Source organism: Ceratotherium simum, chromosome 1 (assembly GCF_057802395.1).
Source record: "Ceratotherium simum simum isolate JZ-2026a chromosome 1, ASM5780239v1, whole genome shotgun sequence".
Classification (NCBI taxonomy): domain Eukaryota; kingdom Metazoa; phylum Chordata; class Mammalia; order Perissodactyla; family Rhinocerotidae; genus Ceratotherium; species Ceratotherium simum.
The window spans coordinates 98,484,414-98,556,502 of record NC_141900.1 but is presented as its reverse complement, the minus strand read 5'-3'; the positions used below and the strand labels follow the sequence as shown (position 1 = coordinate 98,556,502).

Genomic DNA, 72,089 nt, shown 5'->3' with positions numbered 1-72,089 from the left:
ACCATTAGGGAAAACTAGGGGAAGGGTACTCAGGAATTCCCCATATATTTTTTTTACATCTTCCTGTGAATCCAAAATTACTTCAAAATAAAAAGCTTTTTAAAATGTTGAATGATTTAATTAATTAAGCACAATTTGCAGCTATGTTTTTAAAAGTAGAGATTTAAAAAGGAAGAAACTATTTAATAATGTTAAGTGTACCTTTCTCTGGATCTTGTAATGATGGGAGATTTATTTTTATCTTTCTACCTAGATGTTTAAATTCTTAATGGAAAAAATTTAACTTTAGGCTTTAACTTTTGGTTTGTTCCTTTATTTTTCCTTTAGATATTCTTCAAGTCTCCTACCACAGAAGGAGGCCTTCAAATAATCCTTGAAATTTAAAGATATCAACCCTCCCTCACCCCATCCCCCTAAGCTGAGCCCCCAGTTTGCACTAAGGTAAGAGAATGTCCGTGGAATATAGTGAACCACATGGATAAATAGCAAAGCTGCTTTGGGGTTTTCTGGTACCAATAGTCTCTCTAGACAGCCTTTCTGAACTGCTTGCCTGCCTCCTGCCCCTGCAATAGTCAAGGTGTCTTGCTTGGCATTTGAAGCTCATTGAGAAAACAGATTGGTTTGTGTGAGTTTTTCAGCTAGTTTGCCTAAAGGAAATATTTTCTCCTTGCTCCATCCACCTGAAACAGAAAGACAAGCTCTGTGGGCATGTAAGGGCATGGTGGTCCTAATGCCTTTGGAAAGCCCAGGCCCATGACTAATTCTTTCCATTCCTAGAAGGCAACTCAGTTTTTCAAATTGTACTTATTTATTTAATGCGAAACAACCTCCTTCCTTCTCCTTTGTGCTTCTTTACATGATAGCCCCTGGGCGATAATTTTCAAAAGCCAGTTGGAACTAGCTACCTCCAGCTGTGCAGAATGTGATGGCACTTCAGTGAGGAAGCCATGTCAAGAACCAATGCCTAAGAAAGAACTTGATCATTTAGAAGGAAAACAAGCACATTTTAACAAGGCTAAAAGATTTTTAAATGGTTTTGTAATTTCTTTTCACCCAGCTCTGTGAATTTCCCAAGCATTGGAGCCCCAAAAGGTGCATCTATAAATCATACTGAATCCGGAGCCCCTCTATAGCAAAGCTCCAGCCCAGGAAGGCCCAGAAGGAAGGAAGGAAACTTCTATGGACAATAATTCTCCTTTTAATTCTCTTTTCCTACTGTTTAAACCTCTAGGCTGTTTATCTGTCTCCTCATCACTTCTCTGAAGATGAATCTCCTTCTAAGCACATTCTGACCTGAAACAGTATCACAGACTAAGGAGTTTTTACCTCTAAGAGTTTCTGGAATATGGCAAGCTTAGCTTAACAGGCATCAAGGTGTGAGAGCAGGTGGACTGTTCCTTGAGTCAGGGGCTGGGAAGCAAGTGGTTATAAAGGTCCACGTGGTTGGAATGGCGGGTCTTTGTGAATATGTAAAACATTGGAAGGTACATCTATGAGTTAGAGATTCTTTGTGAGCCCAAAGGGGGCAAAAGTTTTCGTGAGGATTATCTGTTTCTGTTTTACTCAACTTGTGTTCCTCTTGTGCCTTATTTCTCATCTCAGAATTTCACAGTCCTGACCTATTCCTTTTTCCTTTTGCTGTGTTGAAAGGGAATCATCTCTCTTCATTTAGTGAAAACTGAGGTCCAGAGAAGAAAAAGGGTTGCTCATCATCACACAAGGAATTAATAACAGCACAGGCTGAACTCCCCAAATTCTCTACCTTCTATCTGTTCATTCTGATGCACATCCCCTGGAGCTGAGCACGCTCGCCCACTGGTTACGGTGTTGGAGGGACAGGAGGCGGTGAGCTACCACCAAGCACTCACACTTGGCACCTGGACCCGGGTGCAGGCTCAACTCACGATGGCAGATGTGGACACAGCGCTTCCTCTCCCATCTATTTTTATCATCCCACCTTCTCCCTACCCTCCCATCAACTCCTTCTCCTCCCCTTTTGAAAATCAAAATTGCATTTTATGTTTAATTTACTAATAACTTAATATTTAGACAAATAATTATAATATATATATTTGATTTTGTTTTTACATAGAATAAAAGGATTTCTGATTAGTCTTCCATATAAAGGGTTGTATAAGCATGAGGAATTATACTTTCCGCACATTAATGTGTATGTTCAAAGTGACATATTGGAAACCAATGGTACAATGTTCCTACATGTAAATTAGAGACAAGTAATATTGCATATCAAGAAAAAAGGTGAGAACAATGTTCTAAATAATCAAATAAAAAGGCTAAAGTGACATAAAAACTGTGCAAATACAAATAAAGCCAGGTCAGTGGCCTTAGCTATGCCATTGCCACCACATTTGCAAAAAGTGAGTTTGTGGGGTTATAAGGTGGGGTGCACTAAATTAAAATAGCATTGGAGAACTGTACTATAGGAGAGCTTAATGAGAGATTTTTGCTAAATAAACAATTTCTCAACTGGTTGGTAGACATCATCTTAATCAAGTAATGAGCATGAACATCATTAGTAATGGGACAAGTTGAAAGCATGCGGCATCCAATAAAATGAAGAACTTGGCATCACTTCTGTGACAGTCTTGCCAAAATGCATAACCTGAAACTAATCAGGGGGCAATATTGAAGAAATTCAAATTGAGGATATATAAAATAACTGGCTGTAGTCTTCAAAAGTGTCAAGGTCATAATGTGAAGAAGACTGAAGAAGACTAAAGAGATAATGACAATTAAATGCAACAAGTGTGACTCTAGACTAGCTCTTATTGCTATTAATGCCATTATTGGGATAATTAGCAAAATTAAAATGGGATCTGAGGATTAGATGGTAGTGATGTTAACTTTTCTGATTGGGATGGTTGTATGGTGTTTATATAGGAGAATCTCCTGAATATTCATGTGTGATTGGGGCATTATATTAGCAACTTGCTCTCAAATGGTTCAGGGAAGAAATTTTTTCCTGTGTGATTTAAGGTCTTGTAGAGTTTCCCACAATTTGGATTTGTTGATGGCATCCTTATGGCACCATTTTGCATATTCCTTTGTCTTCCATATTTCTAATAAAATGGTAGTTAGTTTTCTCCACATTTTAAAGTATCTAATATCAAAAGAACCTGCTGTCTTCTAGGCAGAAGAGTAAACTGTGATGGAGTCATTGTGGCCTGGGCATGTATGAATTTAACCATACAGAAAGGTGAGCCTTAATCATCTTGTCTTCTTAGTTGAATTCTTCACTACACATGGGCAGTTGATTTTTAAATTAAATTTGGAAACCTAATTGTGGCTAAAATTTCTTAAGAGATATTGCTCTGAAATTCAATTTTCAATAAAAATTTTAATTGAAATGAAAACTTTTATATATATAGAATAACATTTAAGTAGAGATGTAGAGTATAAATTTATTATAAATGAACCAAGTGTTCATAAGAAAAAAGTTTCACAAACTTCCATATTTTCTTGTAAAGCAACAACCAAGTGCTTTATAGGACCTAATAGAGGTAGATTTGCACAGATGGATAAAGACGCATTTCATCATTAAAATGCATGCCAAAGCATTACCAGCCACACATTCCAGGTAATTCCATTTAAAGAAGTAGGTGCTGCCCAATCCTTCAGAGAAGATGATGGAATCTCTGAAAGTCAGAGAGGTTGTGTGATCAATAACGAATTGGGCAGGACTCTGATTCAAATGTCCAATGTCTATGTATCAAAATCATCCAACTGACTATTAAGACATTTTGTTTAACTTCAACACTAAAGTGAAATCCCCACAGGAGAGTGAAGTTTCTGATCTCATGTCCATTCTGTCTTCACGAATAACAAAAGCTGAGGCGTCCTTTCTACCTGCATCCTCCCCCTGACCAAGGTTAGGTTTGCTGTCCCTCAGTCCTCTCTGCCTTTAGAAGAGGAGAGCCACCCACCATCAATTCAACCTGTCGGTTTGTGTAGCATCTTCTGAGACTAGAGCGTGGGTCCAACATGCAGTCTCAACAGTCCTTTGCTGAGTCTCATAATTCTCCCTGGCTTTGGCTTCCTCCTCTTCCACTTCAGTTACACATTAGCAAAAAGAACCCCAGACAGGTCTCAGGCTGGTTATGCATGCAGAGTCAGTCAGCCATGCCTGACTCTAAATGCCTCTTGTCTGTGCCTGGCTGCACTGGGCAATATTTTCAGGGCCTTTATTTATTATTGTCTTACAAAAAAGCTTTTTGTAATCTCATTACATAATTAGAATTTTTTGCCCATTCCCTGAAATCAGTCAGAAATCTGGCATGCATTTTCCCAGCCCTCTCTTCCAAAGACTTTAAGACCAGAGCCCAATAATGCACTGAGCTGTTGCTTTCACAGCTCTCAACTCAGGTGTCACCTTTATATTCTGCTAACTGCCCATAATATTCCTTTGTCTCTCAGACTCTTAATGTATTCAATCCATAGTTTAAACTCCTTTTTTCTCTTGCATGCATTTTTTTTTTTTTTGCTGAGGAAGATTGGCCTTGAGCTAACATCTGTGCCCATCTTCCTCTATTTTGTATGTGGGATGCCACTACCTTCTGCACTGCCTTTACTGCACCCTATAAACACCTTTGGCTTTCTGGGCTTGGTAGCATCCCACATGGATGTGATGGCTTTCTCTGTCGTCCATCACAGCCCAAGAGCCCAGGATTCTGACAATGAAACCAGCAAATCCCATTCTGTTTGGGTTTGTCGGCCAGCACAATCATATTACCCATCTATCTAGCTTCTTCCTCCAAAAACAGTCTACTTTTTTCCCCCAGAATATGTTAATTGATGTGGACTTGTCTCACCAGCACCCATCCCCCACCCAGCGATAAACAACCATTCCCTGGCACCTTTCACAACACAGAATAATCCAGCCTCTCTGATCGAAGCATCAGCTATAAATTATGGACTCAGTCTGTAGAACTGAAATCACAGCAGCTTCTTTACCCAAGAGCATGCTTTCAGTACCATTATCACTGTCTCAGGGTCTACTTTGGCTCCTTGACACTGGAAAACACCTTCTAATGGTTTATCAGCAATGGTGGAGCAACGCCCTTAGCTCTGTTCTATGACCTGACAGTGTTCAAACACCGTGGGGCAATGCACGACAACAACAGGAACATTCTTCATGTCAGCCGGTCAAACACATGCTCATAATCCCAGAGAAAAACTAATCATTTCTTATTGCAGATGTACGTGATAGATTCTAATCCACGCAGAGATGTCGGAGCAACTTCTTTTTTCTATTTAGCGTGTTCCCAAACTCCACCCACGAGCACAGGGCCTTAGTGCTGTATTCTCGAGGTTTATCCCAAGCATGTCCCTGCCATCAGAAGCAAACTTTCCCCCTGGGTCTTCCCCCTCTTTCTTCCCCAGCCCCTTGGTCCTGTTATCCCCAATTGCCCACCACAAGGCCCTTTGGGTCCAGCTCGAGTTTTCAGGCATTTTTCTTGCTCCATTCAGCTTCCCTAGTAATAGGAGGCTGAATGGGGGAAGGGGGAGTCCTTTGGATAATGAGATGGAGAAGGGGAGTAGAACTCTTACTGAATCCGGCCTCTGCAAGGATTATCTAAAAGATGTATGGATTTATGAACTGCAAATACTAATTTCAAGCTAGTAAATCTTCCTAACCTCCCCATATCCTGGCTTATATTTCAAAATATCCCTTTCTCTCATTGTAGGCTTTGTATGTGTTAGGATCCGGGAAGGAAAGACAGGAGAGAAAAATACATTTTGCCACACATGTTGCAATCTGTACCAAACAGGATTTTAGGCAACATGTGGAGAGACTACATAATGTTTAGCAAAGAAGAAGATATTCAGTCCATCAGAAGTCCAGATGGACACACTCATATTGAGTTGTTTGGAGAAAAAATGTATAAAACATTTCTAGAGGATAATTTGGCACTATGTATCAAAAACCCTCTAAAGGCTATATCTTTTGGCTGATGGATTCTAATTCAAGGAATCCACACTATAATCAAAAACATAGATCAAGATGTAAGTAAAATAGAGATTTTTAACAAGATTATTGTGAGTTGCAAACTTCTGGAATAATCTAGTTTCCAAAATGGAAAAACATAATTAAATATAATTTCAGTAAATGAGTTGTACTATTATACAGCCATTAAAAACCATATTTAAACGTTTCATGGCATGGCAAAATGTTCAAGATATAAATTATGGAGAAAAGAATACAACATATTCTTTGTTGTATACAATTGTAACAACTGTATACAATATACAAAATAATCTCAACTTCATAAATATCTGAACATACATAAATATATAGATAGATACCGATATAGATAAAGATACGTGAACATTGATCAGAATGTTAACTACGGTTATCGCTAACACTGGGATTACATATAGGTGATTTAAATTTTTTTCTGTGATTTTTAGTATTTCCCCAATTTTCTATAATTGACATGTAGTATTTTTATAATCGTAAAAATATGATATTTTAATATAAATAAGCCAAAATATTAACAAAATTTTATTCATTTTCAGATACTATAAAGCTAACTAAACTCTGGTACTAAACGTGGCAAAATTAGTAAAAGAAAAGAAATTCATAGATCAATGTGTCCCTAAGTTGGTATTCCACGAAACTCTGTCTACACATTTTAATAGGTATCCCAGAAAAAAAGTTTCATTTTTAAGTAAATATGAACAATGTTGCACTAAATGAAGTTAAGGCGTATTATTTACTGCAGACCTTCTCAGAGCCTTTAATATGCTGATATGGCTTTGAATCTGCAGAAAAGGAGGTAAAACATGGAATTTCCCAAGGTTATTTGAGCATGGTTCACTTACTAACATGTTCCTGATCACTGTTTCACAGAATAAAAATCTAGGGAGTGCTGTATAGACAAAACTCATTAAAAAAAAAAAAATAGATTGAGGCCAGCCTGCTGGCAAAGTGGTTAAGTTCAACGTGCTCCACTTCAGTGGCCTGGGTTCGGTTCCAGGTGTGGACCTACACCACTTATCAGCCATGCTGTGGCAGTGATCCATATACAAAATAGAAGATTTGCCACAGATGTTAGCTCAGGGCAAATCTTCTTCAGCACACACACACACACAAATAGATCAAAACTCTTAAATAAAGCATTAGTAAAGTAATTTTAACAGCTTAATGAAAACAGAATTTACCATAATTAAGTGCATGCCTTCCGCCAACGTAAGAAGTTAAAATCTGGAAATCTACTGGATCAATAAAAAAAATAATTCAATAAGATGCTTTTCCCTTTGTGGATTTGATATCTTTAAAAAGATATTTCCTTAATACAGTAAATATTATCTCTCTCTATTTTAAATCAATAGCTAACATCACACTTAGTAGTTTCTTTTTCAGAAAAACCAGTAACATTCCTTCAGACCAGCACCAGTTGGAAGATGTAATAAAATACACACACACCCCACACATATACGATATTTAATGTGGGAAAAAAGCAGGCTGTGAATAGGATTTACACCACACAGCGTCAAGTCAAAACGTCGCATAATCACAGTGGTGACATACCCGGGTTTGAGTATGACCTCTTACCCTGCTACACCTGCCATTGGTCAGTCACGTGGGTGGTTTGCACCACTTCTTGAGGACGTCCTTCAGTTAATCTGCACGGGTATCTAACTTAGTGAGTATGTTAATTTTTCTATCCATAAGCAAATAAGACATAGGGGGTTGGGCTTTTTTGTTTTGTTTTTGGCAACAGCAGAGGTTGAGGGCAGGCCTCGGTACCTCCTAGGTAGAGAGGGATCACTAAGAGCATGGACCACCATTGTTAGACTTCCCCAGGGCTTGCAGGTCCCACACAGAGGCCCTAGAGTGTGATGGGTTGGGGGCAGAACTTGCAGTTAGCTGAAGGGATGTGTGTGAGTTGAGAGAATAGGCTTCCCTTACACCCGGTAGTCTGTCGAGAGTCTGTCGCCTCTCAGAACACGTGAGCATAGGCCAGCTTCCAGTATTTCTGGGGGCTTGCCCACCTAGTATCCAGGCCCTGGGAATAAAGGGATGAGGACAGAACAGCTGGCTGGCTCAGGAGGGGTGGGTGGGTTTGGAGGCCTCCCTCGTCCCTGGCTCTGTTGTGGCAGATCCTCGGGTCTTCATGATCTTGGGGTTTCCTCCAGGGAGGGCCAGCCTAAATCTGACTTGCCCAGGAGTTACACACCTGAAATCCAGGCCCTGGATCTGAGGGAATGGGGGCCTAGCAGGAAGCTAGCTAGAGGAAAATGGGTAAATTTGGGGTTCCCATGCCCCCAGGCTCTATTAGTGTCATCACTAGTAATTTTTGTAAGTTAAAGAGTGTCCAACAGTGTCCCCCCAAGAGTCTCCAGGCCAGAACCACAGCTGTCAAGACTTTTTTTGGATACTGCTTTAGAATACATTGTTTTTCTTCCCTGAGAAGGATATTAGGGTATCTTTTTCTTTCTCCAAGCCACCCTGTTTGAATTTCCTAGATGAGATTTAAAGAGAGACAGAGAGCGAGAAAGAGACTGTAAATTTACGGTGCAGAGGCTATATGTTTGAGTGACCAAGGAAGAAATGGTCTATAAAATTTTTTGTTAATCTAAATACTAAACATTTGTGAATTCTATAAAAGAAAACAGGTGAAATCCTCCCAGGAACGTGTTGGTCAGCAAAAATGTTTATTTATGCAAGAATGAAACATCATAAATTCCCAAAAAAAGATGGCAGAAAGAGGCCAGATCACAAAATTCCCTTCCATCAATATCTAATGAAATTAATGTAAAGAAAGTTGTAAGAGCATAAAAGAAATATTTATTAAATATTAAAATAGGTTGTCAATTATGTTCAGTTTTAGAAAAAAGTGCTGTTCCCTGAGAAGAGGATGAAGATAAACCCAGCCAAGTGGAGAAAACCTTATACAGAACACTTAGAATATATCAGATGTTCTTGTTGGGGAGAAACATTTACCTGAGTAATTCTTTAGCTTCTTTGTTTAATTCGTTAGTTTAAAAATAATACTGTTATGGACTGAAGGTTTGGCTCCCCCAGAATTCATATGTTGAAATCGTAACCCGCAATGTGATGGTATTAGGAGGCGGAGGCTTAGGAAAGTCATTAAGTCATGAGAGTAGAGCCCTCATGAATGGGATTTGTGCCCTTGTGAGGGGAGGATTTCAAGAAATCTGAGCTCTTTCGCTCTGCCCTGTGAGGTCACAGAGAGGAGACCATCTATGAAGACTATCATCATAGAAGACTATCTATGAATCAGGAAGAGAGTTCTCACCAGACACCAAATCTGCCAGCAACTCGATCTTGGACTTCCCAGCCTCCAGAACTGTGGGAAATAAATTTGTTGTTTAAGCCATCCAGTCTATGGTGTTTTTGTTATAATAGCCCAAACTGACTAAAACAAATACTTTTTAAATTAAAAAAAGTATGTTCAGTATGACCCTCTTTATTTCCCCCTTTCTTTCCATCTATTCATGCACTATATTGTTTTCATAAAAATAAGGAAGTCATTATCCTAAAAAGAGAAGATAGCACTTAACCTTTCTTTAAAAAAAAAAAAATTCTCCAGCTTAATCAGTCTTCCTTCAGTTTTCGTCCATCCTCCACTGTTCCTATTTTGATTATATTTATTTCTCAATGAAGTTCCTACTTAAAACTCTGAGCAAACTTGATTTCTGAACACAAAATGTTCCAAGCATAAGCTTTAAAATTTTTGTTCTCCCTGTTTGTGTTTGTTATAATTCCATTTCATGAATCTATTTTAGTCCCTATAAAAGTCCACAGGGAGGGACATACCTGTGAAGAGGTGAGGAAGAAAATGGTGAGTGAGAGGCAGCCGTAATGGCCCTCCCGTGGCAGACGTATTTTCCTGGAGGCTTTTGTCCCAGACTGTGGCGAAGAGTTACATTCAGTGTACTTAAATCTCCCCTGCCCTCCCACACCGGAAGTCCCTTTGTTATACAACATAGAGCTTTAAGGGTGGTGAGGAGAAAAAAAAAAGCATGGGGAAACACACAGGAGTGAGGCCTGTCCCACTCACTCTCTACCTCAGTAAATAAAGAAGAGCCCCCAGAAAGGGGCTTGTATTCAGGGGTTACCAGTAGTGACCAGCAGCAAAGCCATGTGGAGGCTGGAGCAGCTGAGCGGAGCACAGAGCTCTGAGCAGCAAATTCCAACGAACAACCCAGGGTAGGGTGGGGGCTGTATGAGTCGGGTTCTCCAAAGAAACAGAACCGATAGGAGATTAGGTAGATAGATAGATAGATAGATAGATAGATAGATAGATAGATAGATAGATAGATAGATATGGATGGATAGACAGATAGATTTATTATAAGGAATTAGCTTGAACAATTATGGAGACTGCAAGTCTCAAAATCTGCAGGGTGAGTCCGGAAGCTGAAGAGCTGACGGCGTTATTCCAGTCCAAAGACCAACAGGCTCAACACTCAGGAGTCAATGTTTCAGTTCCTGTCTGAAGGCAGGAAAAAGGGCAACGGCCCGTTTCGAAGACAGAAAGATTACTTAGGGGAGGGTCAGCCTTTTTGCTCATAGGCACGGCCACGACTCCCTTCTCCCGTGCCTCCTTTACTCTAGAAACCTGCAAGCTGTGTGTCCTCTGCTCGCTTTCCTGCCAAAATCTGATCTCCCTCAGAACAACTCTGCCAGCCCTGGCCTGAGATTGGAGGGCAGACGTCGGGGTTCACTTCTCAGCGGTTTCTAGAAAAGAGCAAGCCCAGCTACCCAGGCACAGAGGGGTAATTTCTGACTACAGAGTCCTTTGAGGGTGAAACGCAAAGCTAATGTCTGGGCACGTCTGTGCAGCTGAGTGCTGCGTCTAAGGGACCTGCGGAGGCAGACGGGTGATTAGAGATTGTGGACTGAGTGTTCCTAAAAGATCCGGGGTCCTTGGCCTTCAGTTTTCTCTTTCTCGTTCTCTCTGCCAAGACAGCTGCATTTCTCTCTCACCATATCCGTCCTCCTCTCAGAAACTGACAGTCAACACACACATGCCTGCCGCCCCCACTCTCTCCCCAGACACACCCGCAGAGCCCAGCATTTTTAGTTGGTGTTGTTTTTGCTGTGCAATTGGTCACAGTTTCAGAGCTAAAACATCTCATCCAATCTCCTCCTTGATCGAAAAAGGAATAGTGACAAGCAGGCAGCAGAAAGGGTTAGCATAGGTAGAGATATAGCATGACCTTGACATTCGGATTGTGTGTGTGTGTGTGTGTGTGTGTGTGTGTGTGTGTGTGTGTTTAGGGGGCTGGGGGTAAACAGGGCCGGTACAGCCTGTGAACCTCCTCCCCCCTGCAAGCACACGCGGACTACACAGACCTCCGCCAGCAAATTCCCTGCCAATGGGGGCCAGGCTCTTCTGCTCTGCTCCTCTCCTCCCCCTGCCGCCTCCGCTCACCCAAGACCCCTCCCCCTCCTCCTCTGACGTCAGAGACATGCTCTTTGCAGGCTGGCTCTGGGCCTGGGTGAGGGCCTGGAAAGCAAAGGAAAGAGAGGGGAGCCCACACAGACTGGGAATTTAGTACTGACAGCTGCTCGGAGTTTAGAATGTCCGTTCTCACACACTGTCACATGTGTTTCAAGAAGTCTGAAAAACAGCAGACTTTTAAGTGGCAGTTAAGAGAACAACTCAAGTGTTCTGCGGATAAGGTGTGCTACCCACTACACTTTCTACCTGTAAAGAACTAAATTATCTGGAGGAGGAAGACAAACAGAAGAGACAAGATGAACAGAAAGACCTAAGGGAAATGAGCATAGAAAGAGAAGTGGGATTTAGAATTGAGGGAGGCCTATTGGATCCAGGGCAGAAATGGAGCTAGCAGGTCAAACTTACCCAGAAATAAGTGAAAGAGGAGAAGCAGAGAAGGAGATGTGACGACAGAATCAGAGGTCCAAGTGACGAGATGGCTGGTTTTGAAGGTGGAGCAAAAGGCCCCAAGCCAAAGAATTTGGGCAGCCTCCGGAAGCTGGAAAAGGCAAAGAAATGGATTCTCCCCTAGAGCCTCCAGAAGGAACCTAGCCGCGCCTACACCCTGATGTCATCCAGTGAGACCCTCCGGTACTTCTGACCTACAGAACTGTTTAGATAATAAACGTGTTGTTTCAAGCCACTAAGTTTGTGGTAATTTCTTACCGCAGCCATAGCAAACGACTGCACTCCCCAGATGGTAAAGTAGAGGATGTAACAGTGGCTTCAGGGTCCAGGCTTTTAACAGCCACAATTTTCTCTCCCTCCAGCCCAATATCTGTCCCCTATTTATTGGTTAGTAAAATTTTTAACACCTTCTTGTTTCATTTAATTTCTAAAACAATACGTGTGATATTTTAAAACAATTCAGTGGTTATGAAGATAAGTATCCAAAACCAACTTCTTCACTCTTAGCCCTGCATCTTACATAAGCGATGCAAGATTGTTTTCTTCTTATAGGAATGTCATCACACGCTTCATTTTGATGCAACTTGATTCTTTTAACCAAAAATATATCTAAGAACCACAGATTTAACTCGTCCTTGGAAATAATTGCGCATTATCTTATATAAAAATATATTATTATATATCAACTGCTCATTTGTTCATAAATAGTCTCGGGGATTTATTTTTCAACCAATTGCCCTGCCGCACTCCCGGGGCGGGCGCCGGGGTCTCCATCCTGGATGAAGGGCGGCATCTTCCAGCAGAAACCGACACAAAGCGCGCCTCTGCGGTCCGGCGGCGGCTGGCCAAGCTCCGCCCCCCTGCCGCAGCCGCCAATCAGCTCCCGGGTCTGCGCCGTCCTGGGCTCCCCTCTCCCCTGGCCGCCTGCGGCTTTCCAGGTCCCCGGCCTCGTCCGCCGCCCAGTCCCTTCTCGCCTGGGCAGCCCCTTCCCCTTGGGAACTGCCGCCGCCCCCTCCTAGCCAGTCCTCTCTGCCGCGAACCCGCGCTGCAGGTAACAGCGGGCCAACGGTGAGTGGAGGTCAGCGATGGATTCTGGACCAGGAGAGGCCTGGCGGTGACACAGGCCACAGCCCAGAGCGCGGGGTGTCCGGGCGGGGAGAGGGGGCGACATGGTGAATGCCCGGGGAGACTGCCTGTGCATTTGTATAGGGTCGGGAGGGGTGGGGACTGGCGTGGGTCCTCTGCGTGTCGCCGAGGGGAGGGTGGCAGACGTGCTGCGCGGAGGATCGCTTGCTGTTTACCTCCCGGATGCTTCTCTGGTGTCTCCCCGCAGCTCGGTCTCTTTCCTTTTTGCCGCACTGTTATTCACCCTTTCTTGTCAGGAGGCGATGACCCCCTATTTCCTTGTGATTTTCTTGTGCTCCGCAGGGAGCCATTGAGATTTGAGCTAAAAGGAACCATGGAGGCGACGTCATCTCACCTCCTGGGGGCCTTGCTCTTTTATTCTTTGGGGGTAGCTTGCCTCTGCAGAACCCCCTAGCTGAAAGGGCTCACCTCCCCAAGTGCCCTCCGCGTCCACGGGCCCTGAGAGTGTCCGTGGTGGGGGAGGGAGGTGCGGCGTGCGGGAGGGGTGGTGATGGGACGGGGTGCGGGGAAGCAGGCGGAGCGTTCAGTCTGGAACGCATTAGGCCTGAAGCACCAAGTGCTGGATTATAGTTCCCAGGTAGACAGACCCGAGCTGGCCACTGAGTGGGCTCCACCTGCAGTGGAAGGAGATGGCCTTAAGTATAGGAGAAAAAGATTTCCGAATGGGATAATCGTGGAAACTTCTTGGAAGAAGTGCAGATCTAATTAGATATAAAGGACAAAATGTATCTGTCTAGCTGACCGTCCGTCCATCCATCCATCCATCCATCCATCCATCCATCCATCCATCCTTTCATACTACAAACTATTTATTTGTCAATTGACTTCATTTAAATACTCTTTCCTTTTTTTTTGCTTTGATTTTTAAAAATTTATTAATAAAAAGTAGATAAAACATCTAAAAACAGTCTAAAGAATAATGAATTGAATGCCTGACCATCCCCTAGGTCAAGAAATAGGACATTGCAGTACCTTAGAAGGCCCCTGTGGGTCCCAACTCTGGCCCATCCTTCTCCCTTCCTTGAGAGGTGACATTTCTCCTGATTTTAATCATTTCCTTGTTTTCTTTATAGTTTTACCATTTGTGTGTGTGTTCCAAAAACATGTGTATGTGTTGGCTTTCCCTATTTTTTGCTTTCATATTAATAGCATTAGATTGCACATATTCTTAAGTTTTTGAGATTCATCCTTGTTGATGCTTCCTTCATTTCCATTGTTTATGGTATGAATATACTATAATTGATCTATTCTACTGATGATAGACATTTTAGTTGTTGCCAGTTTGGGAGATGTATGAATTATCTATTGAGGTGTAACAAATCACCCCAATACTTAGCAGCTTAAAACAAAACAAAACAAAAAACCCTGTTATCTCACAGTTTCTGTGGGTCAGGAATCCAGAAGGAGCTTAGCTGGGAGTCTCTGACTTAGTATCTCTTATAGGCTGTAAGCAAGGTGTTGGCTGGGGCTACAGTCATTTCAAGGCTGGGGTGGAGGGAACCCCTTCGCAAGCTCACTCACATGACTGTTAGCAGGCCTCTTGGCCTCGCTGGCTTTGGTTGGACACATCAGTTCTTTGCCACATGGGCCCCTGAATAGGAGCCAGTCACAATATGGAAGCTTGCTTCCCCCAGAGTGAAGGCTCCCAGAGAGAAAGAGAAAGAGAAGGATGAAAGCCAGATACTTTTTGTAACCTAATCTCAAAAGTAGCATCCCATCATTTTTGCCATCTTCTATTCACTAGAAGTGAGTTCCAGCCTACACTCAAGACCATGAGTAGCAGGGAGGCAGGGATAATTGGGCGCCGTTTTAAAGGCTGCCTACTACAGGGGATATTAACAAGTAATGTTGTCCTCTAACATTCTTGTACATGCCTTCTGGTTCACATGCACAGGTTCACACTGTTCCCTACATACCTAGGTGTGGAATTACTGGGTTATAAAATTTGTGTATGTTCAGCTTGATTAGGTTATATCCAAGCTGTTTCCAAAGTGTCGAGCCAGTTTGCACTGGTTCCAGCAACAGATGAGAGTTCCTGTTGCTCCACATACTTGTCATAACTTGGTATTATCATATTTCATTTTTAGCCAGTCTGGCAGCATGAAATAGCATTCCATTGTGATTTTAATTAGCATTTCTCCAATAACGAAAAGTGGTGACCATCTTTTCATATATTGATTTGTGCTTTCTCTCTGTGAAATTCTGGTTCCTGTCTTTTACTCATTTTCATATTGGGCTATCTTTCTTATTGACTCAATGGAATGCTTTCTTTATATAATCTGGATGGTCATCAATCCTTTGTTAGCTACATATACTGCAAATATCAGCTTTAAGTTTGGTGCTTAGCTTTTCTTTCTCTCTATGTCTGTCTGTTTCTTTCAATGAACCAAGTTTTAAATTTTAATTTCAAGTTATCAGTATTTTCTTTCATAGCTTTTCTTGTTTGGGAAAATTGTTTCCTCAAGAAAATAAATTAATTTTACTATATTTTCCTCTAAAAGCTTTTATAGCTTTGTGTTTGGCAATTCGTCTTAATCCACCTAGAAATTGATTTTTGTGTTGTTTATTCCATATGAATAATCAGTTGTCCCAGCACCAGTGATCTGCATGAATCAAGTTTTCCATATATGTATGAATTTGTTTCAAGCTCTCTACTCTCTTTTGTTATCTATTTGCCTAACTCTGCACCAATACTAAATTGTTTTTAACTACTATAGTTTTATAATAAGGCTTGAAATCTGCCAGGAAAGATCCTCCCGCCTCTTTATTCTTCTTCTTCAAGAGTATTTTAGCAATTCTTGGACTTTTGACTTCCCATATAAATATTTAAATAAACTTGTCAAGTTCTCCAAAACAAGAAACAAACAAGCAAACAAACCAACCTGCTGGAATTGTGATTGATATTGCATTACTTCTATGTATCAATTTGGTGAGAAATGTCTTCTTTAGGATGTTGAATCTTTCCATCTATGAACTTGGTATATAATGCTATTTACTTAGCTCACTTTTAATGTTTTAAATGTATAATGTTGAATAATGTAGTATAATGTTGAATAAAAGTAGGGAGGGTGATTTTGTTTTATCCTTAATACAATAGAGAGAAAGATTTCACTATATTAACTTTAAATATTGCATTTGCAGTGGTTTTTTTTATAAATGTCTTATCCCATGATAAGAAAGTTTGATTCTTCTTTTGGTAAACACTTTTATTATGAATAGATGTTTTATTGAATGCTTCTTCTATAGTTATTGATTTTCTCATATAATTTTTCCTTTAAATATGTTAATATGGTGAAGTATAGTATTCAATTTTTAATATTAAATCAACTTTACATTCCTGGAATAAACCCTCTATGGTAAATATGCAATAACTTTTATATATAGATATAGATATGAAGATAAGCACTAGATATTTGCATCTATATATTGGAATTGAGATTAGCCAGTAATTATCCTCTTTGGTACTAACATTATCTGTTGTTGATATCATCTCATAAAATAACATGAGTAGTATTCTCACTATTGCTATTCTCTGGAAGAATTTGTGCAAGATTAGAATTACTTGGTCCTTGAATATTTCCTCAAATCACAGCAGAATCCTCAGGGTTTGGAGTTTACTTTGTCAGAAGATATTAAACTTCTTGGTTCAGTTGCTTTAAGAATTATAGGACTATTTAGGTTTTCTTATGGAGTCAGTTTCCATCAATTGTATTTTCCAAGATATTTAACAATTTCATATATATATATATATTCAAAATTAATAGAATAAAATTGTTCATAATATCCTCTCATTATCTGTTTAAATATTTCAATCATCTGTTGCTATGACCCCCTTGTCCCTCTGTAAAACGGGAGGACATGGCACCTGTCCTGTCTCAGAGCTGTATTGTTCAGGAAGGGCCTTTGCCAACAGAAGTCGGACATCAGAAAGGGTCATCTAGCATCGGAAGCGTGTGGAAACCTCATCAAGAACACTTTTGCCAACTCCGAATATACATACATTCATTACTAATATATGTATATTTTCTTTCTTTTTTTATTTTGATTAATTTTGCCAGAACTTGGACTATGTTATTAGCCCTTTCACATACTCACACACACAAAAAACTTTGTCTTTTTTTTCATTAGTTGTTATTTATTTTCTTACTTCTTCCTGCCTTCTTTGAATTTTTCTGCTATTTATTTTGTAAGCTCTGAAGTTATATACTTAGCTCATTAATTTTGAGCTTTTCTTCTTCTGTAAGCTCTTAAGGCTATAAATTTGTATCACTACTTTTTAGCAATATCTCATAAGTGTTGATATGCATATTTTGCTATTATGTAGCTTTAAGTATTTATAATTTCCATTATGGTTTCTTGTTTGAGCCATGAATTTTTTAGAAGGGTGTATTTTAGTTTCTAATCGCTCACATAAAGATTATTTTATTATCTTGTAGTTAGTGTTGCCTAACTAATTCATAATGTAATCAGAGAATGTATGATACCAATTCCTTTGGCTTTGTTGAAGCTAACTTTATAACCTAGCATATAGTCAGTTTTATTTGAGTCCTTAAAAATAATGTGTGGTCTCTAATTATATAATGTCCTATGTATATACCTTTAAAACAAGTGTGTTAATTATGCAATCCAAATCTGCCATATCTACAACAATTTTTTATCTGCTTGAATTATCAATAACAAAAATAGGTATGTTCAAGTCTCTCATGAGATGGATTTTGAAATTTCTCATTGTAGACTTGCTTTTTTTAACTTTACATATTTTGAGGCTATGTTATTAGTGAATTGGGGCAAATTGAAAATTTTATCATAATGTAGGGATACAATATTATGACTACTTATTAATGCTTTTAGTTTTAAATTCCTAATTTGTTCAAATATCAAATCAAGGTTTCCTTGATTGACATTTACCTCATTTATCTTTCTTTCATCCTTTGACTTTAAATCTTTCTGAATCTATGTTTTAAGTATATATGTCATAAACTTACCTGTATTTTTAAAAATCCTGGATTTTTAAAATTATTGTCTGACACTTTATAACTTTTCATTTAATAATTTAGTCCAAATATATTTATTTTGATTAGTAATACAGTTGGATTTATTTCTACCATCTTATTTGCTTTTTATTTCTTCTGATTTATCAGTCTCTTTTATTCCTCTGCCCTCTTTCTTTTTCCTTCTTTTTTTATTTCCCCATTTTACTACTCCTCTTATTTGGATGTTAGATGTTCTAATGTTTTAGGTTGAACGTTTTAGGAATACTCTAGTTGTATAACACACTTAATTCATAACATTTATTGAAATATAATTGACAAATAAGACGAATATATAAGGTATACAATATGTTTAGGTATATGTATACATTGTGAAATGATTACCACAATCAAGCTAATTAACATATCCATCACCTCATATAGCCCATGCCCCCGTGAGAACAATTGTGATCTACTCTCAGCAAATTTCAAGTATATAATACAGTATTGTTAACTATAATCCCTATGCTATACATTAGATCTCCAGAATTTATTCATCCTACATATCTGAAACTTTGCAACCTTTGACCAGTATTTGCTCATTTCCCCAACCCAGCAGCCTCTAGTAACCACCATGCTACTCTCTGCTTCTGTGAGTTCAACTTTTTTAGATTCCAAGTATAAGTGAGATAATACAGTATTTGTCTTTCTCTGTCTGAATTATTTTGAAACTTAGCATAATGCCCTCAAGGTTCGTCCATGTTGTCACAAATGTCAAGATTTCCTTCTTTCTTTATGGCTGAATAAATTCTATTGTATATATACACCACAATTTCTTTATCCATTCATCCATTTGATAGACACTTAGGTTGTTTCCATATCTTGGCTACTGTGACTAATGCTGCAATGAACATGGGAGTATAGATATCATTTCCAGAAACTGATTTCATTTCCCCTGAATATGTACCTAGAAGTAGGATTGCTGGATCATATGGTAGTTCTATTTTTAATTTTTTGAGGAACCTCTATAGTGTTTTCTGTAATGACTATACCAATTTACGTTCACACCAACAGTACAAGAGTTCGCATTTCTCCATATCCTCACCAACACTTGTTATCTTTTGTCTTTTTGATGCTAGCCCTTCTAACAGGTGTGAGGTGATATCTCATTGTGGTTTTGATTTGCATTTCCATGATTAGTGAATTTTAGTACCTTTTCATATACCTATTGGCCATTTATATGTCTTCTTTTGAGAAATGTCTATTCTGGTCCTTTCCTTGCCTTTTAATTGGATTATTTGCTTTCTTGCTATTGAGTTATTTGAGTTCCTTATGTATTTTGGATATTAACCCCTTATTGGATATATGGTTTGCAAATATTTTCTCCCATTCCCTAGTTTGTCCCTTCACTCTGTTGACTGTTTCCTTTTTCCTGTGCAGATGCTTTTTAGTTTGATATAGCCCTACTTGTTTATTTTTTCTTTTGTTGCCTTTGCTTTTGGGGTCATATCCAAAAAATTTATTGCCCAGATCAATGTGAAGAAGCTTTTTCCCTGTGTTTTCTTCTAGTAGTTTTACAGTTTCAAGTCTTATGTTTAAGTGTTTAATGCATTTTGAGTTAATTTTTGTATGTGGTGTGAGATAAGGGTCCAATTTCATTTTTCTGCATGTGGATATCTAGCTATTCCAACACTGTTTATTGAAGAGACTATGCTTTCCTCATTGTGTGTTCTTTGCACCTTTGTTGAGGATCAGTTAAACATAAATGTGTAGGGTTGTTTCTGGGCTCCCTATTCTGTTCCATTGGTGTATGTGTCTGTATTTATGCAAGTACCATGCTATTTTGATTACTATAGCTTTGTAGTATAGTTTGAATTCAGGCACTGTGATGCCTCAAATTTTATTTTTCTGGCTGGACATTGCTTTGGCTATTTGAGGTATTTTGTGGGTCATATGAATTTTAAGATTGTTTTTTCTATTTCTGTGGAAAATGCCATTGGAATTTTGATAGGCATTGCATTGACTCTGTAGATAGCTTTGGGTAGTATGGGCATTTTAACATTATTAATTTTTCCAGTCCATGAACACAGGATGTCTTTCCATTTATTTGTGTCTTCAATTTCTTTCATCAGTGTTTTACAGTTTTCAGTTACAGATCTTTCACTTCCTTGGTTAAATTGGTTCTTGAATATTTTACTGTTTTTGATGCTATTGTAAATGGGATTCTTTTCTTAATTTCTTTTCAGATACTTTGTTATTAGTATATAGAAACACAACTGATTTTTGTATGTCGATTTTGTATCCGGCAACCATATAGAATTTATTAGCTCTGTTTTTTTGGGGAATCTTTAGGGTTTTTTATATATAAGATCATGTCATCTGCAAACAGAAACATTTTAACTTTTTCCTTATCATTTTGGATGCCTTTTATTTCTTTTTCTTGCCTAATTGCTCTGGCTAGTACCATGTTGAAAAAAAGTAGTGAGAGTGAGACCGCTTGTCTTGTCCCTGATCTTAGAAGAAAAACTTTCAGCTTTTCACCTTTGAGTGTGATGTTAACTATGGGCTTGATATATATGGCCTTTATTATGTGGAGGTATATTCCTTCTATACCCAATTTGTTGAGAGTTTTTGTCATGAAAGGATGTTGTATTTTGTCAAATGTTTTTCCTGAATCTACTGAGATGATCATGTGATTTTTACCCTTCATTTTGTTAACACGGTGTAGCACATTTATTGATTTGCAGATGTTGAGCCATACTTGCATTACTGGAATAAATCCCACTTGATCATGGTGTATGATCCTTTTAATGCATAGATGAATTCAGTTTGGTAATGTTTTGTTGAGGACCTTTGCATCTGTGTTCATCTGGGATGTTGGCCTATAATATTCTTTTCTTGTAGTCTCTTTGTCTGACTTTAATATCAGGGTAAGGGTAAGGCTCAAACAATGCAATAACTTTAAAACAGTTTATCTTCATTAATCCCCATCTTGCAGTATGCTATTGTTATTGTATATTTTATTCTTTATATGCTTTTTTGTCCCACAAGACATTATTTTTTTTATTTAAACAGTCAATATTAACTTATATTTGCCCATGTATTTACTCTTTTCAGTATTCTCTATTCCTTCCTACAGTTCTGTGCTTTTATCTGGGATAATTTTCCTTACCTGAAGAACTCCTTTTTGTAGTTCTTACACTGTTATTGGCAACAAATTCTCTCAAGTTTTGTTTATCTAAAATTGTCTTTATTATGCCTTCATGTTTGAAGGATATTTTTGTTGTGCATAGACTCTGAGTTGGCGGATTTTATCTTCTTCTTCTTCTTCTTTTTTTTTTTTTTGACAATTCCATTGTGCTCTGGTTTCTATCATTTCTTTTGAGAAGCTAACTGTATTATTGTTTATTGGAATGGAAAATATTCTTTATCTCTGGCTGATTTTCAGATTTTCTCTCTGAATTTGGTTTTTAGCAGTTTGACGATGACATGTCTGAGTGTAGTTTTCTTTGTATTTGTTCTGCTTGGGGAATGTAGAGTTCTTTCAACCTGAGTTTTGATGTTTTTCATCTCTTTCAGGGACCTTTAAGTCATTAATTATTAACATATTAACTCTTTTCATTCTCTTTCTCCTCCTCTTCTGAGACTCTGATTACACATGTCATAACTTTTTACTATGTCTCATAATTCTATTTTGCCCCTTCTATATCATTTCATCCCATTGGGCATCATCTTTTTTCCCTCTGTGTTATTTTCGGATACTTTGCAATGACCTTTGTCATATTTCATCTATTTTCTGGTCCTTTCTGTCTAATATGTTATTAAAGCCAAGTGTTGAATTCCTGGTTTCAGTGATTATTTTTTATTTCTAAAATTTACATTTTACTCTTTTCTGTTGTAATTCTATACTGAAATTCTCCAGTCTTGTTTCTGTTATTTTTGAGCATATAAATCACAGTTATTTTGAAATCAGTCCTTGTCTAGGAACTCAAATGTCTGAATCACCTGGGAGTCTGTATCTGTTATTTGTTGTTTATCTTGAGTTCTGAGCAGTTTATCCTGATTTTTAGCCTCCCTCTAAATTTTTCATTAGATGCAGGACATCATGAGTGAAAAATTTTAAAGGTTCTGGTTGTTGTTATTGTTTCTTAAAGAAGATTTTTTGGGGTGGGGCAGAGATAAAGGAGCAGCAGATTACTTTCATACTATCAAAAGTTAGTTTTAAGCTTTCTTAGAAGTGGTTTATTTCAAGTTTTTCCTTTCTCCAGGAGCATAGTCCTTATTCCTAAAATGTCATTCTTGTTTATATGCCGTAGGTTTTCTTGTGTCTCGACTGAAAGCAGAGTGTTTTGATAAGAATCATCTACTTTGTTGGGGCTTGACCTCCAGGGCTTTATTCCCAGTACAGTACGGCTACCGAAATGACTGCTCCATTGTCTTAGCATGTTAGCCGCTATTTTCTGCAAGTTTTTTGGGGGTCTGTCCCTGCGCATGTGTAGCTTAGAACTCAGCTATAGTGACTTAAGGGGAACTTGTACATAGATTTTAGATTCACTTCTCTGAGATTTCTTGTTGTGTGCAATTGTGCCCTTTGAGTTCCAGTTGATTTGGTAATCTGGAACCAGTAAGACTGACACTCTCTGCTTGGCCTTAGTTACTCTGCATTGTGAACTGGAAAATGCCCCAAAGGAAAAGGTCATAGTGAATGTGGAGCTCATGTCCTGAGTTTTCCTTCCCTCGGGATTGTAGCTCCTCAAACCCGCTTGTGTTGTTTGCTCTTCAGAGTCTTCCATTATTTCCTGTATTTTGTCCAGCTTTTGTTGCAGTTTTCAGTGGGAGGGTTGTTTCAAACAATGTGTTCTCTTAAGGCCAGAAGTGGAAGTCTCTCACCATTTTGTCTTACATCTCAGATTATTTATCTAAGATTATTTTATTTCTTCTTGAGATACATTCTTTAGAATTTCCTTTAAAGCACATCTGTTGATAATAAATTCTTAGTATTTGTTGGTCTGAAAATAACATTTTTAAGACTTTTAATAGAAGATAGTGCCAGGGTGGCACTAGAGATGAGAAAGCAGGGAGGGTAGCTTTTGAGTAGCAGGGAGGAAGCACGTAAGTAGCTTCCAGTTTTAGACTGTCATGGATGGTGGTGCTTTGAATGTTCTACTACATGTCTTTTGGTGACATGTATATGCATTTCTATTGGGATTTCTATTTCTAAGAGTGGATTTGCTGAATAGTCCTAGTTTTTATTTCAAAATGATTTTTGTAACATTTTAAAAATACAAAATTTCTAAAGAAAAAAGTTACTGGTCAACCCTCCCCACTTCCTGCGGTAGCCAAATATGTCCTTAATTTTCCTGTGCTCAGATAAACATAAACATACAAAAGTAGGATCATCAATTTTTCACTGAAAATACATATTGAGAGCATTCCTCAAGGTATGATGATCTCATCCTTTTTAAGAACCGCATAATATTTTATTTTGGTATGGATTTTTAAAAATTGTTCATTCATTCCTATGTTCTGAGTATTTACAGAACTTAATATCTCAAAAGTTATTTCAGTGCTTTCAGGATTTCCTGGCAGTCTCCATTACTCAGGGCAGAAACTGGAAAGAAAAAAAGAAACTCTAGGGGAAGTAAAAATAAGAAAGTATTTAAAATTGAGCTGGTAATATAGAGTCTGAAACAGAAACAGAGGATAGAACCAGCTGAAATTTTGGGAGATAAAGAAAACAAAAGACTTAAGGGAGAAAATTGAAAGGAAATAGCATGAAGACAAGGAGAAAACTTACAGTGCAGGAAATATGTAATTTGATCAGTTTTTTATATCAATCTGTTTGCTTTGTTGAGGGGTGATCGTAGGATTGCCTTCCTTACCCACATTCATTTGTCTTGTCCATTTACCCATTAAGTGGACATTATGGGACAACCATTAATGGCCACATGAAGTGAAGAATCTAAAGAAGAATAAAACACAGTTCTTGACTTATGCTTCCTTGAGTTGGGCAGTGTGATGAAACCCTGAAGTAACAGCAGATGTGGTACTCCATCCTCTTTACCACTGAATCCACATTCCCGTGGAAGGGCAGCCTGGACACTTGTTTTGTGGTGGGGAGAAAGCTTTATAATAGCCTCTTCCTGAGGACAGTTTGGTCTGGGGACACCTTCTCCTCTGGTACCTGGCCAATAGGGGCCAGGGTGGTGAGGAAACAGGAGAACGTCCAGAAGCCACGAAAATCTTGCAGGCCTTTGGGGCCCGACATAACAAGGGACAAGTGCTTTTCCCCCAGGTTCTCAAGTTGAGCTCACCAAGCTAGATGAGCAGACACCAATTCAAGGCAGGACCTGGTCAGGCATAAAGCCAGGTCCTGGCTCAAATCTCAAGTGTTGGATCCCACTCTTACTTGATTAAAATGAATCAGGACTAGGAAAAAAATCAGGACTAGGAATCATATTCATATATGAAATCATATTCATAGAGGGGTCACTACCAGGTGTTATAGCAAGGATATTTTATGTATTTTCAGTTGATTAAATGTATCTATTTTTTATCACAAAATAATACATACTACTATTGAAATGTTAATGAGGTATACGAAGAAAAAATCTATTTGCTGTTTGAAGTAACTGACTCTAATAGTTTGATGTATATCTTCCATATAATTTGTGTTTATATTAGTATCTAAAAATATTTTTTTAATTTTTCGTACAAAAATGCAGTCAGACTTTCCATTTTACTGCCACGTTAAATGTTTATTAAAAATAAAAATATAAATATATAGTCTACCTCCTGGCAAATATATACAGCTTTAACTCATCCTTAGAAATAACCGTGTATTATTTTATATAAAGATCTATCATTATTTATCAACCACTCCCTTGTTGGTAAATAGTCTCACAGATTTATTTTTTTTCAAATTGCCCTGCCGCACTCCCGGGGCGGGCACCAGGGTCTCCATCCTTAGCGAGAGACAACATCTTCGCGCAGAAAGACACAAAGCCCGGCCTCTGCGGTCCGGGGGCGGCCGGCCAAGCTCCGCCCCCACCGTCGCGACCGCCAATCAGCTCCTGGGTCGGGCCCATCCTCGCGCTGCTCTGCATCTCAGCCCGTCTGCCCCCACACGCCTCCCACCATCGCCTCCACCAATTTTCAGATCCCCAGGCAGCCTGCCCCTTCTCCTTGTCGCATCTCTGCAGAGGAGTCCCTACCCCTCCGAAGTAGCCTGGTGTGGAAATTGCTGGACAACGGGTGAGTCTTGTCCGAACATGGTTTCTGGAAACTGAGCGGGTTCTGGCGCACTTACCGAGTCCGCTGCGGCCCGGGTAGGTGGGAGAGGCAGCGGGCCAGGGTCCCTCGGAGCGCCGGGGAGGAGGCGCCTGCGGGGCTAAGCAAGTGGTCGGGTTTTGGGCCTGAGATCGCTCGGGCCAAAGGAGGCAGATGTTTTTCAAAGAGGATTCCCTGTGGTTTCTGCATCTCTGTTTCTGGTTTTGCTTTTTTCTACCCCTGTGGCTGTTGTTTATTTCGTGCTGCATTTCTTCTCCGTTAACCTAACCGTCAAGAGTCTTATACATTCCTGCCCTTTTTAAAATATTTTTCATAATGAAATCTTTCCAAGATAGATACGTACAGAAAATAATATAACAGATTTATCAGATGCTGACATTTTATCAGCTTTGCGTCAGCTCTGTCTCTCTCTCTCCGTCTGTGCTTCTCTCTTCCTTTCTAAGAAACAAAACCTGACGGTTAAAACCTTTTTCCCCATCAAGTCTCATGCCCCCATCCTTAGAGGTAAATTAGATTGTAATTCTTCTCGCGTATATTCGTGTGCTTTCATTATTTATCTTTATGTACGCCATGCATGCATTTTTGTTTTGAGTTTTAAAATTTTTCATGAAATTTTGAGGTTTTACCTTGCAGTGCTATTCGTCATGGCATTTCAGACCCAAAAGGGGCTTAGCAAGCAAGTCACCAGCCCTCCTTGTTTAGCTGAGAACCTTGAACCTTGGGGAAGATAAAGGACATGCTCACAGCCCTTCAGGTGGTCCTTGAAGGGGCAGGATCTTGAATTCAAGATCTCTTGATTTTGTTCCCAGCGTTTCCTCTATGTAAACCCTGCCCCAGAGCTCACCTACCCAAGTACCCCTATTGATTGCTGTTCGCAGGAGTCAGTTTGGGGAAAGGGGATTCAAGGGAGATGGGGAAAGGAAATACGGCTTAGATTTGGCCCAAAACCCTAGTCAGGATTAAAAGGTATACATTTTCCTGAAACATGAAGTATTGAATCTTAGGACTACTTGAATATTTATTTTAACAAGCACTTATACAGTCTTACTCTATGCCAGACATTGATCTAAGAACTTTACAAGTATTCACTTTCCTAATTTGAACCTTACCATAAATCTGTAATATAGGTACTATTTTTATCATCCCCATTTTACAGGTAATAAAAGTGAGGCAGGGAGAAATTAAGTGACTTGCCCAGAGTCACTCAGCTGGTAAAGTGTAGCACTGACGTCTGAATGCAGGCCATCTGGTGACAGTCTGGGTTTGTAACCACCATACTACCCTGCATATCACATGCTGGAAGCAGAACCTGAGCAAGATGAAGTCACCACACACAGTAGGAACTTACGGAAGGGAGGAGCAACTGTCAACTGATTAACAGAAAGGATTTGAGGAAAGAAAAAGGCTTTGAAATGGACACAGAAGAATAAATTTTAGCTACCTGTTGTTTGTTTAATATATAGTATATCCTTATTTTTCATTTACAAGAGTAACATATAACAGTGCAAACAACGCAGATCTATATAAAAGTTGCCCTCCGGTATTGCTCATGTTAAACAATATTAACAAGTAGAGATGTATCCTTCCTTTGTCCCACCATAATACAAATATACATAGAGCTGTCTTTTATTGTAAAAATAAAAGTATATTCAACAATTTCTACAATTTTTATTTTCCTGTTAGCAATATTTCATATACATTCCTCCGACTGAATGGAGATCTAAGCTCTTCATAAGAACCAAATAATATTACATAGAATGTGTCCTATAGTTTATTCAACCTTTTCCTTATTAATGAATAGTTAGAGAAGTTTACGTCTTTAATGAAACGGCCGTGCACACTACCAGGATGGGGGCCCGCAATGCCTAGCCCACAGAACCGGCGACACAAAGGAGCGCTGTCCCCTCCCAAGCACCGCCCCCTCGGGCTCGGCTCCCGCCCGGGAGGAAGTGGGGAGGAGGAGACTCCTCGGGAGCCCCTCCTCTCTTCCCGCTCAGTCTCCTCCCCGCTCCCTGCTCGGTCGGCGGGGTGCTGCTTGCAGGGAAGCCCCTTCCCCGCCGGATTGTGCGTCCCTCCCTGCACCCAGCCCTGCCCCTCCAGCTGCTCCCTGGAAGTGCGGGCGACCTGGTGAGTGGCCCTGTCCCGGTGCCCAGCAGGCCGGAGAAGGGGCGGTGACGGTGGACTCGGCCTGGGTCTGGGGGAGGGCGGTGCCTGAGGCCGAGGGGGCGCGGGCGGACCTGCGGGAGCTGGCGCCGCGAGGCTGGGGGTGCCCAGACCTGGGACCGAATCCCTCGCTGCTCGCGGCCGCGTTCCCGTTGGTGATTGTGCGCTGCGCTCGGGCCCTGCATCGCTCCTGCCGCATAGCTCCCCCTCGCCGGGGTCTGACGTCTGATGTTTGCTTGCTTTGTGTCGTCGAGTTACGGACAGGCCTGACCTGGAGAAACATCATCTAATCCGCAGCTTGATCGGCTGAGAAGGCTGTAGCCCAGGGAGGAGGGAGGGCTTGCTCAGGGCCATACAGGTAGCTGGTGACTGAGCATCACTTGTCCTACTGCCCTTTGATCTTTGCAAACACGTCCTCGGGGACTGACATCCCTCGCCCACTCGCACTGGCCCCCTGGAGACTGGTGTGTGTGTGTGTGTGTGTGTGGGTGTAAGAGGGGCCGGTGGTCTGTGTACCCCCACCCCACACAGCCCTCCGTACCGGCGGGCCTGGAGCATTCTCTGCCGACCCCAGCTTTTCGCTCGGCTCCTCTCCTCCCCCTGCTGGCCTCCCCCTGCCGCAGCCCCCTCCCCTCCCCTCTGACGTCACCGACATGCTCTTTGCGGCCTGCCTCTGGGCCTGGGGAGGAAAGTGTGGCGTTGGTGAGGGCCTGGAGAGGACAGGAGAGAAAGGGACCCCACGCCAGGACTTAGTACTGACAGCCCCTCGGAGTTAAGAACGTCCTGTCTCGAACGTTGTCCATTTGATAGAATACCCTCTGAGGCAGGCTGATCAACAGCTAGTAAGAGTCAGCAGCAGGATTTTTTTTTAAAAAGAAACCTGTCTTCTCACTCCTGGACTAGTGGTCCTCCATTATGCTGTTCTCCTGGGGGTTAGCTGGTGAGAGAAAGGAGCAAATGTGTGAGAGAGACAGAAAGAGAGACAGAGAGACAGAGCCCCAGGGAAACTCAGGAATTAAGAAGGGAGTGTAGTAACATCGAGATAGGGAATTAAAAAAGCAGTTTTGAGTCGTGCATACTTTTATGGGAATGGGGGAGGGATTGATTCCTGAAGGCGACAGGAGACCCTTCAGAGATATTAGTAATGGTCTGGGGTTTTTTTGATTTAATTATTTTATTGAGGTCATATTGGGTTATAACATTGTGTAAATTTCAGGTGTAGGTTATTATATATCAGTTTCTGTATAGACTGCATCGTATTCACTGCCAATAGTCTAGTTTTTATCTGTCACCATACATGTGTGCCCCTTTACCCCTTTTGCCCTCCCCCACGCCCTTCCCCTCTGGTTACCACTAATCTGTTCTCCTTATCCATGTGTTTGTTTATCTTCCACATATGAGTGAAATCATTCCGTGTTTGTCTGCGTCTGGCTTATTTCGATGAACATAATACCCTCAAGGTCCAGGTCTGTTTTTTCAGCTGGGTGGTTAGTATGTGGGAGTTTGTTTAATTTTTAAAATTATTATTATTTTACTGTCTGTATCCTTCCATGTGCATCATATATTGTTTTAAGTGTATGAAGTAAACCATTTTTAAGTAAAGATAAAATAAATAAGATTGAGCTGGGTATATGTAGGACAGAATGCAAAAGAAGGGGTTGAACCCACCCCAATTCTGGCTTAGTAGAAGTTGATGGACATTGGAAAAGGTAGTGGATGTATAAGGAAAAAGAAACAAAAGGTTCATGGAAGAAAAGCGCATGAAGAAGAGAAGACTATAGACTTGGATGTCTGTGACATTCATCGTTTGACAAGGTCAGGTAGCTATTTGCTGAAGATGTGATCCTCGGTTTGCCCTTATACCCACATCCATCATTCAGTCATCCATTCACGGAGTATCTGTTTATTCTCCTGGGAAATCCGAAGAATAAAACACATCCCTGGACCTCAGACACTTACCCTACCTTAGGGATTTGAAATCAAACTATAATGCAGGATGCAGTAACCAAGATAGACCTGCTACCCACCTTCCCTCCCAAATACATCTCTTAAGGGGAAAACCCTATTTAGGTTCCGTGGGGCTGCTTTGTAAAGGGTTTCAGGCTAGAAGCTTTGTAAGCTCTCTCCCTGAGTTACAGGTTGTGCCTGGGGTACCTTCTGCTTTAGAGGTGCTAGAAAGGGCCAGAATGGGCCCCTTCTAGAAAGCAGGATCTGTGGAAGGAGAACTAAGGGTGAAGAACTTAGGAGGAGAAATAAAAGTGATTCCCCTAGGCAGTGTCCATCTGAGCTCACCAAGCTAGGAGAGCAAACAGATTCAGGCAGAAAGAGGAACCGTTTGGTCTAGAAGTCGTGTTGAAGTCACTGATAGCTGGTTAAAGTGAGAACAGAACCAGCTGCACAGTTCAAGGAACCTCATAGAGGAGGAAATCAGATTTATTGGTGGGCAAATGTGCAACCTGTTGGGAGATGAAGGAAGACATTTAAGGGTGGGGAGATAGGATCAGCTGATCAATCTGATCATTTATATATGCAATCATTTAATGTGTGTTTACTTGATTAAATTTATATTACCTGTGTTACTTTTAATTGTGGTAGTAATATGTACAACAATTCAAAAGACGCAGACTTATATAAAGAGTAGGAATACTGTTCCCATCATTGACTTCCCTTTCTTTTTTTTTTTTTTTTTGGTGAGGAAGATTAGCCCTGAGCTAACATTCATGCCAATCCTCCTCTTTTTGTTAAGGAAGACTGGCCCTGAGCTAACATCAGTGCCAACCTTCCTCCATTTTATGTGGAACGCCACCACAGCATGGCCTGACAAGTGGTGCGTTGGTGCGCGCCGGGGATCCCAACCTGGGCCACCAGCAGCGGAGCATGCGCACTTAACCACTACGCCATGGGGCTAGCCCTTGACTTCCCTTTCTGATGTAGTCAGTGTAACAGGTTGAAATGTGGCCTCCATATATTTTCTATGTCTATAAAATCCTGGTACTTAACAGGCTTATATATTTGGTACTTAAGAACGTGGACTCCAGTATTAGGTTTCCTGGTTTTGAATCCAGGATCCACCACTTAACACCTGTGTGACTTGAGCAAGTAACAAATTCTCTGGCCATCAGGTTGTTTGTTTTTGCCCATCTGTAAAATGGGCATGGTGATAGTACATACCTCATAGGTTTATTGTCAGGATTAAATAATTTATGTAAGGCACTTATGATAATGTCTGGAATCTGGTAAGCACGGCATTGTCATTATTGCTACTAAAATTACTAAGACTACCGTTATTATTATTATCTTTGCTCATACAAAAATAGGTTTGTGTCCTACATATTCTAGTGATCTGCAATTTTCACTTAAAATATATCTAGGACATTCTTCTAGGTAGATGCAAAATAGATTTAACTCATCCTTTGTAATAGCTATGTGATATTCTATAATGCACATTATTATAGTTTACTCAAACATTCTCCCTCTCAAATGTTGTCTTGCCACACGGAGCTTATTGGTATCAGACTAAGGCCGACACTGCAGTGTCACTCACAGTGCAAGAGAGGGGACAACTGGCAGAGAGAAGGGAAGCCCAGGTGTTCCCTGCAAAACCCCACTGACCTTGGGTCTCCAGTCCAGTCCAGGAGATAGGCAGAAGGAGGAGACTCAGCAGAAAGTTCCTCTGCTCCCCAGGCCCTGCTTTTCACATCTCCAGGCCCCCTGCCCATCCCTTTGTCACTTCTCCACAGATATTTCTTCTCCCGTGGACTAGCTCAGAGTACAACTAGAGAGACAGGAATGTGAATTCCCTGCTGTGGGTGTTTGGAGTATGAACAGTGGCAGTGACACAGGCGTAGAGAGAAGGGGTCTGATCGGCAGCTCTTGACTGGGTGTATAAGTGGCTGGCTGGGGGCTATGCCCCAGCGTCTTGTATGGCAGGTTCAGCGGGCTATGGGGCGGTTGGGATATGTGGATAGATATGGCTTTGGGTTAGAGATCCTGCACCCACAGGAGTCAAAAACAATTCTGGGAAACATTCCTTGTCATTGATTTATCTCCATTTCTAGGTTTTCATTTATCTCCATTTGTAGTTTGGTGTGACAGTGAGCATCCTTGTATATATATCTTTAATACAGCTGCTCTTATTTCTGTAACAAAGGTTATTAGAAGAGGAGTTGCTGGTCTAAGGATAGGCACGACTTTGAAACTGAGTTGCCCCTGTCGATTGCTTTCAGATCCTCAGTCCTTCCAGCAGATTGTGATAGTGTCCCCATAGCCTTTCAGACATTGGACATTAGCTGCCTTCGTCTTCTTCACCTTCTCCTCCTTCTCTTCTTTCTCCTTCACCATCTTCTTTTTTGACAGTCTTATGGGCAACACGCATTATGTTTTCAGTTGCCTGATTAGTGAGATTGAGCATATTTTCATGGACTAATTGGCCATTTAAATTTCCTCTTCCTGAATATCTTCTCTGAGAAGAGTAGAATTTCAATAGATAGATGTGGGAGAGGAAACAGGAAGGAAATTGAATCTAAAATGAAAGTAGGGTATATCAGGGACGCCAAGTATTCTGGAAGCTGCAGAGAGGTTGAGTGGCAGGAGATACGCTGGAAGAGTAAGGAGCAGCCAGCCCTGGAGACCCTAAACCCCAAGAAGAAGCTCAGATTTTCCGCTGTTGGGCAAAAGCGAAGCTCTGGGGGGAGTTCTCTTCTGGAAATAATACCATCCGTGGCTTTAGAAGAATCAAGGTGAGAACAGATACTGGTGACTTAGAAACAGGATCCCTTTAGTAGAGGAATGAGTTACTGAGGACCCAAACTAGGTTAATGGCAGCGTGAGTGGAAACCATGAACGACAACACTGACGAGACTTGTGACCAGCTGGATATGGAGCATGAGGGAGAAGGGACACAACTGTGACTGTGGTTGGCTGTCCTGCTTGTTTGTGGACACCAGGAGGAGCAGGGAAGGGACAAGCTCTTCTTAACCAACTGTTTGCTAATTGTGTCCTCTCACTGGTTCTTTGAGGTAGAGGTTACCCTCATTAACAACCAGGGACATCGAACTTATGTAATTTACCTAAGAGGAGCTAGTTTGGAGGGAAAGAATAAATTTAAGACTTCTTTAGTTTTAGAGACCACTACAGACGGTAGAGTGTGCTCTTTGAGTAGGGGTCTTGAGTTTGTTCCTTACATCAGGTCTTGAATTTATTCATTACATCAGGATCAGGCCTTTTCATCCGGGGCCTGGGGAAGGCACAGGGAAGCCCTCTGGCAAGGACTTTTTCAAGGGCCCACAGAAATATTGAGGACTAAATATAATAATAATTAGTATTAGTATGGCTCCAAAATATGAAAACTACAAGGTCAGAATCAATAAATACTTAATCCAATGTTTGTAAAATCCAACATTAGATTAGTTTTTTTCACTTTATAAGAAGTCTGTATTATGTACATGTTTAGTTTACTCTTAACCAAGTAATTATAAACAAGTATACATATGTGTGTATATATATATACGTATATATAATAAATAATTGAGTACTCATATATATATAATAAATAATGGAAAGGCAGTTAACCTGTGTTATTTCATTTAATCCTCAGGACACCCTTATGTGGTAAGTACTATTATCCCTACTTAATAAATGAGGAAACTAAGTCTGAGATGTGTTGCCCGATCTCACAGTTAATAAGCAACAGAGCTTGAGTCAAACCCAGACAGCCTAACTATAGAGCCTGAGCTTGTGATCACTTTGCCTTATTGCCTTGAGAGTGAGCATATTCTCTGATAAAGGGAATAGAAAAGAAGTAAGGGCCAAAGAAAAAAACATAAAGATTATCTGCATTTTCAGAAGAGATAAGGGAAGGATAGAAAGTAAGTGGTTCAAGAGGTTGAAGATGATGAAGTTGGCTTAGGCCATGACGTAGAGGTCGTAAGAGCCTCAGGGACCAGGGGAGCAGCATTGTCCAGTGCCACCAAGTTTTCGGTGAGGATGACAAGCCTTCAATGTCCTGATTATAAAAACACATCTGTCCTTGAGGGATCTGTTTCAATAAAGTGCATATAGCAGAGGTCGGACTGTAGAGCGTCCTTAAGCGGGGAGCTCGGGGTGAAGAAGCAGAGGATTTTTGTGAGTACACATCCACAGACATACACACCTCTCTCCGCTGTGTCCAGGTACAAGTAAGAATCTGCCATAATTTCATGATGTGTTACCTTCTGCTTCTGGTTACCTGGGACCTGGATTCAAGCCACAGAGAACTTCTGTTTACCTCTTACCCAGCCTGTGACTGTGACCAAAGAACCTTCTTTGAGAACCCAGACTTTTCAGACTAAAATTCTGGGTTCCCCAAGTTGGGATAAGTAAGATCAATGTGAGACTATTCACATTGGGGTGGAGTAGGGGTGGCACCACCGTATTAGTTTCCAGGAGCGACTATAACAAATTACACAGACTGGGTGGCTTAAAACAACAGAGCTTTATTATCTCACAATTCTAGAGGCTTGGGAAGTTTGGAATCCAGGTGTTGGCAAGGTTGGTTCTTTCTGGAAGTTTTGAAAGATAATCTGTTCCTTGCCTCTCTCCTAGTTTCTGGTGTTTGCCGCAATCTTTGGCATTCCTCGGCTTGTTGATGCATCACTCTAATCTCTGCCTCTGTCTTCTCATAGAATTCTTGCCTGTGTATCTGTGTCTGTGTCCAAATTTCCTCTTCATATAAGAACACCGGTCATTAGATTAGGACCCACTCAAATCCAGTATGACCTCATCTTAACTTGATTACATCTACAAAGACTCTATCTCCAAATAGAGTCACATTCACAGGTACCGGGGGTTAGGACATAAACATGTCTCTTTGGGGACACTATCTGCCCTCATTCTTCACTTCTGTTTGTTCCCTTCTGTGATGGAAAAGTGTTGAGCTCTTTTAGTTTGACCACAAGAGTTTAAGAGGACAGGGCGCGATGGGGTCTCCCAGATTGGAGACACCAACCCCCCTGGTGAATGCTTGAGTCATTTCACAGTGTCAGTTTTATCTGCATAATGGGAAGAATTGCCCCAGCTAGTGGAGGAATGAACTGCTTGGCTTGCTTGCTTGTTTGTTTGTTTATCTGTTCTTCACCAAGCTGAGTCTTTGCTTTCCTCTCTGCAGAAACTGATCCAGCCATGGCGACTCCCTCAGCTGCCTTTGAGGCCCTTATGAATGGAGTGACAAGCTGGGATGTCCCTGAAGATGCCATCCCATGTGAACTGCTTCTTATTGGAGAAGCCTCCTTCCCAGTGATGGTGAATGACATGGGTCAGGTCCTCATTGCTGCCTCCTCCTATGGCCGAGGCCGCCTGGTGGTTGTGTCCCATGAGGACTACTTGGTGGAAGCCCAACTCACTCCCTTTCTCCTCAATGCAGTGGGTTGGCTTTGTTCTTCCCCTGGGGCTCCCATTGGTGTCCACCCATCCCTGGCACCCCTGGCCAAAATCCTCGAGGGCTCTGGCTTGGAGGCGAAGATTGAGCCAGAAGTGAAAGACTCCCTGGGGGTTTACTGTATTGATGCCTATAACGAAACCATGACTGAAAAGTTGGTCAAGTTTATGAAACGTGGAGGGGGCTTGCTCATTGGAGGGCAGGCCTGGGATTGGGCCAACCAGGGTGATGATGAAAGAGTTCTGTTCACGTTCCCTGGCAACCTCGTGACCAGCGTGGCTGGCGTGTACTTCACCGACAACAAAGGGGACACAAGTTTCTTTAAAGTCTCTAAGAAGATGCCCAAGATCCCAGTCTTAGTTAGGTGAGTGCATTACCCCAGCGGGGAGTTGGTTACAGGCTGAAAAGCAGATACAGTTCTTGTCTCCAGGTTACTCCCAGGCTAACAGAAGAGCATTTGGCACTCAGATATGGATTCACCATAAATCAACCATATTTTTAAAAAACTCGGGGCACAGGAGGAGCAGGGTCCCAGGTGCTGCTGCCTCCTCAGACCAGACCACTTAGCTCTTTTAGGGGAGAAACTTCTTAGTGACAATTATGTCCCCCAGAGTCCAGCTTAATAAAATATGTTGCTGAATCCCAGAGCTGGCATTGCTAATCCAGGAAGGTTCATAGCAGAAGGTCGCTTGCAACTGAAATGTGAGGAAAAGGAAAATGGACATGAGGGACTCCATAAGACAAAATCTCACGAGCTGGGGGACAGGTTCTGAAATTTCCAGCCAAGTGAGAGTGGGATGAAAGTAAGAACTAGAGGATTCAGAAGTTGAGATAGCAGAGAAGATGGCACAAGTTGTATGTGCTAACTCTAGGAGTTAGGAGAGGATTTTATCTCGGTGGGCAAAAGACCTGGTGATGGAGAATGAAGGAGGCAGGTGATGGAAGCAGAGACGGGCTACACTGCAAGTTCCTTGAGAGCATTGCCCAGCCTGTTCTGTTCATATTGTGCCCCAGCACCTCACATGGTGCTGAACATCTAGCACATTAGTTGGTGCTCAGTAAACATTAGTTGGATGGATGAATGGGAGAGATTAGAAGCTGGAGTAGTCCCAGGAGTGGGAAAAGTGCACCAGGCCATGCCCTATATTGTCTGTTAAAACTCTCAGCATCCTTGGAGCAAAGAGCACTGGTATTTCTGTGATGGGAGCAGAGTAAGGTAGATTGGGTGGAGAGGACATTCCCAGGGTTAGGGAATGAGCTGTGGCCTTTCCGTGGCATGGAACTCCTGGAACACCCCATAGCTCCCATCTCACATGTGCAGTGAGGAAACATACAGTTGTTCAGAAGCATAGTGATTGATCAAACTGATCAAACTTGAGCTTACCGATGATCTTCATCCTAGGGAACAGGAAGGTAAGACTTGGCCATAAATCTTTTTCTTTAGCAGCCTAATCCTCCTTAGTTGCCTTAAAAGATGTTTTTCTCTACCAAAACCGTACTCTTTTTTTCCCTTTGGCTATGCCTAAATCATCTCTCATCATCACTGAATCTGAAATGTTTTGGGAGGTTAGGATGCATCTATGTGTGGGCATATGCACACGTGTGTGTGTGTGTGTGTGTGTGTGCATGTGAAATCAACTTGAAGGGTAATGCTGGTGGAGAAATCAGACTTAACGAGGGAAGTATATAGAATCTACTATGGAGATTATGGGTTATTAGTGTTGGTTATTTACTAGATAAGATTGCATTGCAACTTTTGACTCTCTTTGCGTATCAGGAAGGTACATCATAGTATTAGTCATGTTAGGTAGGTCGTTTTTTGAATTGTGGATGGATTTAAGATGGCAATAGTGATTTTCCTGAGCTAGCTTGCTGAGAAGAAGAAGAAAATAAAAGGTGCAAGAGGGTATGTGTGTTATTTGAAATACTGATTTAAATGCATAGGTTGAGATGAGTAGGGAAAAGGAGAAAACATAGACCTTTCCTCCTCACCCCACAGTTTTCTTAGTTATTAGCTCTCAAGTAGCCAGTGCTGAGAGGTAGACACTGAGCTATCTGTCTCCCACCTGGGGTTGTGGTGGTTACCAAACTATATATATTTATCAAATTTCATTAATTGTATACCTGAATCAAGTGAACTTTATGTAAATTAAACCTCAATAAACCATCAAAAATAGTTTTTTTTAATAGAACTTTAAAAAATAAAGAAACACTCAGATATAATCAGATTTATGTGTAAGGATTGCAACTATGCATTATTTGTAATGGGCAGAGCAGAACAGTTAAATAAATTATGCAGCATTACACAATGGATTATTAACTAACCATTAAAAATATTATGCTTCCAAAAATATTTAAGGACAAAGGGAAATTCTTTTGGGGGTACTATTAAATGAATTAAAGTAGGATACTAACCTCTTGTTTGAAATGTTCCCAATTTTGTTCAAAAAATACAGCTATGTGTAGAAAATAGTATATAAGAAAAAAGTCCAAAATATTAGTAGTGAGTAGATCTCTGGGTTGTGGAATAACAGTAGATGATTTTACTTTTAAACTTTAATTTTCCAATTTTTCTATGAAATCTTATTAATAATGCATATATTTCATTACCTCACTTCACATTGCAAGAACATTAAAAGACAAGAAAAATAATTCAGAAGTCTCATTAAAGATCTTCCACATCTGTACAGCTCACAAACACTTTTTATTACATAAGCAAAAAATATAAAACAAAATCTAACTCTCCTATTAGGTCACTTTTTTTCACTTTCTAGTATCTCTGATATGCATACATTGTATATGTATATATATACGTGTGTGTGTGTGTATATATATATATGGTATTGCCAATATTTTTGAATTATGATTCTTCTTCATGGGACAACTCTTTCAAACTGCTTTTCCAATATTGCTGGATCTCATTTTTTTAATTTTTATTTAAAAAGTATTAAATCATAAACCCACAACATAACTCTTTTCATCATTATATATTATTTTCCCCATACATTCATAATTTTACATTGTTGTTATCTTAGTATACATGCTATTTTGAATTCTGCTCATAAGTATTTTTCATTCTACATAATCTTTAAGATTATATTAGATTCACTGCATGCGAACGTGTGTATGCCTTATTTATTTAATCAGTTGCCTACTGTTGAGCATTTGATCTTTCTCCACTCTTGTAATCGGTAATACTGTACAAAATATCTTCAAAGCATTTTAGAAATATTAGACAATGCAAGACACCAAGATGCTTCAATTCGGATTCAAGAAGGAAATATTTCCATCACAGGCTGAGTGAGGTTCAGATTGAAAGCCCGTATGGATTTAGTTACTCTGTCAAAGGGTCTTGTTATTTATTTTTAAACCCTCATTTAAATATGTGAGTGTGAATTAATATAGCTTTAAACCTACTGCTTGCACATTTCTTACTGGTCCAAATGAAGATCTAAATAAGACCTTGATAGCCTCTCAATCTTCTAAAAGAGGAAACTGTCTACAGGTCTTATCGAGATGAATCAGATTTTTATTAGAAGTTATTACTTTTATGATCAGAAAAATAAAATCCTAAGTAGTAAAACCAAATGAATTCCTTTTAGCCTGGTGAGAATACCCACAGATGTCAGGATAGGAGCCTCGTAGTCACTGCCCTCACTTCTCACCTGGAACGTGTCATGATCTGCCTCCACGCCCAGAGCTGCCTGTAGTCTGTTCCCTGAGCAGTTTCTGCTCTCCCTTCAGCTTTCTCGGGGGCAGTGGCTACTGTAGTTTGTGTGCAGGACTAGTCCCACATTCTTTCTATTAAATATTTTATTTGAACAGACACTAGGTCCTTTGTCATAAATTACTCGTAGCCTCATTGCAGGACCCAGGATTCTACTTAGAGATTTCGAATATATTGGAAAAAGCATAGACTTGAGAGAAGGCAGACTTTCTATTTAGTAAGTTGCCACACTCTGTCTGTTGCTTGCTCTGTAACCTTGTGCCGTAGCTAACTTCTCCACGCCTCGTCTCTCAAGTGGGATTAATAATGACTGCCTTTTGAGGTGGTTGTGAGGATTAAATGAATTAAGAACATGCTCAAAGTACCTGAAACACTTTAATTATTTTGACATCCGGCCTCCACACTATGGTATATGCAAGCGTCTGATGTGAATATCATTCCCAACCATTGAAAATGACCTAGCGTCCATCGTGTTGTTCCAGTTGTATAAGGTATTGACAGTTTAACTGATATTTTTTTCCTACTTCCTCTGCCAAACTGAGGCAGCATCATTATGATCAACTGCCACATTTTACCCTCTTTATACTTTTAACAAAACAGGTACTAGAGACTGAATTGGCTTTACCAACAAAGGATTTGATGCAGATTAAACATCATTAGATAACCAGTCTCAGGGAGGTTTCAAGAGAATCAACGAGAATAGTTTGTCTATTGGATAAGAAGGCCTCTTGTCTCATTTTAACCCAGATCTCAGGCTTCTATTAAAGAGTTCTAACTCAGTGTTGTTCATTCATCCATTTACTTAGTTAACATTTATTGAGTATATTCTATATTCCAGGCGTTATTTCTTATTTCAATAAAACGATTTCCAAAGATCTGAGAATTAGGACCACAGAAACATCTCCAATAACCACACCTGGAAGAAATCGCAAAAACCAAGTAACTGTTGTGGGAAGAGGGCTGTGATATCGTGGTTCAGTGGCAGCTGGAAACCTGGGATCTGCTGATGGTGACTGCACAGTGTGACCGTAGCATGTCCTTTCAACTGTTTTTTTCCCCTCTAAATGGAAAGCGTTGGAGTAGAAGGTCCTTGTCTCCATTTTAGCTATTACTTCATTGAGACTGGTTTTCAGTCTTCAGTGATCCCTGAATGTTGTACAAATGGTCATGCTCTAAAATGTCCATGTGCTTCAAATTCCTTCACTTGAAAACACCCTTGAAACCTGAATTGACAAACATTATTAATTGATGCCATATTATATATATATATCCCCTTCATTTTGAAAGATGATGAAGGGATATTATACACACACGAGTCTTTTGAATTCTAGATTATTAAGATTTAGGAATTTTGAAAATTGAGTATCCACTTGAAATGAGCTCAAATGAAACAAGAAAACTGCCAAATTACTGAAGATAAACATGAATGTGACACCCCAAGTAGTTTGGAAAACAAAAATATCTGAGCAGATATTAATAAGTTTATTTATAACAAGGATCCACAAAGCCTTGGAGGTCGTTGCTAGTTATATGTCGAACATATAGAATGCTAATTCTAGATGTTATGTCAGAATCGTGGCCAGGCAATAGGGGTGAATATACTTACCTAACTTGTACTCTGTGCTTCTTACTACATTCTTAGCCATGTATAGTAAAATTGTATTAACTGTTTCTCGTAAAACAAAGTTTTTAGAGAGAGAATGCAGGTGGGAAGATATGCCACTTTAGAAGAGAAGTTGCTAAATCACAATTCAGTTTTTTTTTCCTTTTTATGAATATTTTCTTCAATTTCAAAATATGTGCTTGCTGGAAAAAAAACGAAATGATCCCCAAGTATACAAAGTAAAAGGTGAAAGATCTTTGCCCTCCACCTCTCCCTCTGCCTCCTCCTAATTCCATTCTTCTCCCCGGAGGTAATCACTGCTAACAATTCAGACTTTGTCTTTTCTGACTTTTTCCTTCATTCCTGTGTTTCTATTGGGATTGGGGTGGGAGAGCTGGAGAAGTAAAGAGACAGAAAGAGAGATCTACAGCTTGATTTCTCACTGAATATATCTTGAACATTTTTCCATATGCCTGTATAGAGATGTGCATCATCCTTTGGAATGGCTGTATAGCATTTCACAGTTGCAGTGTTCCATAAGTCATTTAACCATTCACCTATTAGTACACATTAAGGTAATTTTCTAGTTTTTTCTCTTATAAATAATGATATCATGAATATCCTTTCATTAAAGCCAATAGGTTTGATACACATACACCTCTTCATTTTAAATACTTGGCAGTTTCTTTTTAGAAATGTCTTATTTTGGAAATCTTCAGAAACATCTTATTTTGGAAATCTTCAAACATATACAGAACTAGGAAATAGAACAATGAGCATAAATGTACCCATCACCCAGGTGCCTCAATTGTCAACTCCTGGCTAACCAGTATCAACTCATATGCCACCCACTCCTCCTTCCTGGGGAATGCAAGTCCCTGACATTGCATCATTTCATCCATAAAATAGTGTATCTCCAAAAGATAAAGACTAATTTTTAAATATAACCACAATACTGTTATCACATTTTTTAAGTAGTGTTATTTTTTTCTGACCTAACAATGTCAATAACTGTCATTTTGTGAAAGCATTGTAAGTATCCCTGTTTGTTATGTACATATCTCTATACTTATTCCTTAATCATCTGGATTATTCACATTTTCCATGAATTACTTAATTTTTATGTACTTGACCTAAAAGATTTCTAAAACAATTGTTTCATACCCCCACTGTGATTTTGGAATCGAATTTGGCTTTTACTTTGTGTATTTCAAAGCTATGTTTTTGGTTTCCAAAAACTTAGGATTTTTTTCATGATTGCACATTTATTTTTTAATTGATGTCATAATAGTTTATAACATTGTGAAATTTTAGTTGTACATTATTGTTTGTCAGTCACCATATAAATGCATCCCTTCACCCCTTGTGCCCAACCCCCAACCCACTTCCCCCTGTTAATCACCAAACTGTTCTCTCTGTCCGTGTGTTAAGTTTATCTTCCACATATGAGTGAAATCACCCAGTGTTTGTCTTCCTCTGTCTGGCTTATTTCACTTAACATAATACCCTCCAGGTCCATCCATGTTGTTGCAAATGGGATGATTTTGTCTTTTATTGTGGCTGAGTAGTATTCCATTGTGTATGTATACCACATCTTCTTTATCCAGTCATCAGTCGAGGGACACCTGGGTTGCTTCCATGTCTTAGCTATAGTGAATAATGCTGCAATGAACATAGGGGTGCATAATCCTCTTTGGATTGTTGATTTCATGTTCTTTGGGTAAATACTCAGTAGTGGGGTAGCTGGATCATAAGGTATTTCTATTTTTAATTTTTTGAGGAACCTCCATACTGTTTTCCGTAGAGGCTGCACCAGTTTGCATCCCCACCAGGAATGAATGAGGGTTCCCGTTTTTCCACAATCTCTCCAACATTTGTTATTTTTTGTCTCGGTGATTATAGCCTTTCTAACGGGTGTAAGGTGATATCTTAGTGTAGTTTTGATTTACATTTCTCTGATGATTAGTGATGTTGAACATCTTTTCATGTGCCTATTGGCTATCTGTATATCTTCCTTGGAAAAATGTCTCTTCATATCCTCTGCCCATTTTTTGATGAGGTTGTTTGTTTTTTTGTTGTTCAGTTGTGTGAGTTCTTCATATATTATGGAGATTAACCCCTTGTTGGATATATGATTTGCAAATATTTTCTCCCAGCTGGTGGGTTGTCTTTTCATTTTGATCCTGGTTTCATTTGCCTTGCAGAAGCTCTTTAGTCTGATGAAGTACCACCTGTTTGTTTTTTCTTTTGTTTCCTTTGTCCGAGTAGCCATGGAATTCAAAAAGATCTCTCTATGACTGATGTCAAAGAGTGTACTGCCTATATTTTCTTCCAGGAGTTTTATAGTTTCAGGTCTTACCTTCAAGTCTTTGATCCATTTTGAGTTAATTTTTGTATATGGCGAAAGAAAGTTTCATTCTTTTGCATGTGGCCATCCAGTTTTCCCAGCACCATTTATTGAAGAGACTTTCCCCATTGTATGTTCTTAGCTCCTTTGTCGAAGATTAGCTGTCCATAGATATGTGGTTTTATTTCTGGGTTTTCAGTTCTGTTCCATTGATCTGTGTGTCTGTTTTTGTGCTAGTACCATGCCATTTTAATTATTATAGCTTTGTAGTATATTTTGAAGTCAGGGATTGTGATGCTTCCAGCTTTGTTCTTTTTTCTCAGGATTGCTTTAGCTATTCGGAGTCTTTTGTTTCCCCATATGAATTTTAGTATTCTTTGTTCTATTTCCGTGAAGAATGTCATTGGGATTCTGATTGGGATTGCATTGAATCTGTCAATTGCTTTTGGTAGTATGAACATTTTAACTATGTTTATTCTTCCAATCCATGAGCATGGAATATCTTTCTGTTTCTTTATGTCATCATTGATTTCTTTCAATAGTGTCTTATAGTTTTCATTGTATAAGTCTTTCATCTCCCTGGTTAAATTTATTCCTAGATATTTTATTCTTTTAGTTGCAATTGTAAATCGAATTGTAGTCTTGAGTTCTCTGTTAGTTCGTTCTTAGAGTATGGAAATGCAACTGATTTTTGTAAGTTGACTTGCATAACCACAGTACAATGATCTCACTCAAAAAAATGTAGCATCAGTATGGTACTATTATCAATGTCCATATTCACGTCTCCAATTGTCCCAACAATGTCTTTTTTAGATTTTTTTTAAATATAAGATCCAACCAAAACTATTCCCTACCTTTTCTTATCTTTCAGAACATTAGCTTTTTTGAAGTGTCCACCCTCAGTTTGGATTTGTCTAATTGTTTTCTCATGATTACACTCAGTTCAGACATTTTTTTGGCAAGAATACTACATAGGTGACATTGTGTTCATCCCAGTGTATCACATTGGAGGCACATGAGGTCAGTTTGTACTGTTATTGGTGGTGTTACAATTGGCCTTGTAGTTAAAATGGAGTTTGCCAGATTTTCCTATTGCAATAGTGCCTTTCCCCTTTTTACCTAATTTAATCTATGGTGCGACAATTTGAGACTATTAAGATCCTGTTCACCAACAGCCTTTCACCCCGTGGTTTCAGCATCCTTGGATGATCTGAGCCTGAGTCAGTATTTACAAAAGCAGTTTCTTATACCACTTGAGTAGCTCCTGCTCCTTTCTTAAAGATTCGTGTCAAGTGTCACCTCCTTCAGAAAACCTCCCAGGCCCCTTGTGTCCTGATATAGATGCCTCTCTTCTGTGCTCTCTGAGCAACCTCACCCTCTGGTGCTGACCCCAGCTCAGTGTAGGTTTACTTCTAAGTTTCTTCCAGAATTGGTTGGCATCCATCTATGAAGAAGAGCTTTCCCTCACTTCCTGACAGAAACAAATTACTACAAGTCAAACAAAAAGAAGCAGAACATACATGTTAGATGAGTTGAACTGTAATTAAAAATATCCCAATACTAAATGCAATGTGGTATCGTGGATTAGATCCTAGAAAACAGTAGTGGAAGGGCTAGTGAAATTTGTAAAAAGTCTGGAGTTTAGTTAATAGTATTTTACCAATGTTAACTTCTTAATTTTGACAAATGTACCGTGATTGTATAAGATGTTAACATTAGAAAAACTTGGTGAAGGGTATATGGGTATTATATTTGCAACTTTTATAGTTTTTTATTTCAAAATAAAAATTTTTTTCAAAATCAACAACAATGGAAAAAAAATCCAATAAAGAAAACTCCAGGCCCAGGTAGCTTCGCTGATGAATTTTATCATACATTCAAAAGACACATACTATTAACCCTACATGAATTCTTCCAGAAAATGAGAGGAGGAAAATTTTTTCAACTTGTTTTATTAAACCAGTATTTCTCTGATACCAAAACCAGAGAAGGACATTGCAAGAAAAGAAAACTGCAGAATAATATCCCTCTTGAACATAGACGTAAAAATTATTAATAAAATATTGTAAATAGAATATAATATATAGAAAGGATAATACATCCTGACCCTGACCAAGTAGGGCTTATCTTAGGAATGCATGGCTGGTTTAATATTCAAACAGGAATTAATTCACTATATTAACAGAATGAATGAGAAAAGCCATATAATTCAATAGGTGTACACACAAAAAAAAACCTTTGACAAAATTCAATACCAAATCATGATAAAATTTCAATAGAAAAAGGAACTTCTTTAACGTCATAAGAGTCTTCTATGAAAAACCTATGCCTGGGCCGGCCCTGTGGCTTAGCGGTTAAATGCTACTGGCGGCCCAGGTCTGTATCCCGGGCGCGCACTGATGCACCGCTTCTCCGGCCATGCTGAGGCCGCGTCCCACATACAGCAACTAGAAGGATGTGCAACTATGACATACAACTACCTACTGGGGCTTTGGGGGGAAAAAAGGAGGAGGATTGGCAATAGATGTTAGCTCAGGGCTGATCTTCCTCACAACAACAAAAAAAAGAAAAACCTATGCCTAAGAACATACTTAATGGTGAAATACCCTAAGATTGAGAACAAGGTGAGGAAGGGTCTGCTTATATTCAACATTCTCTTAAAGGTCCTAGCCAGTGCAATAAGGCATGTAAGAGAAGGCACAGAGATTACAAATTAGGAAGTAAACCTATGTTTATTTGCAGACAACATGATCATCTATGTAAAAAATTCTCAAAAATCTACAAAAAAGCTACTATAATAGTTGAGTTTAGCAAGGTTGCAGGATATATGATCAGTATACAAAAATCAATTATATTTTTATATACTAGCAGCCAGAAATTGGTCATTGAAATTAAAAATACAATATCAGTTAAAACAGGGCCCCAAATCATGAAATACTAACAGATAAATGTAACAAAATATTTCACACAACTTGTATACTGAAAACTACAAAACATCACTGAGAGAAATCAAATAACAGCTAGAGAACTGGCGAAATACACCATGATGAATCATGATGGATAAGAACACTCAGTATTTTTAAGATGCCAGTTTTTCCCCAAATGACCTATAGATTCAGTGCAATTCCAACTAAAGTTCAAATTAATTCTAAAATTATATGCAAATGAAAGGAACTAATATAACCTAATTTCAAGACTTGGTGGAAAGCTAAAATAATCAAAATGCTGTGTGACAGTTATCAGTATTTTCTCTTATCACATCTGATAAGAGAAACTTTGGGTTATAGTTAGAAAGCCTTTCCTCACAGCTAGATTATAACAGATTTCACTCTTGGTTTCTTCTAGTAGTTATGTGGTTTCATTTTTAAAATTTATATCTCTGATGCATTTGGAATCTTTTCTTGTGTATTGTGTGAAGGAGTCCAGTTTGTCTTTTTCCAAATGGCTTAACCAGTTGTCCCAACATTTATGAAAACATCTAGGTTTTCCCAGTGATATAAGACACAACCTTTATTATATACTAATAGCCATATTTATTATGTTACCTTTATATTTTAAATAAACTTATGTTTTTATATCTGAGTTGAGAATTAACTAGTTTTTATAATCTACCTTTCCATTCAAAACAAGAACTTCCTTTGTCTCGTTCTTGACTTTCCATGTTCATCCCTTACCTCCCACGTTTTGTTGAAATCATCTGGTATTTTGCTTCCAACTTGGTTTTGTCTCATCTTTGTTTGTTTCTTCGTTTGCCTTGTTTTTCACACCATGGGTCTACTAATTCGGAGTTATTTCTTACCAGTCGCATCCAGTGTCACAGAACCTTGACAGAGTTTACCAGCGTTAGTTATAAGTTATACTGGTATCCTTGCCCACTACTGCTTCATGTAGCCAATTTGTTTCTCTATCGTGTGCATTTTTGTTTTTCTAGACCTACAGCATAACCTCAAGTAACTTTTTGGGAAAACTTGCATGACGACCTTGTTCCAGTATTCCCACGTGCTAGTTTGTTCCAGTATTCCCACGTGCTAGTGAAAAGTCTTAGGCAGCTGTATGTTATACAGAGTATGTTCACTGCCCTAAAATACTGTTTTTAGGGCAGTTGTTTCTTTGTAGGTTGTCTTTTTCTTTTTCTTTCTGGCAACCTTAAGGCTTTTTCTTTACATTTGAAGTTCATTCACTTACCAGTAATCGACTAGATGCTGCTCTTCATTTCATTTACCCTGCTTTGCATTCAGATAGTGATTTCATTCTAAGAGCTCAAATCTGTTTTTCAGTGCAAGGAAATTTTCATCTAATTTATGTTTGTTTCTTCTTTTTTCTCTTTGTTCTTTGCTTTTGGAACTCCTACTTGCTAGTGGTTAGATCTTCTGGTCTGTCCTTCACTACCTCTTAATTTTTTTCTGATAATGGTCATCTGTTTGATCTCGACCACTGCTCTCTAGAAGAATCACTTGACCCAATTTTCCTGTTGACTTATTCATAGTCCTCATCTACATCAAGACTCATTTTGTGCCCATGTATTAAAATTGGGATTATCTGTTTGGCAATTATATTTTTATTATAATTAGTAACTTTTTATAGCAGCCTGTCCCTTTTTTGAGAGAGAGAGAGAGAATATATCATCTCAAAACTCTCCAATGATATACAATATTTGTTTAGGGCTTTCTTTGCCATTTATTTCCTTGGGAGTTGGTTTTCTCTTTGTTAAGTCTGGTGCTTCTTTTTCATGCTGTTAATTTTCGTCAACTATTTGGTGATTCTTGTTTACTTAAATGTTAAATGGCATTGAAATTCTAGATTGATCATTATTGGTTACTGAGGTGTGTTTCCTCAGGACAAATGATAATCCCTGTTTTTTTTATTTTCTTGATCTCTTTCACATGTATGTAGTTACAGATTCTTCTATTCTCATGGGTTTCTGATCAGTCTGATTCCATTTGATTTATATTTTCCATAAATTCCTCACTGTCCCAGTTTGCTGATTGCACCGTTCTCAAAATGCAGTGCTATCATGGATTTATTCTTATTTTAATAACATTTGTTTCATTTCAGAAGAGAATGGGAAAGAGAAATGAAAATCCAATTCAGATTTTTTCAATTTATGAAAAAATTATTTATCTCCAGCTGTGTAAAAGTCATGGCTGTTGGAAATAACAGACAGATGTGTCTGAGGATGCCCCCCTGGCTCAGCATGAGCAGGGCCTCACCTAGGGTCACTGTCTAGATGAACTTCTAGTGACTTAGTGTCTGGGTCTCAGCTTTGCACATTCAGTATTGCTCATCTTGTCATAATGGGCTAGTGTATAAACCTTGATGCCAATCTATTAATTTAAAACACAGTAACCCACCTCTTCACTGACTTCATTTGTAAAACAATTAATTGCCTGAAATTTATAAACAGAACTCCTTATTATAAGAATGAAAACATATTTTCTATTTAGTTTTGTATACGTTTAAAGTAGTAAAATTTTAAAAACGAATGTTTTTTATTTATAATCACCAAATTAAAGATAGACTGTGCAAGATATTGCTTGAGAAATATAAATGTCACAAAACTAGAACATTCTGATTAGCCTGGCCAATGACTTATTTCTTTAGGCAGATGATCATCAGAAGCAAGATTATAGTCACAAGATTGTTTGGTAAACCTGGAATTACAGCAGGAAGAGCTAGTTGAATGATTTTACTGGTTAGTGTTTCAGGGAGCTGGAGAGTCATCTAGAAGGGTAATACCTTTATCTTCAGGAAAGGGTTGCACCTGCTAAGAGGACTGTAGTTTTCCCATCAGTTGATTAGAGTTCTGCCAGCCACAGCAAGTACAATGCAAATACTGCAGATATGCTGTCTGCCTGACCCCTATTTTTCAGTGTTTCCTTAAAGCTGCCTTCTGACTGTACAGTTGCCTTAGCTTTACCTGACAAGTGGGCATAGCCAGCTCTGGGATCTCAAGCTTACAGAGGTCACTTTACCCCTTACCTCTAATAATCCTACTGTATCCAGGATTGCCTCTCCCATTGTGGGGTTGTGGGTGTCCTGAGGTCTTACAGGGGTTTGTTACCCACAGACAGGAACAGATGATGCTGAGAAAAACCTGATAGCACAGATACGCATCACTCCTGTGGGCCGGCAATGAATGTGTGGAGGGTTGAGTGTAGAGTCAGTCCTCTTAGGTTCAAGTAACAGGAGGATCTCACTAGAGTGGAGGCCAGTCAGCTCCCCTGCCCACCTTTTGAAATAATATTGATTCTTCACTGGCACTACAAACTCAACTCTCCATTGACTTCATCTGCAGGAAACCAGGTGCATGTAATTTATAAACAAGATTCGTTACAAGAATAAAAACACGATTTCCCATTTAGTTCTTTATATAATGCTTAAAATAAACACTTAAATCCATAATATCTAAGATTGCCGTATTGGGTAAATACAACAGGGCTTCCTTTGAGATTTCCTTTGGAGAGTCTGTACTCAGAGAATGAGCAGAGCAGAAGTAATGTCCCTCTGTCTTCCCTCAGACAAGTCTCCATACCCTATTAGGTCAGATCTGCCCACTTTGTTCTCCCAGTCCTCCTGTTAGAGCTAAAAATGATGATATTAGTGAGGCCGGCCCCGTGGCGTAGCAGTTAAGTGTGCGCGCTCCTCTTTGGTGGCCCGGGGTTTCAAGGTTCGGATCCCGGTCACGCACCAATGCACCGCTTATCAAGCCCTGCTGTGGCGGCGGCCCATATATAAAGTAGAGGAAGATGGGCACGGATGTTAGCCCAGGGCCAATCTTCTTGAGAAAAAAAGAGGAGGATTGGCATCGGATGTTAGCTCAGGGCTAATCTTCCTCACCAAAAAAAAAAAAAAAAAAAGATGATATTAGAACAGCTGACCCTTGCTCTGTGCCAGGCCCTGTTCCGGGAGTTTTATGTCGAGTCTCTTCTTTAATGGAAAACGTGTCTTTTTCAGTTGTGAAGATGATCTCTCTGAGGATAGAGAGGAGCTGCTGCACGGGATTTCAGAGCTGGACATCAGCAACTCGGATTGTTTCCCATCCCAGCTGCTAGTGCACGGGGCATTAGCCTTTCCCCTGGGGTTAGATTCCTACCATGGCTGTGTTATCGCGGCTGCCCGCTATGGCCGGGGCCGCGTGGTCGTGACTGGCCACAAGGTATTATTCACCGTTGGTAAACTGGGCCCTTTTCTGCTCAATGCCGTGCGTTGGTTGGACGGGGGCCGCCGAGGCAAGATCGTGGTGCAAACAGAACTGAGGACACTGAGTGGTCTGCTCGCAGTGGGGGGCATAGACACCAGCATCGAACCCCACCTGACCAGTGATGCGAGTGTCTATTGCTTTGAGCCCGTGAGTGATGTGGGAGTCAAAGAGCTGCAGGAGTTTGTAGCAGAGGGCGGGGGACTATTCGTTGGAGCCCAAGCCTGGTGGTGGGCCTTCAAGAACCCCGGAGTGTCCCCCTTGGCTCGGTTCCCAGGAAACCTCCTCCTCAACCCCTTTGGCATCAGCATCACAAGCCAAAGCCTGAATCCAGGGCCCTTTCGTACTCCTAAAGCAGGGATTAGGACCTATCACTTCCGCTCCACCCTGGCCGAGTTCCAGGTGATCATGGGCCGGAAGAGAGGGAATGTGGAAAAGGGCTGGTTGGCCAAGCTGGGGCCGGATGGCGCCGCTTTCCTGCAGATCCCTGCGGAAGAGATCCCTGCCTACATGTCTGTGCACCGGCTCCTGCGGAAGCTGCTCAGTCGATACCGGCTCCCAGTAGCAACCCGAGAGAACCCCGTTATCAACGACTGCTGCAGGGGCGCCATGCTCTCCCTGGCCACCGGTCTGGCCCACTCGGGAAGCGACCTCTCTCTGTTAGTCCCAGAAATAGAAGATATGTACAGCAGCCCCTACCTGCGCCCCTCGGAAACTCCTATCACCGTTGAAGTCAACTGCAACAATCCAGGTACAGAAGGAGGGGTGGGCACTCAGCATTGTGGGAACTGGGGAATGGGGCATGATGGCTTCAGCACCTCATTTCAGGGATCTGATCTCCTCCACCAGGCCATCTCCATCCTTTGCCATGCACTTTCAAGGAGATGGGAGTTGGGGTTTTAGGTGGTGGAATGGAGGGGGAAAGATGCGCAGAGCTCATGAAGGGGCTGTGGGAACGCTGGGTGGAGATGGAATCGTGGAGGAGGGATCAAGTCTGCCTTCTCGTGCTTTTGGCAGGCACCAGATATTGCTGGATGAGTACCGGGCTCTACATACCTGGGAGGCAAATTATAGAGGTCTCACTGCCTGAAGCTGCTGCCTCTGCTGACCTGAAGGTAAGGCCACGCCCCATCTCACCACATACCGTGGAACCCGAATGCTCTTGCTCTCACAGTCGGCATCTTATTTGATTCTCATAAAAACTCTATTGGTAATACAGGGTATGTGCTTTTACCTCCATTTTAAGGATGAGGCAACTAAGGTGCAGAATAGCTGAGTGATTGATTTAAATGTATAGATCTGATACATTTCAGAGCCCAGGACTCCAACCTAATCAACTTCTGGCTCAGGTTTTGTGCTTTTAACTTAAATCGTAGAGTAGGGACTAAGAAAAGTACAAAATAGAAGGCGCCCTGACCCACAGGAGAGTTCAGTAAATCTTAGTTCACTTTCCACCCCATATGCATCTCCCATTGTAGCACAAGGTCTCTTTGACTTACCTGGGATGCAGAGACTGTTCCATGCTTGCCCAGTCCACCTTCGCCTCTGTCACTTTCACATACATACACCCTATTCGCAAATAAAGTTGCCGTCCTGCTCTGTCCCTGTTAAGGTCATTGTGATGCTTAGGGTCGATTCTGTGTCTGCATCTGTCCTGGAACTTGTTTAGCATACATCCAGGAGACAATCCCAAGATTCCACCCAGTAGAGGGGTCACTCCACTGGGCCAGGAATGGGGGCCTTGGAGAATGAAGGAACTGAATCAACCGTCCACTACATCAGCCAGTCACTCTGCCTCCCGCTAGGCCTTCTCTCTAATAGCAAAAGGCAGGATCCCCCCTGCCCCGTTCCCAGTGCGAGAATCACCATCATGGAATAGGCACCTAGGATTCTGTCTGTTGCAGAGACACCCAGGGACCCTTTGTGGGAGTCAGCCCTCAGAATTAGCCTATGGGTTACACCTGGTGCCCCTCACATCAGTGTCTCAGCATGACCCTTTGTGGAGCTATTTGACTCCCCTCGGAGGATCTTTACACATGATCCTCTCCATACGACCTCGAGGAATGACAGGATTTCATGGGTTTAGCTCCCACAGTTCATAAATGGTGGGAAGCCTGGGCTTGCATGGGGTCATGGCCCCGTGACCCTTCCTGCCCCCACCCCCTGGGTGCTCTTCCCTTCTGCTCACACATGCCCAGGGTGACTCCGTGGGGGGATCTCTCTGCTACAGGTACAGATTGGCTGCCACACTGACGACCTGACCAGGGCCAGCAAGCTGTTCCGAGGCCCACTGGTGATTAACCGGTGCTGCTTGGACAAGCCCACGAAATCCATCACCTGCCTCTGGGGTGGCCTGCTCTATATCATCGTGCCCCAGAGCAGCAAACTGGGTTCTGTGCCCGTCACTGTTAAGGGGGCTGTGCATGCTCCATACTACAAGCTGGGTGAGTGGAAGCTATAGTGAACCCCAAAGGAAGGGGAGAGCTGGGGGTGAGGAGGTCATTTGGAGCTGTTTGGTGTAGGAAGAGAGAAGTTCAAATAAATGGAGGGAAAGAAGGTGAGCTTCCTTAGGTTGAGCTTTGGGGCCGAGGAGATGAGACCAAACCACATCCATGGGGACTTTATAGGATAGAGGGGGGTTATGGTTGTTTGTGAGCTTGGTGTTCTCCTCCTGGGCTTCAAGTTGTATGTTTTAGTGTAAGGCATTTGAGAAAGTAAGTTTCAAGCTCCATGGCCTCTCTTCCCAGGGGAGACATCCCAGGAGGAGTGGAAGAGGCGTATCCAGGAGAACCCAGGTCCCTGGGGAGAGCTGGCTACGGACAACATCATCCTGACAGTGCCGACCGCAAATCTTCGTACCCTGGAGAATCCTGAGCCACTGCTTCGCCTCTGGGATGAGGTGATGCAGGCTGTGGCACGGCTAGGGGCCGAGCCCTTCCCTTTGCGCCTGCCTCAGAGGATTGTTGCCGACGTGCAGATCTCAGTTGGTGGGTGCTCTGGGGAACCAACCCTCTGTACATGCTGCCTCAAAGGGCCTCCCTTTCCTTCAATAGCTATGCAGTGGGCAGCCAGCAGGGTAAAATGCTTTTCTAGAAAGATATATAAGGTATAATCCTTACTATTTAAACAAAAAGGAAAAAAATGCATTAAAAAACTAGACTGAGGGGCTGGCCCTGTGGCCTAGCAGTTAGGTTCGTGGGCTGCACTTTAGCGGCCCGGGGTTCGCCGGTTCGGATCCTGGGCGCAGACCTATGCACTGCTCATCAAGCCATGCTGAGGTGGTGTCCCACATAGAGCAACTAGAAGGATGCACAACTATGAGATACAACTATCTACTGGGGCTTTGGGGAGAAATAAGGAAAAAAGGAGGAAGATTGGCAACAGATGTTAGCTCAGGGCCAATCGTCCTCAAAAAAAAACACCACTTGTCATACATTCTTCCCAAAAAAAAAAAAAAGACTCAGCCACTTCCCCCCACAAAAATTTGGAAACGACCTAAATGTCCAACAGTTATGTGATGGTTAAATAATGTATCATGTGTATCTTCAATAGAGATTAAGGAAGCCATTTAAAGTGATATTTTGATGGCATAAGGAAACATGGTGAGATTATGTGACACAAAAGCAGCCTGTAGACCTATATGTATGCAGTATGTTAAAATATATAACACTTGAAGTCAGCCTGTCAAGAGATGTCATCAAACAGTGAGAATGATGCAGAAAATAAGTGCTGGACTTTCACATGTCCACCAGGGGACTTCAGGAGTGGGTAGAAATGGTGGAGGGCCTCGGCCTAGGTAGCAGTAGCTGGGAGCAGGAATTTAACAACTTTGAGGAGACACTGAATAAAGAGACTTGCCAGTGGGTCAAGAGGCCTAAAAATGAGGGGGTGTATAGAAATAAAAGAACCATGAACATCACTCTAGACCCTAGTATTCTTGACTTCCATAGATGATCATGATAAAGTGGTGTCAACATGGGGAACTCTATCTAAATAACGAGGGGGGGGGGCCACCCTCAAAAAGTTCTTAATTTTTTTTTTTTTTTTTTGTGAGGAAGATCAGCCCTGAGCTAACATCCATGCTAATCCTCCTCTTTTTGCTGAGGAAGACCGGCTCTGAGCTAACATCTATTGCCAATCCTCCTCCTTTTTTTTTTCCCCCAAAGCCCCAGTAGATAGTTGCATGTCATAGTTGCACATTCTTCTAGTTGCTGTATGTGGGACGCGGCCTCAGCATGGCCGGAGAAGCGGTGTGTCAGTGCGTGCCCGGGATCCCGAACCCGGGCCCCCAGCAGCGGAGTGCGCGCACTTAACTGCTAAGCCACTGGGCCGGCCCAAAAAAAAAAAAGTTCTAAATTTTAAGAAAAGAGTATGACACAGGTTCACATGGACAAGCCATTCTCATAAAAATAGAAAATTGAATAGTAACATCAATGGCTGTTTATAACCTGAGTCACCTCCCGTAGCCATACTCTCTCAGGTCAGAGTGAGGTTGAAGGCATTATTACAGAATGAGGGGGTAGGGAGGAAAGCCCAGGAGGGTCTGGGTTTGGATTGCCCTTCTGAGTATTATGGGGTTCCAGAAGTCATCGGGGGCTACAGAGTATTTTGAGATACCATACAGAGAAGAATTTTATAATGTGGGTGGGGAGCGCTCTAACCCTCTCTTGCCCTCCTGCGTTTTCCAGGCTGGATGCATGCAGGGTACCCCATCATGTGCCATCTGGAATCTGTGCAAGAGCTCATCAATGAGAAACTCATCAGAACCAAGGGGCTGTGGGGCCCTGTGCATGAGCTTGGCCGCAACCAGCAGCGGCAGGAATGGGAGTTCCCCCCGCACACCACCGAGGCCACCTGCAACCTGTGGTGTGTTTACGTGCATGAAACGGTCTTGGGCATTCCTCGAGGCCGTGCCAATATTGCTCTCTGGCCCCCAGTTCGGGAGAAGAGAGTCAGAATCTACCTGGGCAAGGGCCCCAATGTGAAAAACTGGAATGCGTGGACTGCCCTGGAAACTTATTTACAGGTACTGGGCAAGAATGGAGGGTGATGGGAACCCACTACTGTGGGGACTGCCAGAGCAGCATTGTTGGGTGATAGTCTAGTGACCCAGGAGGCCTCCTACTACATGTGTCTCCCTCACGAGGCCTTGGGAGACTCTGACAAAGCCCAGTGTGACAGTCCTCTGTGATGATGCCTCTCAGTGTGTCACTTTGCATGACCCTCAAGTGGCCTTAATTGCCTCAGCGCCACTCTTACCCCATGATTTTGAAGAGATTGATGAGAATAGATGTAAAGCACTAAGAAAGGTTAAAAAATGGTAGAGGCAAGTATAGTATAAATATAGTTACTATCACTGACTTTAAACCTAGACAGACCTGAAATTAAAGCCAAACTGTGCTATTTAATAGCTGTCTAAAACCAAACTCCCCCCCAACACACACACAATATATGGGATAGGACCTATTTTGTTTCCTTACATGAGTATACCGTCTTCTCATTATGACTTGGCAGTGCCTCAGTTTCCACCTTATAGGCAACCCCAGATTCCTCACTGGCCTGGATGTGGAGGTTGCCTTTGCTTTTGAATTATCGTTCGGCACCCCAGGTCCATCCCCCCAGCCCCTGGATCGGTTCCCAGCTCACTGTGGAGAGATTCATCACCTTGTATCCTGGAACTCACTCCCAGGCCAGGCACACTCAGTTCTGGTTCTTCTGCCTGCCTGAGTTCCTCTCTGCTCATTCCCACTGCCACGAATGACAGTGAAACCACCAAGGAGACTCTACTTTAATCTTGTCCCTGGGGCCACTTCACCCCAGGGACAGAAGTTCCTCATCTGTGAAATCAGGTTGAGGTTGGTCTCAGGAACTGCCAACGTCCCTCTCACTCGAAAGGTCCATAACCCGGCCTAACACAGGCTACTTCCAGTGGCCTCAGGACGGCGGCCTTTTTCTAAAATTATGCCTTACTCTTAATTCTAGCTGCCTAGACTATACTTAGTCTTCTGCTTCTACCGGATTCACCTTTTTTCCCAAAGGCCATTTTAGTAGCCTTGCAAATTGGCATAGACCTATGATTAATGAGGATTATGTCAGAATAAGGGTGAGAGTTTCCCAATTATTGGGGTTTAACTTTGCAACTATGAAAGATATAAGGATTTTTCACTTCAGCCCATTTTAAAGCCTTGAGTGTAATATCCTATCACCACTTTCACGATCTAGTGAGCTATACAAATAATAATATTGGTGGTAAATACTGATAATAATATGGCAGTTGTTACCATAGCATCATTTATGGAGTGTTTTTTGTGTCAAGCACTGTGCTGGCTCGGAGGCCCTTCTTAAGATTAGAATGTGAGAGAGCAGCATGTGAGGCCAGCAGGTAAACCAGGAGAGGGGCAGTGATAGATATGAAAGCAGGGTCCAAGAGGTTAAATACATTAAGTTCATCGACTAGAGTGTGTGCTGGGTCTTCTTGTTGTAGATTAGATGTCTCATGCTGCTTTCTCTTTCCAGCTCCAGGAGGCCTTTGGTTGGGAGCCATTCATCCGCCTCTTTACCGAGTATCGAAACCAGACCAACTTGCCCACAGACAATGTTGACAAAATGAATCTGTGGGTGAAGATGTTCTCCCACCAAGTGCAGAAGAATCTGGCTCCGTTCTTTGAGGCCTGGGCGTGGCCTATCCAGAAGGAAGTGGCTACCAGCCTGGCCTATCTGCCTGAATGGAAGGAAAATATTATGAAATTGTACCTCCTCACACAGATGTAAGGAGTGCCCAGCGAGGTGGCAGGTAGAGAGGTTTGGGGAGGTAGGCAGAGATGGGGATTCACTCCTCGACCTCTGTCTCTTAGGGTTCTAGCCTTGTCCCCTCAGCTCATTGCCCCTGGATCTTATTATGTAGTTCTGTGTCTAGGAAGTGGGTTAAGAACACAGCAGAAAGGGGAATCACAATTTCTCAGGAGCAAGGCCTTGTGTGTATCAGTCTTCTTCCTCTGCTCTCAGCTGTCAGATGCCCTCCTGACCCTATATTGGCTCAGTTCTGAGAGCTTTGGCACCTGCTTCTATGACAGCCCTTGGTTCACCATCATGGGCTATAGCCCATAGAGGGTGGTTCTCATCCTGGCATCCTGAGGACTCTCTAGGCTTTTATTTTTGATCACTTGTTCCAAAAGCCCTGACCATAGAACCCAGCTGAAACCATGATAACCAGGCAGCTCCCTGGTGACTCATAGACTTTGCGCCTTGTGTAGCCTTCAAAGAGCTTGAAAAGCAATCTGGCATGCTAGAAAGAGCCCATAGCTAGGGTTCACTCTTGGGAAAGTCACTTTATCTCTGTACTCCCATTTCTGTGTGTGAGATGAGGATAAAAATCCCTGCTTCACAGGGTTGTTGTGAAGACTCAAGATTGATAATTCTAAAGAGGTTTGTGAATACAGTGCACGCACTCTAAGGGATTGTCTTATTTTATGCTGGTGCACAGAGCTGGGAGCTTACTCCTTCCCATTCTCTTCCTACAGCCTAGAGGTTATGATAATCATTTCTCACAGTGACTCCCTGTGGCCAAATCCCGGTTCTTTCACCTATTAGTTGTATGACTCTGGGCGAGTTCCTTAACTTTTCAGTGACTCGATTTCCTCACCTGTAAAATGAGGTGTGTGTCATAGGATTACTGTGAGGATTAAATTTCAGTACAGCTAAAAGTGATTAGAACAGTACCTGCTAGTTAGTAGGTACTGAGAAAATGTCAGCTGTCATTATTATTATCTAATTAACTAAATGTCATTGTAAAGCTAGACTTCACTTTTAGATGGCATTTACAGAGGCAGTGTCATTAACCCTATCCCATCCTGCACTTTATACACCAACCTCTGAAAGGTTTCTGGTACATTGCTTTATGAATCTAAAGGAAAGGCTCTAAATTCACAGTGGGGTTTTCATAGCTACCTGGGGTTTGGTCTCTTTCTTTAATTCTTTCTTTCAGACACAGTTTCTTCTTTGATTAAATCAAGAGTAGAAGTCACTTGAGAAACCAGAACAATTCCATGAGGGTGTTTGTCTTTAGCAAACGATGGGCATTTGGCTTAGTGACGGTGTTTATATTTCTGTAGTGACACAGATTCCTGTCATTGTCAAGAGTTACTTACCATTTTGGCCGATAAAGTCCACACACATATAGAAATCTTTACTTTGGAACAAGCTAACTGGATACAGCTGACCCAAATTTCATTTAATTACAAGACATTCAAAGATTTTCTTGTTTTCTTATAATCTTATTCAGAACCTTCCATTTCTTTGTAGTTTTAACTAGAGTTGGGGCTCTAGGATTAAGTTTTCCTTTAGCTCACTTTTTTTTTATTTGGTTATATTAATGCACCATTTTATTTGCTTTATTGGGAATTGGGTGGATGCATAGACACTAAGATTTGACCTAGATAATGTTTTTCTTTGGATTCCTTTATCATGTCATTTCTCAACCTAGAATTATTTTCCCTTATTTCATGAATATCTATGATCTAGGTGTTTTAAACATAGATGTTGAATATTCATCCAACATTTAAAATAATTGCTATCAATTAGTAGGGTGTTATATGCCAAGCATTGTACTGGTTCCTTTATATAGATGGTTTCATTTAATCTTCACAATAATCTTATGAGATGGAAACTTATCACTCCCGTTTTAGGAATGAACAAACTGAATTTTATGGAGATCAAGTAAATTGCCTAAGGCTACATTGCTAATAAGTGGGAGATCTGGGTTTGAACGCAGGCATTCTGATTACAGAATGGGTGTTAGTAACTACAGTGCTTTGAATAACTAAATAAATGAGTAAATGAAGAAACCAGGCAGCAAACAGAAGGACCTTTATGTCCCTACCTGCCAGAGGTTTGGCTGCTTGTACTTAGCCCTCATCTAATTTTATCAGAACAAAAAGTCCCTTTGTTTATCCCAAATGCCAGTTCAGAGGAAGAATTTGAGGTAGGCGCCTGAAGTACTTCCCAATAGACAGTGCTGGGATGACCCCTTTAGCATCAACCAAGTCTTTTAGGCTCTGGGTTATTCAAGTTTCAGTCATTCTCTCTAGGGCACCATGAAAGCATTCTGCTAGCTATTGGATTTTGAATCGTGGGTTATTTTGGTCAAGTGCCTGACTCCCAAAAGCCCCAGACATTGCATGTTCTCAGAAGGGAAATTAGATCCTCAGTCATTTAGAATAATATTTGTATCCATTCTGGCCCTCTTTAGTCCATTTTCAGCAGTACAGCCCTGGGGATCTTTTAAAAATATAAAGCTATCCGTGTCACTCCCCTGTCTAAAAGCTTCCAGTGGGACTTTGAATTTAAGATGATGAACTGAACATGTAAGTTTACCTCCCCTCCCTCTCCAGGCCCCACTGAAACTGAAGTCAAGAAATACGAAAGAAAATTGACACATCTCAGCAAAGAAAAATGGATGGATGTGAATATATGTGAAGAAGATCTCAACACATTTCTGGAAGAGAGAAAGTAGATGAAGCGTGATAATGAATGAAAGAGTGAAGATACCCTTCAGACAGAACAACATAACCCCAGAGAGACTTGGGCATCTGAAAAGTCTATCTACTAAAGAATTATACCAGTTGTAAAATTGAACCCCATCCCATTCTACCCGAACCCTTGTGCGCAGAACACAGGCAGTCTGCAATTGTTGCCAGTTAAAAATCTGTTGTTGTTGTTGTTGTTGTTGTTGTTTGTGTAAAGGAACTGAATAAACTGCCTGAGGAGAGGTAGGAGTTGGTGCAGCAGAATAAAATTTCTCTGTTTGTGGAAATAAGTGAACCCTAGTCTATCAGCGAATTCTCTGACAGTTGAAACCCCTCCTTAAGTACTCAAGTGCTTCTAGTGAGAAAGAGGCTTAGTGGAGAAACAGACCCAACCATACAAGGGCAGAGGAAACTCTGCCCACCACCCACACCAACTCCTAAAAAAGTCAGCAGTTACATTGATTCTTAAATGCAAATGATCAGCTAGAAATTCCCAGATATTGTGCATTGGGAGAGCAGGGGGGGACCAAGGGAGAAGCATGTAAGAAGAATAACCAATTAGAATTAGGAAAATTGAAAATACAACAAACTCTGGAGGAAACAAAGTTATCATGGAAAAAATAACTTAAAAATCTAGGTATATCTTCAGAGAGATCTGAGGTGCATTTGTAAGACGAAAACAGGATGCTACAAAAAAAGGAAAAACTCTGAGAATAAGAATAGCCCTTGGAAAATGAAATAAAACTGCCAAAAATATCCAGTAGACAGGCTGGAAAATAAAGTTGAGGGAACCTCCTTAGATATAGAGCAAAAAGAAATAGCAGAAAATATGAAGAAAGGAAAGACATAGACAATCAATATCTAACCGTTAGGAGTTTCTGGAAGAGAGAAAATAGAAAATATAGGTGAAGAAGTAAAAAGGAAAAGGATTGAAGAACAGAAAGAACAAGGGGCCCCAGTACAACCTACATCTAAACACAGTTTTGTGAAATTTTGGAATATTAAGGATGGAGGGAAGACGTTAAAAGTGCCCAGAGAGAAAATAAAATTACATCATCATAATTAGCTCAGCTGAAAAGGGATGAGAAATAGACTGGCAACAAATTTTCAACAACAACGCTGAATGGAATGCCAATGGAGCAATATCCTCACAGATCTTACAGAAAATTTACTTACCCAGAATTCCATAGCAAGCCAAACTGTCAAGAGTCAAGTCAAAATAGACATTTTCTGACATGCAAGTTTTCAGAAAGTCTGCCTCCTTTGCACCTTTACTGAGGAAGTACCTTGAGGAAGTTCTCCAGCAAAATGAGGATGAAAACCAGGAAAGAGGAAGAAATGGAATCCAGAAAACAATGGATCTCACCCAGGATGTCTCATTCTAGAGTGGCAGATAGCCAACAGGGTATCTGTCACTCTAGAGTGACAGTGATCCAGCAGACCCATTTCAGATGAGAGTGCACAGTCTCAGGCTCTCTGGGAAGAATATGCGTTCTGTGTCACAGACGGTATCATTGAGAAGCTGGAATGTTTGAAAATACAGAAGACCTACATTCTTTAGTCAACAAAAAAGAAAGGCAAAACAAAAATATGTCAAGAAATTCAGGTCCAATTATAAAACAAACACAAAAAATACTCGTGAAATGTTGGAAGAGACTCGATTTGACATGGGCGGTAGGTATATTTCCTTTCAAGTGGCGCAGGCAGCATGGCATTGGATGTGTATGGAAGAACATATCTTAGTTTCTGCTTGGCTTTCAGTAAACAGTATTTACATAGCCAAAATAACGTAGATGCTATTTTTTGGTGTTCAGTGTTCTCTGATCAGCCTATAGACAAACATGAAAGGCTTAATTTTTTATTCGGAACTGAAATTGAAAATAATTGATCCTGACAAGTTAAGGAAAAAAGAGCAGAAAGAGGTTGAGAATTAGTTGAGGGAAGAGAGGTGGAAGGAAGAGTAGGGCTTCTTATATATTCAAAGTGGGGGTGGAAAAAGAAAGTCTCCAGTTGATGGAACAAGAACTAGAAGATTGGTATACTGTTCAAGGCTATAAATTAAACCAATAGAAGTATTAAAAATGACATATCTATTAACAATTTGGGAAAGGATGGACAAAGGAAAAGTGGGGCTAGTATAAGTTAGATCCTTATCTTTTGTAATGAGGAATTATTAAAGATTGTCTAAAGTTAATAAGTCAAGAAATTATTGTTCAAACATATTATTTAATGTTAGGAAATTAGTTATCAGAAGATCTAAAAATAGAAATTGTTAAATGCATTGCCTCTAGGGAATGGGACTAGGGTTAAAAAGGGTGGGGGTGGGGGGAACTGTGTTTTTCATTTTAAGTCCTGTATTATTTAATTTTTTACCTTGTGCATGTATTACTTTGAAAAATTTTTAATAAACTCAAATAAAAATCCTTCAGTGGCTTCATATTGACTTAGATACAGTCCAACCAAAACCCTTAAAATGGCTTATGAGGCCTTCAGGTATCTGGATCCACCTGATGTGTCCAGGCTCATCATATCTCCCCATTACTCTCTAGTTCTAGCAACACTAAATATCCTCCAGCTCTTCAAACACACTTCACCTTCTCCTGTTTCTACAGGTGTTCCACAAAGAGCAAAGCCTGCCCCGGATTTTACCGTGTGTGTGGTGATTAAGTTTACTGTCTAGAAGGTTTTTGATGTATGTGGAGTGAATGAATAGGGTGTTGCATGAAGATTTCCAACTAATGTTCTTTCCAAGAAGGCATACTATCTGTCTCTGTCCCGGGTAGCATTTCAAGACCATAATGGGGCTGTAAGCTTTCCTGTACTCCTATTCATTTGACAATTTTAATAAGTTTTAGTCGTATATGAAGCGAGGTGGTGTCAGAGAATTTTCCTCCATCTCAGTCTCCTTGGTAAGTTCTTTGCCACTTTATCTGAACATCATAATCTGTTTTCAGCTATTTTTCTGCTGTATTTGGGAGAAGCAGTCAACTATCTAGTGGAAATCTTCAGCTCCCAGGTTTCTTGTATCCTGCTACTCCTAGTCTCTCGCTGGCCTTTCCTTAACTCCATTACTTTACTTTCTATTGTTGTGTAACTCCCAAGGCCAACAAGCTCTCTGATGAGTACTGGCCTTACAGCTAATCTTCAACAGCTGCATTTATTGGAAATCCATCCTATCTCCTTTTCATAAGATCAATCTCTGATATACTTAGTTCCTAAACCAATGTCCCCACCTGATGTTACAACCTCACCTAATGTATGTGCCTAGCAGGCCAATAGGTAACCGGATATGGCCTTAGATGTTGACTATTTTTGCTGACAAAAGTAACACACCCTATCCCTTCTTTAAAGACTACTTCACTCCTGTGTTTTTTATTCCGTCAAAGCTTTTGGACCCCTGCTTGGCTTCCATTTTGAAAAGGATTTCTTTCTTTGACCCACGTCATTGGCATCAATCTTCCAAGTGTGGTAGAGGAGGGGTGGGGGGTGATCCTCAGCTTTCCAGAAATCTAACTACACACACAAAAACTCCACGTCTAGTTCAAGAGAGCTATAGAAATGCTACTTAAGCATTTGGATTCTTGTGAACTTGAATGCTGTAAAGAAGCATTTCTCTGAGAGGAAAGCTTGAGTGGTTTAAGTTATTGTCAATGTTCTATCCTCATATTGGGTGGTTGGTTTCATAGGTGTTCATTACATTAGAAATAAATAGAATAAATGAATGAGTAAATTAAAAAGCCATGCATTGACCAATGATGACAGTATTAGGAGCCGAGGATTAGGTTAATACATCCAGAGGGCCATTAAAATGTTACTCCCGTTCATCTGAACTATAAAGGAAGTCAAATGTATATAACTTTAAGAAATAGGTACATGTAGGTACTAAAAATTTCTTTCCATGGACTGCCTAAATTTTGACATGTAATTCACAGATTGCCAAAATTATTTAGTATAATTTGAGATCTGAGATAGTGCCAAAATGGTGGGGGCGGAGGGCAAAATGGTCAAACATACAATATAAAAACATGTAATTGAAGGGGTCTAGAAAAGGCCCCAGAGAGAGAAGATACCCACCCCCACCCTCACCCCCACCCTGCCTGTCCTCAACGCAACCTGTAGTCCAGGCCCCAAAGAGACACAGCAGGCTATACCTATGCCTGGTCCTGTTATCTGTGAACTGTTGTTGAAACGAGTCAGGAACCTGAAAAGAGGTCTTAAACTTCCCTCACCCTCCATCAAGGTAAATAGCTGTTTTTTTAGAAGGAGAGGAAACGCCGACTTTTTATTTATTTTTTTACATAGAGTTTCTCCTTTTGTTCTTGCTGTCAGTGCAGCCTAGAGCCAAAATGTTACAAAGGAAACAATAATAAGCCTTAATTAAGGCTTTTGACATTTAATCACAAGACCACTGGCACTATGAGCTTGTTTATTGATAACAAAGCAAACTTAAATCTCAGGTCCTTATAAGAAATACTTTGAGATAAACTATGAAAGGGCAAACAGCTAACTCATGTCAGTAGTGTTGGAGTCACCTTAGGATCAAGTCTAGTGGATCTCTGGAACTGGATAAAGAAGGGCTTTTAATGGGATGGGGAGGAGAGCATATCCTCAGGGATAACATGATATTAATGCCCTCTAGCCAAAGACCACCAGGAACACACCTGTAGTGGAACAAGTTGGATTTATTACTCATTTCAGCTAGGGCCACAGGGAACTTTGGGCATCTCAGTGAAAGAGTGTTAGAAAGAACCCGTTATAGGATTTGGGCTTTGAGTGGATAATTTTGGGGAGGGTCCAAGACGGCAAGGCTTTGTTCTGGATTGGATGGTGTAAGAAGAAGAGGCAATTCTATAATTACCTCAGTAAATCTCATCTATCAGGAGGGCTGACTGAAGGTGTAATTGTTTTTCTAAAAAAGCAGCAGTCACTTTACTTTAGACAAAAGAGAGGGATGTTTGATATTTTGTAGTTGCCCAGAGATTTTGTTTTTGTCTTACTTTATCGTGGTCTCAGAGTGACGTTGTCTGAGGTTGATGTTCTGTGAAATTGTTTATGTACAAACAGGAGAACAACATGGCCCAGCTGAGTGTGTTAGACAAGTTCCTAGATATCAGGGCCTGCTTTTCTTTCTTTCTAAATGCAAAAGAGCCTTTGTTCCTCTTATAGAAGATTAAAATCTGCATTTCTCTTGATTGTGCATAATGGATAAACTGGAAAAAACATTAATATCACAAGGTACACAAGAGGTACCCTGGGAAAGGATGGCTCCCTAATGATCCCCTAATGAACAAAATGAAGTTGAGACAATGTGTCAATACTTATGGGTCACTTACTTATCATCTGAAACTCCCCACTCCTTCTGAAACACAGATTCCCTGAACCATTCCTGGAAGGAATAGGAAGTAGTCATTAGGGTAGCAGTTTGCTTTTACCTAGGAGGAATACAATATACCTCTACAATCCATGTAAATTCACTTACTAACTGCTATAATTGGGCCACACAGAAGGAATTAAAATTTAAAACAGAAGCTGAAAGATGCCTTTCCATTAGATATATAATGCTTTGATAAAAAGGGGAGCAGAAACCATTTTATCCAGTGCTCAAACTTCCCCCATTGAATTTAGGATCTCTGTGAGACAGCAGACAAAGGTAGTCAAGTTCTGTGGCCTCACCCAGATTTTAAATATTTTTTTAGCACAAAACTAGATCAAGCCACTAGAAAATACTTTCCTAAATTAAATTAAAATCCTTCCTGTTTTATCTGCCCTCTTTTAAGAAGCATTCATAACATGTTTCTTAAGCATTCATAAAATCATAAAATTTTGGCTTCCGTAAGATGCATATCCCACATTTGCGCATCCTCTTCCATTCTAGCCATCATGTCACTAAAAAATTTATTTAATAAGAATTTATTGAACACCTACTACAATGCTAGTTACTGTTACAGGGTCTGGAGATATAAACATAGTAAAGCTCCTGCCCTCATAGTGCTATGTTCCAGTTTGAATATAAATGAACAAATAAACATATGTCAGGTGTGATAAGTACTATGAAGGCATATAAAACTAAGTAGTGATGGGGAAGACAGTGTTCTGGGGTAGGGGACTGGACAATGGGTATGTTTGCTACTTTATGTAGTGAGGTCCAGGAAAGCCTCTCTGATAAGGTGACATTTGAGCAGGTTCTTGAAGGAAATAATGGAGCCAACCAGGCAGATAATTCAAGGCAAAGAGAGGTGAAATGATAGCTGGCGTACTGAGAGCAGCAAGACAGACATGAGTTTCATTCCTATAAGAATCGATAGTTACTTTCTCAGGTGTAAGTCTTGATCACAGAATCCTGACCTACCTTATGATAGGAACTATTGACCTCATGGAAACTCACAACTTGTGGATGTCTCTCAGACTTCAAAGTCAAGGCACACTTCACAGTGAATTTTGCAGCTTTTCCCCTCTGAAATTTCTCTATAACTAAAGAGTAAGAGGGGCTTATCTCAGCGGTTGCTGTGGCTTCTACCAAAGGTACTAAAAGGAGACACGACTATACTTTTATATACATTTCTGGGCCCCTGTCAACGGCCCAATAGATCCAATAACAAGTGGAATTTGGAACCGAATTCATATGAAGAAAATTGATCTGGAAACAATTGACTAAATTTGCATAGCAATGAAAGTTTTAGTCTGACATACTGATGTCCATTAGGACAAATGTGGAGAGAGTAGGGGGAAACAAACTCAGTTATTCCTGGCTTCTCACTCCATATCCCCCTTTCCCCTCATTAAGCTGAATGATGTCCATTAGACCTCAGTTAAAATTAAAAGACACTTTGGTCACAAGTCTCAGTATAAAACGGAAAGCCTTGAGAAGGAAGACCTTGATGTCACAGGAACTTTCGAATTAATCAATTTTTTTTGTTTGTTTTTTGGGGTTTATTTGCAATGGAAGATTCGCCCCAAGCTAATATCTGTTGCCAATCTTCCTCCTTTTTTCTTCCTTTTTCCTCCCCAAAGCCCTAGCACATACTTGTGTATAGTTGTAGGTTCTTCTATGTGAGCCGCTGCCACAACATGGCCACTGACAGACAAGTTGTGTGGTTCTGTGGCCGAGAACCAAACCCAGGCTGCCGAAGTGGAGCACGCCAAACCTCAACCAGTAGGCCATCAGGGCTGGCTCTGGAATAAATCAATTTGGAAATAATTTTTACATGTGCAGAAAACAATAGAAAATAACATTGCTGGTCCCACAGGACTAGGAATTTGACACCCTCTCTTTGTAGGAATTTTGTTGTGGAGATATTGGCCTTCCATGACTCCCAATTCCCATATGTTAACCCCTCTGGCGTCTTGGTATCTGCAACCCTTGTGGGTTTGTGCATGAAGACATATAAACTACACCAGTGTGGGTTCAATTATAGGAAATTGGATCTGTTGTGTGCCTACCCAATGGGTCTGATATTTCAGAGCCAGAGGAAAAACATCCACTCTCAGCCTTGGGCTAAGTCAGCTCCACTGGCTCCTGGTGACTGAAGTCTTCAGTACAAAATCAAACTTTATATCTGACCTGGAGATGGGAGGAGTTTAGAAATGTAAGAAGACCCTTCTTGTTCATTCTGGAGGAAGAAAGTGTCAGCATGGATATCTCCGGAGTGGTAGTGCTATGTTCTAAGATACCCTCTGTGATTGGAATATTACTGGCTCCTACGACATATTCTACACACTTATGATCAAAAATGAAAATATATGCCTAGGTTAATTTCACAAATACACCAAAAGAGAATATAAAAGCTTTTATAACTCTGAGTTAGGGCTGGCCACTAACTTGGCCACTTCAAGAGAAGCAGCAAACTCCAGCTTCGTTGCTTTAAATAAATAGGCAGGCAGGAACTTGCCCTTGGAGACAGACATGCTATAATTTGAGTAAAGGTTATCATACCTGCACTAAATAATGAACAACATAGTGGGTGAGGCTTTCATAAATACTCCCAAGTTAATTCCTTTGCTCTTTACTCCCTCTACAACACAATTTTAGTAATACACTTGAGCGTTTTAATGTTAGGATATATAACTATAACAGTACTTGTGTGAGCCTGGGTCCTCCAAGAGGCAGAAGCCGAGATCAGATGTGCAAGAGATTTATTAACGGAAACACCTGTGAGAGAAAATGGAGAGGGACCCAGAGGAGGCCGGGAGAGCCATCAGACTGTGATATAGGTTTAACCCTTGTGAAGCAGAGAGTGGAGGAAGGAAAGGCTTACACTGACTGCAGTGCAGGTCTCAGAAAGTTGCCAAGGCTGATGGAGAGTCCTTGAGCCAAAGTAATCCATCAGAAGAGTCCCGTGTCTTCCAGGAATGAGCCTGGCTTAGTACCCCGGCCATACTTAATCACTGGCTAGGAGAAGCCCCGGGCAGCATGGCCTTGGTGTCAAGGATTCCATAGGACACCAGCTGGGGCCGTCTGTCAATCACACACCGGCTCCCTGAGTTGGAGATCTAAGTGGAGCATTTTCATGGCCACCACAGTACTTACTCTTAAAACAGCTGTAGACACCTGTTCTGGATCATCTTAAATAGTGACTTGGTAAACCTCCCCAGTGACTCACACCAGTAAATGCACATAGCTTGATTTACCCATCTCTGTTCTTAAATTAGAGTATGGCTAATCCTTTCCAGATTCTTGAGACCATTCAGGGAAAGAATATATAAGACCACATTAAGTTTAACGTGTAACTAAAAATAATTGAAGGAGGCCCATGACTATTAATACTCGCCCGTAACTGGAAAGCATATGTATGAAGAAATCCCTGCATTTTGCTTCGTGAATAACTGGAGTTACTGCAGGGATTTCCCTCTATTTACAAAAATGGATGATGTACCACTGGTAATGATCGTAATTCTGTTATTCTGTGTATGCCTCTTGCATATGCTGGACAATTAAGTATCATATTGTTTACATTTATTATGTATAACTCAGAAAGTTGCAGTGCAAAGGGTATGGATTAGCATGCTTGGCTTAAGCTAATACATATCTATCCTTGGAACTGAAAATGGCTTCATTTTCCCCCGAAAGTGGGGAGAGGTGGATTATCTGAACAAAATTGGGATTTGGTTAGAATGGACAGTGGAGGTGGGGTAGGAAATAGATGTTGAGGAGCTAATCTCAGTGTTTCCTACATGGCATTTCTTAAAAACTTTCCTCCGGCCTGTAGACTACAATCAAAACTCCTTAGCATGGCAGCTAAATTCCTTCAAAACCTGGCCCAAACGCCTCTTTCAGAGCTAGGACTATGCAAGTCCTGTTAACAAGTTTCAGGCACGATGAACATGTTGTCTTTCCCTAATCAAGCTTTTCACATTCACATCTCCATGCTGTGGACTGTGATATAGCCTCATCTTCTAAGGCCCTCCACTCTTCTCTGCCCACAAAGATCACAGATATTTTTCAAAGTGAAGTTTTATTGTCACCTCCTCTGTAAATTCATCTCTGATACATTGGTTAGAAATAATTGCTTCTTCCTTTCTGTTCCCTTGCACTTAATTGGCAGTCAATTTTAGCACCTACATAAATCCATCTGATGTTACAGTTGTTTCACATCCACTCTCTCTAGACTTATTGACAATAGTATCATCTCCACGTCCCAGAGTGCCTCACAAGACATGTGCCCAGTGAGAATATGCTGACTTTCACGGAGTAGTCTGTTTGCTCCTAGGTGGAGGGAAGGGTCTGGGGTCTGCACCTTCACAGGAGCAATGACCCTTTAGTCAGACTCGTGCTGGTCACCAGCTGTCATTTCCCAGGTTTTTAATGGACGTTTATACTGTGCCCTTGGTTGTTTGGTTTCCATTCTTCAGCCAACTCCTGCTCCCTGATGTAGGTACCTAGGTGATGGCGGGCCTGCTTCAGCTCTCTGACCCTGAAAAAACCCTTTGTCGAAAGCCCTTCTATTAGATCAACACCAAAATACTCTCAGGAGTCTTCTAGAAAAATAGTGGTCCTTTACCATTAAAAGTGAGACTGACATAGGTAGAGACTGGTTAAAACCTAAAGGCACAAACACACAAAAGAGACCCTGAATTCAGTGTTTGACATGGAACTTTCCTGACCACTCCCTCAGTGTACATCTCCCATTTGCTTCCCAAAGGTCAACTGTTTCCTGGTATGAGACCTAAGAAATCAGCTAACCTTACCTCACATTGGGCTTCCATCCTGAAGTATTCTGAAATCCTGATGGTCTCATCCAAAGCACCTCCCTTGTGTAGGATTGTCCTTGCTCTTTCTTTCTGAAACTTGACTGCATTTGGTCCTCTGCCAAACAGGTTTCCACTAGTCCTCCAAAGACTCAGTTACTTGCTCACTAATTTAACAGACATCTCTTGAAGATTCACTGTATACTTATTCATTTATTCAACATACATTTATGTATTTGTTAAGACAGCAAAGCCTACTACATGTCAGAAATGAAACCAGCCAATGAGGACCCAATGGTGGGCAAAAAGGAGACGAACTCTACCCTCACAGCATGAGAAGCTATGAGAGAGACCAACGCTAATCGAATGATCATACAAATACATGCAAAATTACAACCTGGATAAGAACTAAGAAGCAGAGGTATTTGGTATAGTCAGGAGGAGGATTGGGGGTAGTCTGGAGGTTAGGAATGTCTTTTCTAGGGAAGTGATGACTGAGCTAAGATAAGAAAAAGTTGTTTTCTAGGAGAAGGAAATTTCACTTTGGTCGGAGGGAACGTTACATATTGAGTAAACTTAAAGAAAACCTTGGAGCTGGAGTACTGGGAGAAAAGAGGAACCACAGTGTTAAATAAGGCTGGAGACCTAAGTGGGCTGGAGACCACGTGGAGGCTGTATACCGAGGTCAAGAGTCTGAGGCAAGTGGGAAGCCATGACATGGTTTTATGTAGGGAGCTGGCATGACCAGACTTGAACATTAGAATGAACCCTCACTGCAGTGTCAAGAGTGGATGAGCATGGTATGGGGGGGGGGGATGCAGGGAGCTCAATTAGGGGGCCACTGCAGTAGGAGAGATACCCATGGTTTGATATAGGGCAGAGGTGCGGAAATGGGACAAAAGATTTTCGAGAGATAGATAGTAGGACTTGGTAAGAGTTCAATTCTAAGAAGGACTGATTGAGGAATGAATAGCACAGCCCATGGGGGGCGGGTAGGACATGGGACTTCCCACGAGCATGGATTAACTCTATGCTAGAGCCTCCAATGTGTTGCCTCTTAGTTCTATTTTATCATCTAGAATACAGTTTTAGTGATTTTAACTAGTGATATTATTAACTTCTCCTAGCCAAAACTGTATGTGACCATTTCTTCCCAGAAACATTTATGTTTTTCTTTATTTTTAGTGATACAAATAATACAAGTTAAGAACTATAGAAGATGAAAAGGGAAAGTGCTCTTCTCCCTTCCCAAACACCCTGGAATCAGTTATCAGAGGTAACCACGGTTATCAAGTTCTTCTGGGATCCTTCAAGACATTTTCTGTGCCTTTACACTCACTCACACACACACACACACACACACACACAGAAGCTGTGCATCTGTATACTAACTATATTAATGAGATAATATTATGCACACTAACCAACACATTTTAAACATTAAACTTTTAAACTTTCCCATATTAGGATTCACAGATCTACCTCATTTCTTTTAACAGTTGGAAAGTGTTCCACTATATGATATATCTTAATTTAACCACTAACTTTTTTTTTTTTTAATTTTTTGTTTATTGCAGTAACATTGGTTTATAACATTGTAAAAATTTCAGGTGTACATCATTGTACTTCTATTTCTGCATAGATTACATCATGTTCACCACCAAAATACTAATTACAACCCTTCACCACACACATGTACCGAATTATCCCTTTCACCCTCCTCCCTCCCCCCTTCCCCTCTGCTAACCACCAATCCAATCTCTGTCCCTATGTGTTTGTTTATTGTTGTTATTATCTACTACTTAATGAAGGAAATCATACGGTATTTGACCTTCTCCCTCTGACTTATTTCACTTTGCATTATACCCTCAATGTCCATCCATGTTGTCACAAATGGCTGGATTTCATCGTTTCTTATGGCTGAGTAGTATTCGAACTCACTGATTAGGTAATTTTGAATTGCCTTTGGCTTAAATAACAGAAATCTATTTTTGCATAGTTCAGGAGGCTGGAAGTCCAAGATCAAGGTGTCGGCAGGGTTGGTTTCTCCTGAGGCCTCTCTTCTTGGCTTGTGGACAGTCACCTTCTTGCTGTGTCCTCACATGGATTTTCCTCTGTGTGCAGAGGTATCTCTGGTGTCTCCTTCTCTTCTTCTAGGGACACCAGTAATAGTGGATTAGGGCCCCACCTCATCTGCCTTATTTTAATTTAATCACTTCTTTAAAGATCTTCTCTCAAAATACAGTTACTTCTGAAGTACTGAGGATTGGGACTTCAACATATGAATTTTGGGGGGACACAATTCAGCCCACACAAGAAGCATTTCACGATGTATTAAAACAAATATCAGCACTTCCTTCCTGGTTCCTCCACTCTCAAAGAAAAAAAAAACTGCTTTAAAATGCTGAAAGTATATTTTGGTAAAGTTCCAAAGAGAAATACAGTAATAATACATCAATATGTTAGTTTAAGACAAAGGAGTGAAAATGACAGGTCAGTCAGCATTGCCAACTGTGCGTTGCAGGCAAGGAGGTAAGGATGGAGTCTGGACTTAGGAAGGAGTCCACTGGCCACCTTGGGAAGAAACGAAGTGGAAGAAACAGAAGCTGGATTGCCAAG

At 40.8% G+C, this 72,089-nt stretch overlaps 1 protein-coding gene across 4 annotated transcripts; it reads left to right on the top strand.

Annotated features, from left to right (window-relative positions):
- The first annotated feature begins 12,827 nt into the window (after positions 1–12,827).
- Positions 12,828–61,708, top strand: TCAF1 (TRPM8 channel associated factor 1). 4 transcript variants are annotated; one of them, XM_087432085.1, is made up of 10 exons: positions 12,829–12,971; positions 24,975–25,273; positions 34,617–35,250; positions 49,518–50,512; positions 50,779–50,876; positions 51,992–52,205; positions 52,509–52,748; positions 54,450–54,787; positions 56,278–56,528; positions 59,151–61,708. In XM_087432085.1, exons 3-10 carry the CDS (start codon positions 34,631–34,633, stop codon positions 59,158–59,160), a joined length of 2,766 nt encoding a protein of 921 aa, XP_087288211.1. In that variant the 5' UTR covers positions 12,829–12,971; positions 24,975–25,273; positions 34,617–34,630; the 3' UTR covers positions 59,161–61,708. The 4 variants fall into 4 exon arrangements, with proteins under 4 accessions (XP_004430714.1, XP_087288211.1, XP_087288229.1 ...); XM_087432103.1 differs by having other exon boundaries at positions 56,278–56,554; XM_004430657.3 differs by lacking the exon at positions 24,975–25,273 and having other exon boundaries at positions 12,828–12,971.
- Positions 61,709–72,089: the final 10,381 nt, after the last annotated feature.

Excerpts from the sequence above, each read along its gene's own strand:
- TCAF1 (XM_004430657.3), top strand. The coding sequence starts at position 34,631 with ATGGCGACTCCCTCAGCTGCCTTTGAGGCCCTTATGAATGGAGTGACA. Across the intron at positions 50,513-50,778 it reads AGTCAACTGCAACAATCCAG|GCACCAGATATTGCTGGATG; the intron begins GTACAGAAGGAG and ends TGCTTTTGGCAG. Across the intron at positions 52,749-54,449 it reads CGACGTGCAGATCTCAGTTG|GCTGGATGCATGCAGGGTAC; the intron begins GTGGGTGCTCTG and ends TGCGTTTTCCAG.